Source organism: Pollicipes pollicipes, unplaced genomic scaffold (genome assembly GCF_011947565.3).
Source record: "Pollicipes pollicipes isolate AB1234 unplaced genomic scaffold, Ppol_2.1 Scaffold_5724;HRSCAF=6776_pilon_pilon_pilon, whole genome shotgun sequence".
In the NCBI taxonomy this organism is placed as follows: domain Eukaryota; kingdom Metazoa; phylum Arthropoda; class Thecostraca; order Pollicipedomorpha; family Pollicipedidae; genus Pollicipes; species Pollicipes pollicipes.
In genome coordinates, this window is record NW_023596746.1 from 83,471 (window position 1) to 149,295 (window position 65,825).

A 65,825-nucleotide genomic window follows, 5' to 3' on the forward strand; every position below is an offset into this window, starting at 1 on the left:
TACAGCCCGCCTCCTACATCCTTGAAATGAGCAACTTAAGGAACGGTTGCTACGCTTGACAGCAAAACCAATGTGTGTCGAAAAGCTCAAAATGCCGTCGACAGCAAAACGCAGATTGTCTTTACGTAAGCGAGAAAAAACTGCGCAGCGCCGGTATGGACGCACACGGTGCAGTCTGCCTTGCAAAGTGATCCAAAAGTCTTTTGCAGAATCATCGCTCAATTACACCAAAATGACTTGGGTGGGTTGAATGAAATGCGTTAGAAAAAGTGCATTCAGAAATAACGTCGATCCTAGTCGTGCCGTGCCGAAGCTTGTGGAGGAGACATCCATTTGCGATTTAGACAGCGAAGCCGAAGTCGCATGACATATGAACTCGCATAGATTTGTTGTACATGACTTTATAATCACGAAGCCATGTTGAGGTAGCGTTACCGTTACTAGCGTAACGGTAACGCTACCTCGTGAATATAATATAGTTGTATATATTATATATGTTTATATATATATATATAATAACATAATATAGTTAAAATAATGATGCCTCGTAATAAAGCGTGTTAGGTAGCGTAGCGTTACTCTCTTTTTATCTATGAACCAGCACAGTCCGCAGACCATCATGGCCCGCTTGTTCGAGCGGACCTCACACACAGGCCTGCTGACGATTCAAGATTCACGCGCTATTGCAGTGAGAAGTACATCCAAACATGTCGGCAAGCATTACCCCGAGAACAAATCCTGCTTGCCAGCTCTCGAAGTCAGAACATGTCAAATCCAGATCCGGATGTTCACAAACGCAAGAAACAGTCCACGCTTGGGTCTTTGGGTGGACAAATGCTTAACAGCACCAGGCTGGCCGTTAGTCGACCGTTTCGAGCACCGCAAGTTCAAGTCACCGCAATCTACCAATAATGATCATCGCAGAAGCAAGCGTACACTCACGCGCTTAAACACCAAGTCAATGCGATTCATTGTTTGTCGAACGATCTGCGGCGACTTTCGAGTCTGCCTGCAACACAACAACTTGAGCTGTCAAATGCTCGCAGCTGGCTTCAAGGTCGCTGCGTTGATATATTGCTTTGTGAATGTGTATGTGCGTGTTGCTGTGAAATCCGATTGGTGAGTGATTGGTGCGATTGGTGCGCGAGGCACCAATCGTATTTTATTGGTGCTTATATCTGGTGGTGATCTGATTTGGTCTAATGGTGCTCGCGCGCTAATGGGATTTTACGGCAACCAGTGTGATGAAGTCACACTCGCTGAACGGTCTTTCCGAAGTAACGCATGGCGCGTAAGACCCATTTGGAGTTCGAGCATCGACAAATATTGGGTTAGCAATGTCCCGATGAAGTTAATGATGTTGAACTTGTGAAAGACTGGAGCGTCAGAGACAAGATGGATCCGGCTGTCAGATACAAGATGCAAGACGAATGGGATTGAGCTGTCTTAGGGTTCAAGGTTACAGTTGAAGTGCTCTCTGGTAGTGTCTTCGAGCCGAGAACCAGGTCCCACATGGGCTGGACATCTCCATCACGCCTTGCTTTTGATCCTGGTTTGTAAGTCGTACGACTTTGTGTTGTAGCTACACGAATGCGGGGCAAACAACAACCACAGTCCGTCGCATGTCGACTACACTCAAGAACGTCACATGCCGATGCACAACAGTCTTCTAATAGGCAGCTGTTCATGTCGATCCCACTCAAGAACGTCACATACCGATGAACAACAGTCTTCTGATAGGCAGCCGTTCAAAGAAAGATAGTGATTCATCACCCAATCACCATTGAAAGCAGCACCATTTTATTAATAGTAATCATCAAGAAATAATAGGTCCTAATCGACAATACGCAATTCGATCACACTGTTCATTAAGCTATGGACACTTCAACCATCCAGGGTCAAGAGCAGTCATGCTCATGGTCATACGTGGTCAATGTCCTTAAAGATAGGCCCTTCGAAACGGTATGAAATTCGATCAGATCGTCTATAAAGCCATGGGAAAATTACACTTTGACCCCTTAGAGTCAAGATCATTCCTGCTCAACGCCATAAGTGGTCAGCGTTAATCCGGCCCCCGATGACCGTGGCTGAGTTCTTCGACGCCATCGCGGTGTTGTTGACCATGGTTGGACTCGAAATGATTTTGTTCTTGCACATCGAAAGCTAGCTCAGCCAGATATAACTAAACCCCACCGGCGTTGATTCATGCGATAGGTCGCGGAAAATAAACCAAAGATTTTGGCGAATTACAGCAGGATGGTTTTCCACCCAACCAGATGAGAATAGCTGAGCTATGAAAATAGAAATATGCAGCAAGTCGAAGAAAAAATGCAGAGGCAAAGCAAGGCGGCATAAAATGATTAATTTTCTGGAAGTTCTCGTTTACCCGAACACTTTTGCTTTCATGCTGCAAATACCAGACGTCTTGGTGTGTAAAATTGTAACACAAAAAGCTACCGAGTATTCATCTTAATGCTTAATTTAGATCTGTCAGGTTAAAGGTCAAATCCACGCCACACAGCATGTCTTTCGTGCGTGGTCTCTGACCCTGACCTCAGAGGTCACCTGGAACCACAAATGGGTGTTTCCTTTCATGCGAAAGCCAATCTCTGTCATGTCTGATCAAAACCTAAAGGAATCGGACCTGAAAAATACCCGCTTTTGATCCCTTTGGCATAGAAGGCCCCACGTGAAAGCATTGCTTAACTAGCATGCAACACGCTTATCAGCCATCGGGAATAGGTGTCGTGCTCCGTTGGGAGTTAATGCCAACTGCTAAAGCCACAACTGCAGTCATTTTCAGCTTGCAAATCAGCCATATGCTACTTCTTTGGATAAGATCAGCAGATGGTACCAATATTGTTTTCGTCATGCAATATGTCCTGTAATATGAGTCGAGGAGGGCGCGGCGCAGCACAGGAAGGGGACTGGGTCCCATTCACGTGGTGTAGAATTGCGGCCGCGAAGGCAAAGCCGCTGCCTCGGCAATTGTGTACCGTACTGCGCGTTTGCCGCCTACCCGACTCAATGAATCCATGCCAGGCGGAATGTAGTGAATAGGAGCTATTCGATGGTGCCGGACAGACGAGACGCAATGCACTCCATTGCAACCAACTGTCGTGGTGATTCGGTGCGGCAACAGAAAAGCACGAATGTAGCGCGCGTATGGTTTCCTTGGCAACAAATGTTTGCACGCGACCAATCCGTGTAGTCCGGCAATGCTCCAGGGACCATCAACAACTGCTAAACGAGCCGCAATGACCAAGTTCAAAACATACTAATCCACGCTGCCTCCGTTGGCGCTGCGAGGCCAGCAGGGCAGGGCTGACCCAAGACAGCCTTGCCCTGAAACGCCGGCGGTCGGCCCCTCACCGATATTGAGCCCTGGTCCGTCGACAGGACGTACACTCCCGACCGGTCGAACTGCAAGGGCAGGTTGTCGCACCGGTTCATGTTGAAGCAGGCGTCCCCAGGGTAGAACTCCTGCGCTGCCACCGAGGCGATGAGCGCGGCCACTGCGGCAACGCCAGGCGTGAGCGGGATAGCGTGGGGAGGTAATTCAGGCACACTAAAACAGACGCTGTGTAGAGGGCTGAGAAAACATAGACAGTTAGCATAGGTTCGGAGGTAGCATAAGATGACTCCTACACAGGGGTTAGGATAGCCCATACGATTGACAACTGTCATACGATAGTGGCCTGTGTTCGCGGGAATGTTCGATTATGTACTGTATACCTCAGAATATCCCCAGTTGTCGAGTGATGATGAATTTGTCAGCCAGCAGCAACAGCAAATAATTGGTGAATTTGAAAACGGAAGTGATTTATCCTTTGTCTATATGTAGTCGATGGTGCAGTAGCAATGCACTGCACGCTTTTCTCGTGGCTTGTAGTGCATTAGCGTAATATGGCAAGGACACCCCCAGAAAAAAATAAACATTTTGTCTAAGAAAGCTTCTGACAATATCTACATTGCAAGCGAGCCTGCAAACCTTGCTCTGAGCGTATTTGTAGTTGGTAGCTTGTCATCGCAATCACGAGCCATGCTTGGGCTTGCTCTGAGCGTATTTGTAGTTGGTAGATTCTCATCGCAATCACGAGCCATGCGAGGTGTGAGGATTTTGACTGGAGATCTCTTGAAAACTGTCACAGTTTTAGTCAGCCATGCTGATACCGTGATGTTTCTGAGCTCTTATTTACAGAGGTCAACTGTTGTCTAGATCCATAAAAGTAGCCGAAGCAATGGCCGCTCGTTTCAACAAACCAGACCTGAACCGATGTGTTTCATCGCGGCGGCCTATGCCTCCCCCGCCATGCTCGTTTCCACCCTTTATGTTATGTTCGTTTGGAGGTCAATCGCTTGTATTCATCACATGCCGTCGTGTGTATTCATCACATGCCATATGTCATCGTGTCGCTTATGTACGTTGTGCAGGGCCAAAACTGTTTTCCGTTGAGACTGGTCTGTACGTCCAAAAACACGTGTTTTAGGAAGTTGCTAGTTTGTGAAAGGTTTTTATTTAAAACGATTTACGAGGATGAAGCCGTTAAGGTAAACAGTTTGTCCTATTTTTGGTTCCTTTTCATATACGCTATGTGGCTTATAGTTCTTTTTCCTTTTATAATCATGCATATAATTTTTCAAATCGGAGTGTTTTATTGTGATTTGACCGAAGACGAGCGTTTGAAATGTAACACAAGTGTCAAAACCCTTTATGTGATTTAACCGTGGTAACACCATGTGTTGAATGTCGCTTCGATTTTTTGCGGGGGTGCGACCTGACCATGCCTTTGAAAATCTACTCGAAACAAAATTTGTCGATATTTGCTTTTGATATTGACTTCATAATGACCACAGGAGTGTGAATTCACCCTTGATGCATACTGCATTTTTGCCGATACCCACTGGCATGTTTAATGGATCCAAGCCATACGCTACCTAAACAACGGATTCAAGCATTCATTCAGTGCTTTCTGCTCAGGCCTTTATTATCATTTGCATGCTAGAAGGCTACGAGCATTGATGATCTGGTTTGAAAGCCAACAAAAATGTCAGAGCATCTCGTTCAGCGGCGTTTGGCAGTGAGGGACGTAGAATGCTAAGAACGGGGCAAATTTGACTGTCATTCAGTGTCTCATGTTGAAACGTAGTGTCCGGTGTGCACAACTCAGTTACCGGAGCGACGGCACGAAGTCCGCTCCCATCTTACCTGACTTTGTCCCTGTAAAAGGGAATGTTTCACATCTGAAGATACTGAAGCAAGCATCAGATATGATGAAATGGCTTCACCCATAGCCGTTGCTACACTTTTCAGTGGAAAAGACTACTCTAGACAACACAGTTTCTCCGTTTAGTAAACATGCTTCTCAATGCGGCATTGTCTGAGTGCGTCACCGCACCTTGCGCAACATCGTTTGCCACTAGACGGCAGTGATATCTGGAAATCGTGCTAACGAACGTCAGATATGAACAACTCTGCAATTATAGTTTGCTTCGCTGTGATCGTCGCACGGTCAATGAAAAGGCAAGATTCGAATAGCGTTATTAGGGTGGTATTAATGCTTGGGTGACCTTGGAATATCCCCTCAAAAAGTCTGCACATCTTCGCGGGCATGTAGCCCAGAAACTAGAAGGGCATAGGTCTCAAGAAGGGCAAGGCTGCGAGCTGCACTAAATTATTTTAAAGATTCACCTTACCTTCTTTGCGTACGCCTCTTAAATTGTTGAAAAATTACAAATGTAGATGAACATGATACAACTGACCAAAAAAGATGAAAACATTCCCTGCGTTGCTAAACGGTGATTCCTGTTGCCCTCCTCTCCCCACTCCACCCACCTCCTCAATACAAGCGCATGGTGCCGGCTTGGTGCATGCAATTTTGATATATGTGTTTGCACTGTGTGTTGCTTGCACGCATATAATTATGGATAGCTTTCGGTAATCTCGACAAGTAAGTTCAGATTTCCTTTCCTTTTCCTCCGGTTTCCTTAACTTGTTTAGCCTGGCTTACGTGGACAAAGGAATACTGTGAGTCCTCCTCTGCTGTTCCTCGATCCGCTGCTGGCGTTTTACATGTTGTAATTCGTGACGTAATGAACCATGGTATGAATAGAATGGGCCAGACCTTGGCCGGGTATGCTGGGGATGCCTCAAAGCATGGTGGACGGCATGTTCGCTCGGAAACAGCCCATGATTCGCAAGATATGACTTTACACCACCCGTCCACGAAAAATTCCGCCCCCAAAAAATTTCAGGTTGGCTCCACATCATGTCGGCGCTCATATTTTGACAGTCGAAGTCAAGTTTTTGCTGTAGTTGGAAAGCTCACTAAGTTCTCGCACACACTAATCGCAACGTAGTTGCAAAAAAATTCATCAGGATAAGCCAATATGTCGTCGTATATAGGTACCTTTTATGAGAGTTAGGCTGCTGCTACCTATCCGGACGCATTGCATTATCATTTGTTCAATGGCACGGCTCGTAAGACGGGGGGGGGGGGGGGAGCGCACCTTATCCAACTTTTATGAGGGTTAGGCTGCTGTTACCTATCCGGACGCATTGCATTATCATTTGTTCACTGCCACGGCTCGTACGGGGGGCGCGCCTTATCCAACTTGTATGAGGGTTGGGCTACTGTTACCTATCCAGACGCATTGCATTATCATTTGTTCAATGGCACGGCTCGTAAGGAGGGCACACCTTATCCAACTTTTAGGTTTGCCAGGCATTTTCGAAACTGGTCAGAAATAGAAGGCTTAACCAATAAAAAGGGGCAGTCTGAAACCTTAATCCATACAGGTGTGCTCGAAGTTTGAAAAATATGTGTATATCCATAAACATGATGATGTTCTGGAACATACAGGTCGCTTTCATTGCTGTTCAGGAAACACTTTTAGTAGGTGAACGTAGCTTAATACTTACGCTCAGCGCTGCCCGTCGAACGCATTTCAACAATATCACAGTATACTATTTCTTTAAGAAGCATTGCATTTTATTCGTAATTTGGACCGCCCTATACCGAATGCGACGTTTAGACGTCTTTGACACCTTTATTTTACACTCAGCTTATATGCTTCAAGCACCTGGAATAACCGCGCAATATCGCTCAATTTGCTTCACGCGTGCAAAATGTGTGTAAAATGTTGTAGCTACAGCATCGTCAACACGCGAAAACTTCTGCAGTCCTGTCTGGAGAAAGGTCGGGACCAAATCATCCGGTGATCAGGGCGGCGGCAAAACTTGGGTGGTGAGTAAGGCATGCACGCAGACTACCTTGCTTGGGGGGTGCTGTAACCTCGAAGACACCGATGCAGACCATTCAGCATGTATCGAAAAAGGGCAATCCACAAATCAGCTATTATTTACCCTTTTCACTTCCCACCCTGAGTGTGTTCAAAAACAAACATCGACAAACAATGTAATTTCGACTGAATAATGCCTGGTAGAGCGCTCGGGTTCGATCTAGGCCTCAGCTTTCGCTCTGGGTCCGTTTGCCGACGCTCCACTTACCAAGAAGCGGCAGGGGGTGTGCCATGCCGGCGGCGGACGACGACCGGGGCCAACAGCAGCCGACTCGCCACCGCCTGGCGCCGCCTGCACATCTACGCTGCGCCGCACGGTCCCGAGCCGCGGGCGGACGGTGACGTCAAGTGGCTAAACGCCGGTCATTGGTCCGGACGTTCCGCTGCCTTGGATACGGACAAACGGGGAGCGTGGCAGCCGGACGGGTGGTGCATAAACTTACCTCGACGAATAAGAATCAGGCTTTTGCCACAGAGAAAAAGGGCCTCTGGCAGGACCTCTCGTACAGAATTTGCGTGCCTCGCCAACAGCGGCGGTGTGCGAAATATTGTCGTTCACCCTAAGCGCAATCATCAAAACGACGCAACTCCTGTAAATGATACACATCACTTCATGATAACGCCTAAAGTACGTAAGTTATCAAGCGCATTTGCGGGTAACAGTATACGTATAATCAATGCAGCACTAATAGCCTTATTTTTCGTAAAATTGCCGGAACAATGGATTGATAGATGCATTGATATTTCAGCTGCATGCCTTCATCAAACACGACTATCAGTAGTAAACTCAGAACTGCCTATCGATCCTACCCGATTTTTCAGGTTTTGTTGAAACAGCGAGACACAGTGTCACACGCCACCAACATTCAAGGGTTTCGACAAGAAGCAATTGCCAACCATCACTACGATACAGTGTACATGCAACTAAAAATTGAAGTACGCGAACAAATACTGGTACATGCAAACAAATTCAAGTAGATAGACATCACGGATCACGTGTCATTCATACATGCAAGCAACTCAAGTTAACAGGCACGCGCCACGCAACACTTATACATGCAAACGATTTCAATCAAACAGGCGTCGCGCATCGCGGGTCAGGCATCACTCATGCATGTAAATGATTTAACACGACAGCATACATGATTTAAGCTAGTACTCATCCAACATCAAGGTATTAATCACATCCGCATAATCAGCCATGATGAGCCATGTACATTAAGGTTTGGCCGCCGACTTCTGATAAGAATGAATTCACATTTTTGCTGTCGGGGTGGTCCTGTGTTCTGTAGATGATTTTGAGCTCTAAAAGGGGTACGTGGTCCGTACTCCCCTGGATTTCAGCCTGAGTGTATTTTGCCCAAAAATGGTCTCCAAAAGGGATCTTCTCTGCTTTTTAGCCTATTACATGTGTTCATTATATTTAAGCCGCATGGACTCCCCGACGTAGACTATGCCCGCCATGCTTCTCGCCCAGCTTACACTCAATTTCGAAAGCCACATTTTTTTCCAAGCAAACTCCCTCAAACCTAGACTTGCGTGGTGCCTAGACAAAAAGTCGACTCGTAGTTTGCCGAATGACTTTTTCGACTGCTATATGCTGATTTCCATGTTGGCGGCATGTAAAATATCGACATGCTCAAAATCCAATCGACAAAATCTCGAACGGTAAAATGGTGGCACACAGAATAGCGACATGTCGAAATGGCGAAATGCTGGATGGCGAATTCAAAATGGCCACAAACCATAAGGTCCATATGTCAAAATGCCAAAATGGCGAAGGGCAAAATCGCAAACTGCAAAATGGTGACATGTAGAAAGGTCGGCGCACCAAACTGGCGAATACTTCAAGGGAGTGGTCCACAGTTATATGGAGATGCCCCTTTGAAGAGCATTCGGTGCAGTTCACATCACATCCCTGCCATTCTTAAGACTTTGAGTCCATTAGCTTCTGAGCTTCACGCTCGCAAAGACGTGCAGACTATTTTGGGGAGTCTATTTCAAGGTCATCCAGGTTTTGGAACGCCATTCAAGTCCTACCATTCCATTAGTCGCGCACCGACAAGGTCAAGGAAAGTGTGGCTGTCGAGTCGTTGATATCTGGGGTTCATGAGCACGATTTCCAGTCATTGCAGCTGTCAATGGGCTCTCAATCAATGTTGTGCGAGGTACAGTGACGTAGTCAAACAATGATGCATTAATAAGCATGTTAACTAGGCGGCCAAATTGTGCTGTCCAGAGCAGCTTTTTCCACTCAAATGGATACCAATAGGGAAGGGACTAAACGGCGGACCAAACCCGCTGATAGCCCCATGGTCCGCGCCTATGGCACTGATCAACGTAACACCTTCGCCATTGGATACCGCTTAATCTAACCTTTCCAGAACATGGTGACCTTGGGTCGGGACAAATGTAAGCAAGAATACCAAAACCTGAAAAATAGTGTTGGAGACAACCCCGCGCTCCGAGTCTACGCGAATGATCACCAAGGAACCTTCCCCAATAGAAGCGCAATAACAGATATTTTATCCTTTCCAGAACGTGGTGACCTGAAGTAAGGTCAAAGGTAACCAAAAACAGCCAAAGCCACCTGAACTTAGTTTGCAGACAACATCTCGCTTCGAGTCTACAGGGCCGATCGGCACAAAGACTTTACTAATCGATATGCCATAGTTCATAACCTATCCGTTCCAGAAATGGTAACCTTGGGTTCGACAAAAGGTCACCAAAAACGGTCAAAGCCACCTAAAATTTGCTCGCAGCCATCCCCAAGCTCCGAGCCTATGACACTGCTCAGCATGAAACATTCATCGATCGATGTGCAATAGTCGATATGTTATCCTTTCAGAACATGGTGCCCTAGGGTCAAGTCAAGGATCAACAAAATACAAAACCGGAAAAAAAGGTTTCCAGACAACGCCATGCTCCGAGTCTGTGACACTGATCAGCACGAAACCTCCCCCGATCGATGCGCCATCGCCGATATTCTATGGTCTCCAGAACATGGTGATTTTGGGTCAGGTTAGAGGTCACTAAAAATCCAAAAACGGATCAGTTGGGTTGTACACAACCCCGTGCTCCGAGCCTATGGGACTGATGAGCTTTAAACCTTCTACGATAAATGCACTAAAGGCAATATCCTGACTTTTCCAGAACACTATGACCCTTACTTAAGTCAAAGGTCACCAAAAACGCCCAAAACAACCAAAATTGGCAGCTGACAAACGTATGCCCCGGGCTTATGAGACCAATTGGTTCTGGAGAGGAAAGGATATCGACACATCGTTTCCCAAAGGTTTCCTACTGATTGGTCCCACGGGCTCGCAGCGTTTTTCAGGGTCTTTCTGCCAACTAATTCCAGCTGGTTTTGGCCGTTTTTGTGACATTTGACTCAACTCAAGGCCACCATGTCCTGAAAAGAACAGGTCATCGACTATGGCCCTTCGATTGGTAAAGGTTTGGTGCCATAAGCTCGCGGCGTGGGGTTGTTTGCAGACTAATTTCAGAGTGTTTTTGACGTTTCTGGCGACCTTTTAACCAACCCCAGGTCACAACGTTCCGGAAAGGATAGGTCATCGGCTATGGCACACCGATAATGCCGAGCGAATATGAAAATGCCGATGGATCCCATAGGCTGGAAGCACGGGGTTATCTGCAAACTAATATGAAGTGGTTTTGGCCGTATTTGGTGGCATGTGACCCAACTCCAGGCTACCATGTTCTGAGACGATAGATTATCGACTATAGCACATCGGTCGGTAAAGATTTGGTGCTGATCGGTCCCATAGACTCGGAGCATAGGGTTGTCCGCCAGCTAATTTCAGATGGTTTCGGCCGTTTCTGGCGACCTTTGACCTGACCAAAAGTCACATACCTTTGACCTGACCAGATGTCACCATATTTTGGGACGGGTAAGATATCTATCATGGCGCATCGATCGGTGAAGGTTTCATGCTGATGATTGCCATAGGCTCGGAGCATGGGGTCGTTTGCATCCAAGTTTGGTGATTTTTGGCGTTTTTAGTGACCTTTGACCTAACACAAGATCACCACGTTTTGTAAAGGATAGTGCATCGCTTGGCAAAGATTGCATACTGATCGGTCCCATAGGCGCGGAACATGGGGTTGTCTGCAAACCTATTTTACGGTTTTTGGTGTTTTTGGTGACCGTTGACCTGACCCAAGGTCGTCATGTTTGGAGAAGCATAGGTTATCGACCAAGCGGCATCAAATGGCGAAGGTTTCATGTCGATCGGTGGCATAGGCTCGGAGAATGGGGCCTTTCAACAGGTTTTGTCGGCCAATATTGTCTCCCTCCGTACCAATAATTAAAAGGAAGTTTATTTCAGCGCATCTGATGCTTGCTTAGATATCTTCGAATGCGGAACATTCTCTTTAAATGTGGTTAAGCTGCTCAAGAGTCAGGTCTGACAAAGACACGCTAATAAGTGTCACACCACGCCGATACCCACCACGCCACGCCGCGCCATGCCATGACCTGCCACGCTACGCCACGCCACGGCAATACCCGCCCCGCCACGCCACGCCCCGCCACGCTACGCCACGCCACGCCACGCCACGCCACGCTACGCCATGGCACGCCACGCCATGCCACGCCACGCCACGCTATGCAACACCACGCCACGCTACTAGGGCCCCTCCGCCCGCCCCCAACCCACCCGCCGTATTACATCACGCCCCGCCCCGCCACGTTACGCCACGATACGCCCATGCAGCCAGCCAACATTTTGACTCGTTTACATTTTTCATGCCACCGTTCACCGGCGCCACATTCAAATATGTTCTGGTTGTATTTCTCCGCTTTTCGGTTCGCCAGCAACGCATATCGATGCTTTGCTGGGTCGCAATTTTGCAGTTCGCCTTTTAGCCGTTCACCAAATGGGCATGTCAGCTTTTTACATGCCACCATTCTGCAATCGCCATTCGGCAGTCGACAAAAAGGAATTTGCAAAGTGGGATTTTCGACTTTTTGTTCTAGAATTCATTTGCATAAATAACGCCTGTTACTCTCGAGCACTAGGGCTTCGAGATAGAAGATTTCACCAGAGACTTTTATAGCTTATTTTCGTTATTCCGAGCTATGCGTACGCGAAATTTTGATTTTCGAACGATATGCTTGATCTTCCAAAGGAGGTGCTCATCCATGCCAGCCTCGGTGACAACGAATTTTGTAGCGTCAATGAGCGCTTTTGCGTCGATCCGAATGGACATTCCTAACGGCTAGAGCTAAGGTCAAGCTGCGTCAGTGATCTATGATGATCACAACAGGCCATTGGAAGGTCATGGAGTGACATCGCAGGGTGGACACACCATGGAAGCTACTGGAAAACCACGTTACAATGTATTGCCGGAATACATCAGTTTCATTCATCTGTTGGCCAGACAAGTGCATCAGGTCACTAACCTGACATGGTTCGGGCAAATAAAGTTTCAGAAGCATGTGTAGCATTAATTGTAGCATAGCAAAGCAATATTCAAATGTGTTCGAATTTTTCAATCGAAATTGAGATTTGCCTTAATGTGAGAGTGTCTTACCTTTGGGGCTTACTTCAAAAACATACTCTAGTGAAACCTCAGGACTAGCTACGTTTAATAATAGCGCTGGGTAGTACCACTGCAGCACCATAAAGACATCATAGGGATATTGATTTTGGTAATTTTCGTCTCTAATTTGCACTATCAGCACTTTGTAACAGCATTGTGCTTCTTTCCTGCAGCCCAGACCACGTTGTCGTTATGGCAAACTCCGCCAGCGCCCCCTGTGGTGCGAATAAAAAACGTTCGTGATTGGTCCGGCGGGCAGGGACTTGTTACCGAGAAGTTGGTTGGTTGAAGTTTGAACCAATGCGTGACATGGATTACGTGACAATCCCATTCCAAAAGTCAAAAGAAGCCTCGGTGTTTCAAGCTTTTGTAGCATTTAGTGCTGAAATATTTTGACACATTAGTGTTTTGCAAACAAGTTACAGAACGCACACTCTGGAAAAAGCAGGGCAAATCAGGTGTATGGCTTTCATAGTGGTGAACATGGAGTCAAGCGTGATTTCTCGCCTACGGTTGGCTACTCCAAATAGAAATTCTGATCTAATCGGAAGGATTTGGAGAAAGCTATATTTTATCAAATTTTGCGCGTCTCGTGCAACAATAAGTAAAAAGTGCAACAAGGTGGAATACCCCCCTTACGCTCCTACCAATGGTACATTTCTTACTCGGTCAAAAAGTTAGAGGTAGGTATTTGCGCCCATTTGGTTAGGTTTTGAAGCTTGGAGTTTTGGTGAGACATGCACCAAGTCATAAGTTACTCCAGATTATACGCACACAAGAATCATGCGGTGAAGTACCTACCTGTGGCATAGTACATACCTGCCTAAAGATAAGTTACGCATGGAGCTGCATCATTTCCGATAAATACTAGGTCATATATATATATATATATATATATATATTGACATGACTTTCTGAATGCATTCAGCATCATCCATAAGATTTCTTGGCCGGCACGACCTTTGCCTTACGGGAGAGATGTCTGACGGGAGCCGGGTATTCGACGTGCTGGCCGCCAGGGATGCATGTTGGTCATGGGGGAACTAACTCTATCTGTAGGCCAGTTTTTCGTGCAGCGTTATGGAGTGAGTCGCAGGCAATCTCGACGGAAATCGGTCGGTGATCGTTGCTCCGTCCCCTCCCCTCTTCCTCTTCACGTGTGTCTGCGTGCTGGGAGGAATGGGCGTCGAATTTTATTGTTTATTGGTGGGTCACTGCCCCTTTCCTAATGTTCAATTTCCCCTCCCCAAACGGCAAGTTTGCCCCCTTCCCAAGTGGTGAGTTGACTACCTCCTACCTTTTGGAGCCAAATATATACAATGCACAGACTTGGCGCCAGAATGGTGGTATCAAGTGGCCAGGTATGTACAATGTGGATTGCATGTGCAGAACATTAATTAACCCTCGCGCCCCTAGTAGAAAAAAATATATAGGGTCCTTATATTGCTCTGAGTTTAAGCAGCTAATTCGAGAGTACAGTTTATGCTAAGCGTTTGTAATGAAATGATATGTTAAAAGTGCCGCACTAAGGACTTCGTCCAGGCGGTGCCAAGAGTAAGCCGCACCTAGGGACACGGGTTCGACCTCATACTTGGGTTGAAGGGGGGGGGGGGAGGAATGAAAAATGACCTGACAGTCCTCTTTGCCATTTGTTCCCATCGAGTTTCGGCCACTTCATTTTCAAATTTGGTGCCGCAACGTACCTCGATGCTCATTCCGAACAGGGATAAATTGCGACTCAAGCGACACAAATCCACCCTGCCGGGGTTGGATGAATCGAAATACAGGAGCTCCAACCAACTCAAGTAACGTGGCGGATGTAGTGTTTCAAGACTGTAAACTATAAATATTCCATTTTAGTGGGGTCCAGAGGGCTACTTGTAGAGGTTTGTAGCTGTTAATACAGTGACAATGGCAACGTGCGACTGACTGCCGCAAAATACGTAATACCTGCCGCATTCTGTCCCGCTTGGGCAGGATAATTAAAACAGGGAGTGACATTGATGATGCAGGAATTTCGTTCTCTCAAAGATAAAAGGTGTTTGTGGTTTCCTGGCAATTCAAAAGCAGATTCCTGTCATTTCTTGGGGTGCTCCCACGCGACCCAGATGGTTGAATATCAGTGCAGTGAATGAGACATTTGGCAGTAGAACAGGAGAAAGGGGTAGCGTCACTGGCTGAGAGTCATGACAAATATCGCGCTGTGGAGCGTCGTGGCGCATGTTTGTGGATATCTTGGGAATCATTGTTATTAGGGCTAGCCTGGGAAAACCGCAGAGAGGGCCAATGCGAGGGTGATTATAAGCAATGTGGAAGGCTGTTCGCTGCGCGCAATGATAAGTCTACGTTCTTTATTCCTGCTGTAACCATTTCAATCGGCCAGTCATGTCGGAGGGTGTCCGGGAGTGGCACGAATTTGCCTTGACTCACGTGGAGTATCCAGTTGGTAAGTGGGAAGAGCAGTTAGGTCTCTGAAATGGGATTAGCTGTAGCCGCCGTCTTGTTGTGCATTCTGAATCTCTGTCCCACATGTAATTACGTGGAGAAGTTGGATGTAATTTTATTTCAGCTAGCAGTTTCCGCAACTGTTCATGAGTTATGCATCAATGAATATATGTCAGGTCACTGAAGGAACTGGCCCATCTGATTTGTGATGGTTATTTTAGCCCCTGTGGTCTGTGCTAGAATCCATAAAAAATCCATCTTATTGTAAGTAGATTATGTGTATTATTAGTTTGTGAGTATAATGCCAATGGTTGAAATACTGATGTTTCTAACAAGATAATGTCAAGAAAAACTATGAACCTTTTCCAACAGAAGTAGTAAAAATTGGACCAAAAAATACCTGGCCTGAACATTGAATTTGACTTATAATGAAGAGGTTCAATCAACCAATGTCATGCAGATAGTATCATGAACAGGGGATGAATTTTTACAGACTGGGCTGGGATTGTGACCACTGTAACGAGTGTGGGGCGGTGGGGGAGGTTAACAAACATCCTTCCCCCTAACAAAAAAGTTATGTTTTTTGCCCCTTATGGCTTTACCTGTACAGTATACTTTTTATGCTTTGTTAATCCAGATAAAATCTGAATATTCAGCTGTAGTGAACCTACCTCTTGGATTCCAGGTTGAACCCTCTAATCCTGATTTGTGCCTTCCAGTCTCAGGAAAAGGGCTACACCCATGTCCTTGGTTCAGTTGTTCAGAGTGCATGCCCCTCAATATGCACATAGAAAGATGAGGCTCCAAGTGCTGCAACCACATGGTATGTGCTGCTGATGGTGGTGGTGCAGCTGTTAAGTGGTGAGATGAAGTAAGGGAGCAGGGTCACCCATGTAGACCATTGCAGCATGCCAAAGTTTTGCCAGATCAGATGGTAGAGAAAGACTTCATAGTTCATACAAGAGCACTGATTTGCCTAAGCTCTGATCCCAGAATTCCATTTATCAAAAAGGCTTAGATTAAATCCAAAAAGTAGGATATCAATCTTTTTTATTGTGAGGCATGCTAAAGGCAAGATCTAAGGGGACTAGCTTCTATTTGGATAATAGTCCTCTTTACTCATGTATGAGGTTTTTGAAGGTATGGGCTTTATCAGGTCAAATATATGAGTGGTGGCCCTTAAATGTCATGCTGAAAAGTAATGATTCAGGCATGTATGGTGTCAGCTTGATAATTGTATCACTGCTTGGGTTGATAGACCCAGTATAGGAAGGGGATGAATAGGCATATATTTGTTTATGAGCAAAGCAAAATATGACGGAAAATGCATGACATTTGCATGCTATAATATCACTATAAGCAAAATATTTCCCTCTTTGCACCCAACAACTGATTGACTATGCATTTTTGTGGCACCCCAAATTTGATGCAATGACAATGTCAACATGCTCTGAACATGTCCTGAACTTTTGCAAATCTATATGGCTCAGTTGGCTAGAGCACTTGCCTTCTGCTTTACTCACCCATGACCAGGTGGGTTTTAGCTGCTTTAGGTGCTCACCATTCACTCCTGACTGGATGTCCTGTGTCCTGTGGTATCAGACACACTAAAAGTAAGATAACTTCAAATGGCTGCACTGTCCATATAGAGCATGGCAGAATGTTTGGGTTTGGCCCCAAAACCCTGCTGTTGACTCAAAACTATAAGATTGAATGGTGAAATCACAGCTCATGCAATAAACACCATGTACTGAACATTGCATGGTGCAAGAGCTGATCTCTGCAATTCATGCAATCAAAGAGTTCAAAGTAAACAGGGACTGTAAGCTTCAAGCAGCACTATTGTGTAAATAATTCCATTCATGGCAGTAAAATACCTTAAATGCATCAGGCAAAACTGTCACATTGTCATGGATCATGCAGACAAAACTTTACCTGATGTCTTCCTTCATGAGACTGGCAGAGGCAAAACTTCTGCACAGAAAACCTTTTACAATTGTAGTCAAAACCACTACATAAGAAAACTTCATCAGACAAAGATTCCATGCAAGATAAGTTATGCATGACATCTTTTGGCCGTTTGCCCACGATGACGTTTTTTGGCCCCTCTCCCTTCTGGTTACATACTGTGTGTGCGGGGTGGAAATATCTCCCTCTCTGATCATGCTCTATTTAGCATATGGTCACGAAAAGGCGGCGTCCGTTTGGTCCCCAATTGAGTAAGAGATGCAAAGGAAATGACTGGTGTAATGCTTGCCGCAAGAGAAATCCAACAATATCTGGCCATAAGGTCCTAACAAATTCTTTCGACTATATCGGCGTGATTTCTAGCCTCACTTGAGGATAACATTACACTGTTCAAAAATGTGATAGCCTTTGTTAGGGCCTTAGTTGTGTTCCATCAGAGCTCGCCTTACTCCTTGTGTTAAACCTAATTAATGTTTGTGTTTGGGCAAAACTTGTGCACGACGTTACCTTTATTGACACCCTTTTTCCGGACTCTAAAAAAGAAGGCTAAAACTCCTGAGTGGTGGATCTTCCACAGGTAAAGCTTTTACATGTCATTACTCCTACAGAACAGGACCAGTTACTGTCGAAACCTGATACATCCCATTTCTTCTGTGGACCAGACTGCTGTGTGGCTAAACTCCTACAGACAAAACTCCCCCATGCCACAATATGAAGTGACAAAGCATCTATGCAATACAACTCTGACCTGAGAACTGTAAAGGATGGTGCTTTTGTATGACATATGTTCATGACCAAAAATTACATGTCACAAAAACGTGTGCATGAAAACTTCACGGCTGCTCGTGACTGTTAACAGGGCTGGAGATTTCCCCTTGGATGGTAGTGGGAATGAGAGGGGTTCAGAATATATAGTGTATGCCACTTAATGTTAAAATTGGCTAATCATGGAGGGTCTGGACTCTGGACCTTCCCACCGCCACGGTACCCGCAGCCATAACTTTGACAAGCGAGATCTCCGTTTTGCGCATAGCAGTGATGTGTTGCAGTTATTTCGAATACAAGTTTCATTGGTGCACATGTCATGCAGGAGTTTTGTGTTTCGAAATAATATGCGTGGAATTTTGTCCACGGCGGTTCTGTCATGGACTGATGTCTCACAAAATATAATGGCATGAACTATTCTGTCCCTTGTAAGTGTTGACCACACGTGTTCTGTTCATAGAAGCATGTCTTTGAAGTTTTAGTCTGGGTCTTTTAACCCGCGCTCGGGTGGGGAGGGGCGTCAAATTGACCCCCTCCCGAAGGTTTTTCTAGAATGGTTTCCAAACGGCGCGGCGTAGCCGCGCCAAATTTTGCAAAGCTGTAGACAGGTTGAATAGCGGATCATTTGGCATAAAAATTTAGATCTACCTTGTAGGGTCGCTGGCCTATAGCAGGCCAAAGTCAGACCATGATTTCAGTGAAGGCAAGTTCAAGGGAATCGTTCAATCGGATCGAACAACGGAGTGTTGAACGAAGCCATGCATCTTTGAGATGCTCTCTTAGGAACACAACAGTTGAATGAGAAAATTGCATTGACCTTAGGTCAGGTATGAAGGTCACACCAAGGTAAAAACCAACCTGTTTTGTTACTCTAGGGCTTGCTGTATGGGATAGTTCCTGGTGTTCATTTCGAGTTTGTTGATAGCAGGAACTGCATCATGCATCTTCCATGGAATTCTTGGAGGTCAGAATAGATCATTGACCTAAAATGACCCAGGTCTGTATTTTGTTTTAGGAACATACTGCCTAGTGTAGTCTTTGTCATTTAGTCAAATGGAAAACTCAAAGCAATCTTGTATGATTTTGCTCGCCTTGACCTTCAGAAGGTTAAAAAAGGTCACTGACCTTGAATGAGAATGTGACCTTTTGCTTAGAAGCGGTTATCTAGGTTCTGTGGTCACTTCGGAGACCGACCTGGAACTTGACCTTTTTTGATCTTTTTTGACCCGAAGGCCATGACCTAGGAGCCTGAAATTGCAACCTGAGTGAGTTCAGGTACAGGTCAACACGTTCTGTAAATTTGGTGTCTCTAGCTTTCTTAGTTCCCGAGATCTCAGGGAGTCAAATTGACTCCCGCCCCACCCGAGCGAAGGATATCTAGGCGGCCACCCGGACGCGTGTTAATCGGATAAATTTATAAAGTCAGGTTGCGTGCTAAGCGCGCTTGTTGGATGAGCCCTGGCCCTACCGTCAGGTCGTGAAATCTCGCGTTAACGGCAAAATTTGTCGCCAAATGGTTAACGTCCGTGATATTCGGCATTGCCCGTCGTCACCTGGGTTTGGCGCGGCGGCGGCGGCCGCCGCCGGCCGTTCGTCCCGTAAGCTCAGTTGACCTTTAGCGTCACCTGACCTTTAGCGCGGCCGCCAGTCGAATCAGAGGGCAAGCGCTCCATTTAACCGAGCTCCGGGCGGGCGGCCCGTGTCAGCCACCGCGCTTAAGGTCAGGTGACTTGACTTGGTGTCGCATCCTGAGACGTGGCGATGCATTTGTTTATCATCACGTCAACACGTTACTATTGGTTTATCACGCATTTATGATTGCGGTGTGTGATCGGTTTGTTCGTATGCCTTCACGTGAGTGTGATGGGAATGCTTAATCTTGTTTCAGGTGACAATGTTGGCAAAGTCCTGTGCCTCTTCAGCCTGCTACCACAGGCACTCATTGTCAGCTTCGTGACCCTTGTCATGTTCAAGAGGGACCTGCACACAGTGAGTCGTGTAGGCCTGGTCCAAGGCTGACAGTATTAACGAGCCATCCCTTTTGTGTGTTGATTCGAGACGGTAGATGCAGGCGTTTGTAATCTTCAACGCAGCCTGGCTGTGTCTTTAGCCCATATGTCGGTGCAGCCCAGATTGTGTTGCTGTTGTCAGATCTGGCGGCAGAACTTGACAAGTGGGACTTACTTTGGGGTCCCAAGAGTACACTGGCAAGGGTGATATAGGATTACTCTATACAATTTCTTACATCAGTAATCATGCTTATGTCTGGATTCCACGTGTACATTGTTTTGACGTGAATCTGCGCTGAGACTTGAGTGCTTGGGATCGATTTTTTGATATTGTATTGCGAATCGGGTCAAAGTTGTGTCAGCGAAGTCCTCGGCGAATTGGCCCAAAAATAAATGTAAGCGACAGGGTGCATCCATAGTCTGTTTGATTGTACACGAAGTATAGCACATTGGTTTATAACTAAATTGCTGTCAGAATAACTGTCCTAGTAATGCCTCACTGAGAGCCATGCAACAGGTTATGTCTTGAACTGATGTTTTTTGCTGTCGACATTATTGCATTTTTGTCCGAAACTTAAGCTTTTTCCTCTTGAGTCGGGATCGGGAATTGTAGTCGACCTCGAGTCGCGCTGAGTTACTCAGTCTGGGAAAGGAATTAACGCCATGTGTTTTGAGCTGCAATCGGAATCGATTGAGATGTATTTATGCATATGAACAATGAATCGGCTCCCCCCGGTTTATGGCAGGTTGGCTCTTAGTATCATGTAGTGTCAATAACGGCAATAAGCCAGGTGGCTCAGCCATTCCTAAGTCACGTAAACTCGTCATATCTCATCTTGTCGCATCTCCAGATACAACCTGGAGCTACATTGTTCTGTTGTAAATCCCCATAACGTGTGTGTTGTTTTTTGCTGGCAGATATTCTTCTTCATAGGTGTGTGTGCGTGCGAGGTGCTGAACATCATTCTGAAGCACACCCTTCAGCAAGCGCGGCCGTCGCTGAAGAGAACAAACTACAGCCTGTACGGCATGCCGTCCTCCCACTCCCAGCTCTCGTGGTTCATCGCCGGATACCTGACTCTGTTCCTGCTCATCCGGTGAGCCGACGTCGTTTCCACGGAGAGGGGGGGGGGAGGGGGGAGGTTCGCCCCGTCACCGACTGCCGATGCCCTTTTGATCTGGGAGAGGGGGGGGGGGCGTAGACTGCACGGGTCATATCGCGCGCCTGCCCGCACCAGGGCCGGGTAAAGAGGCCTAGTTTGAAGCGATTTGGGCGTATGCACGTGCGTGCTCGGATCAGTGATAGAATGCAGGGTCCCTGAAACGACGCGGAAACCTGACCGGCTGGTATGTGCTACAACAAATTTATTTCCTTGACAAATACGCATATTGGCCACTACATTGCAGATCGGTGCAAAAGGGGACTTGCTTTGCAATAGGCGCCTCTGTGTGTGTGTGCAATTAAAGCATGCCAGGCGTGCTTGATAGTCACTTCCACCCATATTGAGCGGGAGTGGCCACCGCATATATTCGTCACAATTGGTTTGTATTCCTGTGGTTTGTTTGGCCGTAAGCGACTATGCGAATAGACAGTCACTCCTGGTGGGCGCCAGATAGTCGGCGGCGGTTACTTTTACATACCATTAAAAAGGCTGAAGGAAGCAGATGATGGATTTATGATTGGACATGAAGCCGTAGTAACTGTACACTATAGTGGCCTTTATCATCAAGCTTGATTTGGGTTTGATTAGTTGCACCCATAAATATCATGTGCATTTGTTTGTTTTACCTAGCGACACGTCAAAGGGCTGCTAAGTGAGCACTGCAGTGGACATACCGAGAAAGCCCTATGAAGAACGAAACCGGAGTTGATCGTTGTTCGCGTCGTGCAAACGACTCTTCTGCCTCATGTTTTTGTTTTACGTTCATGGTAGACTGCTCCCAGTGTCACCTTTTTACACAACCACCTAGTGTTAAGAAAACCGCTGATGTTCTTGTACTGTGTGTATAACCTCTCCCATTCTGTCGTGCTCTATTTCGTTCCGAAGAGTTGGTGATTTCACACGTTTTAGACCCAAAATGCTTGTGAGTAGGTGTTGCTTGTCGTCGGTCGATTTGCAATCATCAAAATGGCACCCCATCCCCAGAACGGTATGACACTTGCACAAATGATAAATGACAGCTGCGAAGAATGCATTTTCTGACCCCGAGGTCTTGCTATTGCATTGTCGTAAACATTTGTTCATGCCGTCCGATTGGTGGGAAATGTTGCTTTGAAGTTCTACCGGAAAGCTTATCAGGCCGGATGGCACGGCATAGGTTATAAGGTACGCTGACGCATCATACTTCTGACCACGAGGTGGGGAACCACGAGGAGGTGGGCCAGACCGGCACGCGTTTATGTTGACGCGTGATATTGTTGTCGCTCCGGCCAACAATCGTGATATACAAAATTGTGTAAATGGTGCCAGCGGTTGGGCTTGGGGAACGCTTTGGTGTCGTTAGCAAACCTCGGTAAAATGGTGTGCGCGTTCAACACGTGCGTAACCCGTGTGCGTTCCATAGAGAGGCAGTTTTTAAATATTCGATGCTGGGATAGTGACCTCGGGTGGTGCGGTCTGATTCATGCGCACAGTGACGTCATAGAAAGTCACGGCAGGGGACCGAGCCGAAGGACGCTTGGCCATCCGACTGGCGATACATTTCTGGTCATTGGCGTTAGTCCAGTTAAGCTATGTTATGCCGACAGTACTCAGGCGCACAGTGACGTCATAGAAAGTCACGGCAGGGGACCGAGCCGAAGGACGCTTGGCCATCCGACTGGCGGTACATTTCTGGTCATTGACGTTAGTCCAGTTAAGCTATGTTATGCCGACAGCACTCAGGCGCGAAGTGCGCAGATGGATTGCATATAGCAGAGGACGGAAAAGAATAGACATGAACGCAGATAGAGGGCTCGGATGTCGCCACCCAGGGTAAAGAAGAATGCATTTTTGCAAAAGTGGTCTGCGCGGCAATCATTGGTTCGACGCTGGAGCAGCCTGGGTTGTGTCTACCAATCAAATGAGCTCCTCGGGTACGGCGGTACGCCCGAGCCACCTGCCTTCTGGGAACGGTTCTGTTATATCAGATGCAAACTTAGCGCCAAGCGGTCCATGCGCCTGCCTTCTGCACGACTTACCGCGGTGTTTCAGAAAACTCCCGTGCCGACTGCAGTGGTGCCGGCCTTAGCCGTGTGTGCGGGCCAGTACGCTGATGGTATCTGTCACTTACTGCTCTGTTACTATCAAGTGACTTGGCACTCACGGCGAGTCGTGTGGTGAACGCGTGACGTTTAGCTATTGCGGCTGCTGATGAGGTCCTTCCATGGATTTTTCAGGCTTCATCACGTTCAAACATCGTCACTACTGATGAACATGTGGAAGCATATGGCAGCCGTGTTGTGCTGCGTTTGCGCTGCATTAGTATCGTTCAGTAGGTGAGTGTGTATTCACAAAATTGACGTGTACACCGCTGCGGTCGTAGTGATGCTTCTGCGGCGATCAACGCACACTTACGGTAAGTGTGCGTTGATAATGAGTCACAAATAATGAGTCAGTCACTTGTGCAAGAGGCCTAGGCTAGGGCTTGGCCTGGGCCTCTCGCATTTAAAAAGAAAATTCAACGGAGCAGCGTGTGGTGTTACGTTGCGATCCATGGATGTTATCAATGCCATTCCTTTCTTGTCAGTATCGACTCAACCGAGGCCCAGTGGTGAAGTGTTTAATTTGAGCGCCTTGAAACTCAGAGGTGCGGGTTTGACACCCCGCGGTGTCCGGCCCTGCCAGAGTGACAGGTAGCCATTGCCATATAGCCTCAGCTGCTGAGTGCGTCATAAAGGCCCAGTGGCGACGAATATGAATTCAAGCCTCACCTCAGTGTCTACATTTAAGTTTTAGTTGTTCTGTTACCAGCGCTAGATTCTTTCTACCAGCACTGATCCGCCCTTATAGAATACGTTCAGTTGATGGTCGTGTATGTCTGACCTGCCTGGCAGACTCGGTACACTCTCTCTACACTCTACTCAATATGCTGTACCGCAGTGTGGGTGTGGGTGTGGGTCTGGGTGTGGGTGTGGGTGTGGGTGTGGGTGCGTGCGTGCGTGCGCGCGTGCGTGCGTGCGTGCGTGCGTGCGTGCGTGCGTGTGTGCGTGCGTGTGCGGGCGTGCGGGTGTGTGTGTGTGGAGCTCTGCTCCTGGTGACGCCGTCAGTTGTACTCTTTTGTGTGTAGCAAGGTGTACTTGCCGCACCACTCCCGGCGACAGGTGGTAGAATGCCGTTGTCAATTGTACACCTCTGTGTGCGACTTGGTGTAATTGGCTTACCACTCCCGGTGACAGGTGGTAGGAGGCTGCCATCAATTGTACTTCTCCGTGTGCGACAGGGTGTACCTGGAGTACCATTCCTGGTGGCAGGTGGTCTGCGGAGCAGGCGTTGGCGTCGCCTTTGGTGTGCTCTGGTTCGTCTTCGTGCACTGGGTGTGCACACCGTTCTTCCCTCAAATAGTGCAATGGTGAGTGGGATGATAACTCTGTCATCGGTCAAGCACGTGTTGAAGGCCAGTGCTAACGAGCCAACCCTAACTTATCTTGAAGAGATGGTGCGCGGAGTGGAACGTTTTGTAAAGACCAGGGGCAAAACCTGTCTTACGTACAACGTCCGACGGTATGGTGAGCAGGTTGCATGACGTAACAGACTCGGCGCGATGTGTGGGGTAGGCGAGCGGCGGGCGAGGCCTGCAGCGCGTGCCTGGCTGATGCCGTCCCGCGGTCCGGCAGGCGGATCTGTGAGCTGCTGTTGATCTGCGATACCTCGCTCATCCCGTGCATCATGTGGTTCGAGTACGCCAACATCCGACAGGAGGCGCGCGCGCGCCAGCGCCGCCTGCACTTGTCCGCCAAGAGCCAATGACGTCCGACCGGCGGCGCCAAGAAGCGACCGCCATGACCCCCCCTCCCCCCCCTTTCCCCTGGCGCGCTCCTTCCCCGTTCCCCCGGGCTCGACACCGAGCCCCGGAACCTGACGGAGCCGGGCCGGGCCGGACCTGATCTGGTCCGTCCGTGCCCGCCTTGGCGCGACCCCGCCTCTCACCGCCGGTCAGGGGCGAGGCCGGGTGACACTTCAGGTCAGCAGGCCTGCCGGGTGGACGGCGGGTTTAGTGTCGGGGCATCTGCGATGGTAGTGGCGGCGATGCCGGGCCGAAGACGGCGAGAGGCCGGCACCAGGCGGGAATACTCTTGTTAGTCAGCTGACGCCGCCGGGCCGGCCGATGCGCGCTAGGTGGGCCCTTACACTTGGATACGTTACCCCCGTTGTGTCTTCGCCCTATTGATGCCCCTCCCCATTCCCACGTTTTTGACCGGCGGCCATCCACCCCTAATAAGCTCTCTATGCACTTCTATCGGAATATGTGGGTGTGCGTCCGGGTGTTTGTTTCCATGGGTACTCGCGTGGCCCACGGGTCTGCGCAGGCCGCTGGACCGTGCTGGACGGTGGGCGTGCTGTCACGGGTATTTCTATTTCGCCTCCGATGGGCGCCCAGCCTGAGACGCTGGCTGCAGGACGTGGTTGGAGCACGCGGGGCTGGCCCGCTGGCCCGGTCTTCCTGACGCAGGGACTCGTGTCCCGCCCAACTGTTGTGGCGGTTGCCATGGAAACGTGTTTACGCTATTCTGGTGGCCTGCCTCGTCAATAATTGTGTGATAGGTGTTTCTTCCTGATGGTAACAAGCGCACATTATTACGGTAATAAAGTGGGTTTTCACTGCTCATTGTTTATACCTATAACAGTTCTGCTGGACCGATGCCCTGGTACATGAAGTGCATCGATAATCACTTTTCCTGAGTTACTTGTCGCAAGTAACTCGTAACGCACGTGCTCCATTATACAGGAGCCCCGCAAAGCAAAAGGATCTTCGCGTAGTGAAAAGATATGGATCATCCGAACTGTGGTGTTTTTCATTCGAGTGTCTGGCTAAAACGCAGTGAGTTGGCGTTTATCGAGCGGCGCAGCCTGGCGGTGTGCACCATTGCTCGCTCTCCACGTCTTCAACGCTTGGCCACATTCCGCCAGCTGTCAACGCATTCAGTCTCGCAGACACTTGTGCTCCTGAATCGCCAGCCCTGCACGTCCGGTTGGCACTGGTGTGCTGCGATACGTCAGAGGACTAAAGAGAAGCAACGCGAAGATCCACCAAAAACCGCCGAACCGCTACGCACGCCTAGCAGTCAAGCGCGGATATCACAGTTGCACCAAGTGCAAATGTGAGCTGCATGTCTTTTACAGAACGGCCGCACGCCATCATGTGAACTAACGCCCATACGCCTAGGAAAGCAACATGAACAAACTCAATGCGCCGCTGGTGCTGTGGTCTGCGGTTGGCCTTTACATTGTGCTAACACGGACACAAACACATGGGAGCCGAAGCAAAATTCTGCTGCTGGTCAGTCCTTTGCCGTTACGGGCGCGTTGCGCGGCATGCGCAGCATGGTGGGCGCAAAATGACCACAGAAGTCGGCGCGCCCTAAAACTCCAAATCAACAACAGCAGCATGGATTGGGACGCCATTGAACACGTTCTCTGAAGATAAACCCTGGCTTGCTGGATCGTTGGATTGCTGTTCACCGTAACATTTTGAACTGGACACGTCCCAAGAATGCAGCTTGATTCAACAAAAATATACCCGTCTAGTAGAAGTCCAGTTGTATATTTACACTGACGGGTCGCTCTGTGGTGGTCATATCTTTTAACTGTGCGAAGTTATGCGCCCGAAGACTAATATGACCTGCCGTGCTGTGGTTGCATGCTTTATAAAGCTGAGAATCCTGAACCTTTCACCTCGAAGCTCGGTGCTCAAAAAGCTTAGAGTCGTCATAAGCGTATTGTCGCTAGTGTTTGCCACGTGTTTCACGTCAGCGACACGACGGAAGCTGCTGCTGGTTTCGTGCTGTGCTGGTATGCTGGTCTGCCGGCGTGGGCGCCATTGCCGCCTTTGATCTCCTGGCTTTCACGCGATGAGCGTGCATCTTAAGGGCATCGGCCGCATTCCAGTCATTACGCTAATTGGAAAATTGTGGGATGGGTTGGTTTAGTCGAGCACCACATGTATTGAACCACATCGTCACGACGAAACGCGCAGCCGTAAATCGGTGACACTGCTCACGCTTGCCTCCATGCCGTTGCGACAAGTGCTTCTGACTAATTGCATGATATAATTATTACACGTTATCCCGATGGATTTCACACAGTAACAAGGAACATACAGTCTCGCAGCGAGGCGACTTCAAGGACTAAGCGCACTAACATTGGTCCCTTTCTCCCGCACAACATTAGCATGCCCTGTGCCCGACTCGGAGTACACAAGCTTCCGCAACGTCACCATCGGCGTACTCATTCCGTTCATTACACGAACGCAGGAACGACCTGCCTCTGAAAACCCTTCAGTGAACAACAACAAAACAAAAGCAGGACAGGGACAAACTGACGCCGATGACTTTCCACTGAACTAGAAAGCATTTGTGTGCGTTTCTGGCATATCTTATCATTATGAACACATGGGCACATTATTGGTTACAGTGTGCAAGAATGCCAAAGTACAAAGAGTCCAATGTGCGAGACCAAAACGTCCTGATCCAGGTTGATGACTCATTACCTCTTCACATGCGCTCTTCCTTTCGTAGGACTACTAGGAGCACGTCTATGAATGGAACGGACCAAACACCTTCAGGCGCCAGACGCATCACTGGAGAGCCACGTAACCAGCCGAGCTCACGAGCCACAGCTGCAGACCCACAGTCCGCTGCTATTCCAGTGCATGAAACGTCATTGCAGACCAAAGTTCCGTCTACAGACATGCAGCAAATCGCAAACGCTTAACTGCAACGACATTTGCGCCGAGAGAGACTTCGGAATGTGCGGAGCTATTGGAAAATGAGCAATGCTGAGTACAAGGCTCGCGACCGAAGTTGCACCACTTCCTTCCGCTGCCACTGAATGTTCCAAGTTCGACGAACAAAAGTTCTGGTCAGTTGATAACACAACACGAACGACGCCATGCAGCACGTGGGCTCATCACATTCAGCAACAATACAACAGACGTTGCCAGCCGTCAATAGGTCTGCATAAAACAACACCACATTAAACACTATAAAGGCCCGGCTCCCACTAAATGGCTTGCACCCCAAACAACATCATCACAAGTCAACACGACAGCTAAACGAATCTAGTGCTTACGCCTGCACGACGAAGCATGGATGGTCCCTGGTGTGGGGTTCACCATTTGGTGATTGTTCCCTGGTTCAGGTTCACCGTTCGGTGATTGGTCCCTGCTTTGCAGCTCACCGTTTGTGATTGTTCCCTGGGTTGGATTCACCGTTTGGTGATTGGTCCCTCCTTTGGGGTTCACCGTTTAGTGATGGGTCCCTGACTTGCAGCTCACCGTTTGGTGATTGGTCCCTGCTTTGGGGTTCACCGTTTGGTGATTGGTCCCTGGTTTGGGTTCACCGTTTGGTGATTGGTCCTTGCGTTAGGTTCACCGTTTGGTGATGGGTCCCTGACTTGGGACACACAGTGTTGTGATTGGTGCCTGGTTCTGGGTTCACCGTGTTGTGATTGGCCACTGGATTACATTCACAGTGGGTTGCCTGGCCTCTGTCTTATGTTCACCATGCGGTAATTGTCCCCAGACTGGGGTCCCTCAACTGACTGGCCACTGGTTTAGGGTTCACTGTTTGGAAATTGAGTCTGATCTGCGGTTCATTACGCGGTGATTGGTGCTTGATTTAGCGTGTATCGTGCTATGATTTGTTGTTGCTCTGGGTTCACATTGCGGAAACTGATACTTGTCCGGACTCAATGTTCGGCGATTGATTTCTGGTTTCCAGTTTATCGTTAAACTCTTACTCTCTAGTATGGAGTTCACTGTGCTGTATTGGTCGCTGAAATGGAGTTCACTGTACCGCATTGTTTTCTGGCGCGGTGTTTACCGTTGGAGATTGATTGGGCGCCGGTTTAGGGCTTACCGGCTGCGATTGGGTCCTGGTTTTAGGTTTGCCATTTAGCGACTCATTTCTTCCTTGGAGAAACTAGAAAACTAGACACCAATTACCGTTCAGTAATTGGTGTCTAGTTCAGAGCACATCCTTTGGTGATTGGTGCTCAGTTTGGGGTTCGCTGCATGGCTACGGGTCCTCAGTTTGGGGTTCGCTACATGGCTACTGGTCCTCAGTTTGGGGTTCGCTACATGGCTACTGGTCCTCAGTTTGGTCCTCGCCGTGCGGCCCTCGGCCAAGCATGCCGTATTGGGTATAACAATTTCCAGGGGTGGAACCTCGTACAATTATTGTGGCCCCGGCCCCAATAATTTAGACAGTTTCTGGGTTTGATTTCCCATTTGGTGATTGGTGTCTAGTTTGGAGGTTCGCCGTTCGGTGATTGGACTATAATTTGAGGTTCACTGCAGTGATCCGTCGTTGGTTCGGTCTCCACCGTGTGGTCTCCGTAATAAATGGCCACCCAAACGTCCAAGGGCCTCACTTCGTGCACTCTGGAGCACCCCCGAACCCTCCAACAATAGTTCACTTGAAGATAAGGTCTATGTCCATACACGGAAAGCACAATTCCAAAAAATCCAACTTGCTGTTGGAGCCCACACCGTCTTTTTCGAAGCCACGCCTCGGCAAGCGTCTGCTTGTTGGTACCCTTGGCTCCGAAGGCTGCATGCCGGAGGAGCTGCAGCCTCGCGCCTGCCCAACCAGACGTCAATACAGCAAGTGGCTTGGGCTGCTGAAGTTTGGTCTCTGTTACTCCAATGATCCCCATTAAGCCCCATTAAGCCCCATTAAAGCCTTCGCAGGACAGCCCACAAGCGCGAACTTAAGCTGATAGCAAGTTCCCGCCACGTGCACTTCAGCGAGGGTCGATCCAAACGGGACTCCGCCAGAGGGTAAGTAACCATTGGTCAGCTCTGTTTGCGTACACTTAACGAGCTTAGCTGTACCAGTGGTATTATCGCCAACAGGGACCGTTCTCTTCTGGACGTTGCTTATCAGATATTATCCCCCGCTCTAAACATGCAAGGTGTTTCCTTGCTGGCTGGTAACCCTTCGCTGATACTCCACCACGGAGTGGTAAGACACATGGACCACACCCAACGAAGTGGCACAACCACCGCACTTCCTAGATGCGGCTGTCTATTACGCCAGGGTCCTTCAACCCCGCCCCCTCCTGTTCCCCGCGATCCCAGCCCACCCATCAAGCAAACGGACCGGCCGAGCAGCGGCGCCTGGGGACCCGTGTTCGCCTGCAGGCCTCAGTGCAACCGGCCTGGCGCGGCTCCTTTGCGGAGGGCCCCACCTCTGACCACCACCGACCCTCGTCAGCGGGGCCGCCGTGGGACCGTGTGCCGTTGGCAATGGCCGCGCATCGTATGCGAACGGCCCCGCCCGGCCGCCGCAAAACAGGTGACGCCACAACAACGTCCGGCTCTTCAATAGATCGCCGCTGAAGTAACGCTGTGCTTTCCGCGAAATTAGCCCGGCTCGGCCCAGCATGGGAGTGGCAAGTGGCGGCCGTGGACCACCGCTTATTACATATATATTTACAACACGGCAGCATTTTACATAACACGGCCTCATTTTCAATGAGGCCGTGTTATCGTGTTGCCCCGGTACGCTGCACTGGGGCCATGCATACCCAATGCATACAAATCCAGGGCTTCGTCGCCGGATCGTGTCGACACAAAGGTGGGGCCGGAACGAGGAGCTGCACTTTGGAAGCGGTATGTCCCCAACCTTAACGATCGACTATTCCTTAGTGCGCATATGATAAATGACGGCCGTGTTATCGCCAGCAGCGACAAATCCGATCCTAATCGACGTTGTCGGGACGGTCGAATATTGCCGTCGGCTAAACGGGGTCAAGAACCACAGCCAACGCCCACCGATGGCGACTGGGTCAATGCAGGGCTTGCAGACAACGGGCGATGGCGGAACGGGTCGAAATAAGCTGCCGCTTTGCGCCTCCGTCCACCGCGTGCCTGATAGAGTACCTGTCTAGAGCCAATCCCTGTCGTAAACACCGAACGGCAAGGATCGACCAAAAACCGTAACGACGGCACCATCCTGTCGTGGACGGGATGTCCTGCTTGGATTTGTCATGTCCTGTCGTGTTCCCAGTTGGCTTGGCGGCTCCACCGGGCGCGTTGCCTGGTGCGACACGTCCTGCTCTGGCCCTGTCGTGGTCCCCGTGTCCCGCCCTTGTCCGCTATGTCCGGTCCTGGTATTCTGTCCACCGGCCTGTTCAGCCGGTTAATCGGCCTCACCGGACCCCATGTCTGATCGGCATGTCCTGTCGCGCCCGCCATGCCCCGTCCCGGTCCACAATGTCCTGCTCAGATGTCCACGTCGTGTCCCTGTCCTTCTCACGTCACCCTAGTCATAAATGTCGTGCTGTCCTGCCTCGCCGTGTCCTGTCTTGTACTTTTCTGGCGTCCTGCACGTGAAGGTCAGGGCACATACCAGCTTCCATATCCTGTCCCCGTCTTATCCTGCCACGGTTCTCTGTGTCCCGTCCCGTCCTGAGTCGCGTCCCGGTCCGTCCTGTCCTGTCCCGTGGCGTCCCGTCCCGCCCCATCGCGTCCGGTCCATCCTGTCCCGTCCCGTGGCGTCCCGTCCCACTCCACCGCGTCCGGTCCGTCCTATCGCGTCCCGTGGCGTCCCGTCCCGCCCCATCGCGTCCCGGTGCGTCCTGTCCCGTCCCACTCCGCCGCGTCCGGTCCGTCCTGTCCCGCCCCACTCCGCCGCGTCCCGCTCACAGGCGGTCGGGCGGCCCCGACGAGCCGCGTGGCCTGGTCGCGTACCTCGCCCCACGCCAGCTCGATGTCGCCTCTCTTCGGTGGCGCTGGCGCACACGGCGAACCGCAGGATGTACGTCTGGCGCAGCTTCGAGGGCACCATGTGGATCCGACACAGCGTCGTTGATCTGCTTCAGCAGCGCCTCGTTCACCTCGTTCTTGGCCTGGGGGCGGGCAGCGGGTCGGTCTCGTTGCGATTGAAGGCCCCCGCGGGCAGGCCGAGGTCACGTGTCAGTGCGGGCCGGCTTGGGACTTGGCTCACATTGGCCGTGAAGACCGGCCCATACTGAAATTTAATCAACCACGGACAGGGTGGTGGCAATAACCCCAGCCCAATGTCTTGGCCTCGCGAGTTAACGATCAGTGAAATAGCGCGCTATATTCTTAAGCCGTCATTGAACATGCCTTGTTTTCAAGTTCTGCGAACCATTCTAGGTAAGTACGCTGACGCAACTACTTACATCGCCTGGCTGTTATGTGTTCCCTCCAACGATTCCACATGCATACAATAGCTCGTTTCCGTTTAGATGCAAGGCCCTGTTTCCAACAGGACGCCTGGGCGGTGCTGACCTTGAGACGGAAGCAGACCAGGCCCAGAGTGACCGGTGTCACGACCTCGAAGCGGCGGTCGGCGCCAACCAGCTCGCCGAACAGCTTGGCCAGCGCCACATGACGCCTGATGTGGGCGCGCAGGCCGCTCAGCCCGAACATTCGCAGTACGAACCATAGCTTCAGCGAACGGAAACGGCGGCCCAACGGGATCTGCCAGTGCTGCCATCCGGCGGGAAAACCGACAGTCATTGGTTGTGTGCTCTTTCGTTGGAGTAATGGTGTTTGAACCCGATGCGAATGAGTGCCAGTCACATGTTAGAAACGCTCCCATCCCTAGGCCCACATATGTAAGACACGCAAAATGCATTTGCTCTTGGAGACAGATGGGCTCGATGGATGGATGTGGTGGATTTGACCTTTTCAAACCTGCTGTAAAGCTTGCAACATTAGTGAAAATTTCGACCCCGTCATCGGTCCGAACTCAGACGCAGCAGAACGGCGGAAGCATCTTAGGATGACTTCCCATTTTAAGCGTCGATATATGAGCATCCGTCTGTTTTCAGCACTTACCCTGTAGTCAGGCACCAATCCTTGTTTATCGTGTTTTAAATACAGCGGGTCGACGTTGAAGGCGTCCACCAAGTCGTTGGCTCGTTTCACCCACATCGCCGAGCAGTCAAAGTTCACCAGCATCCACTGCAATTATTAACAGGGACTGAAATTAATTCGTACGTACCCAGTAAAGCATGGCGTGAAAGTCTATGCATCACTTGTATTAAGGAGCCTAGGCGGGATCCCAGTCAAAAGAGTGTGCAAGAGTCGCCCACGTCTGTATCAGCACGTGACCCTGGATGCACGTATCTTTCTGTCATGACACAGTTTCGGCAGTTCACCATACAGCTGAAATTGAAATGACGCTCGAGCTGTATCATGCCTTAAAGCCGTCATCACCCGCTGTTCTCCGCTTCAGGTCGTCATTAGGAGACATCTCTGCAGGGCGCGACGCCCCTGTTGCAGAGGATGTCGCCCACCCTGCTTACCTTGTGCGGGTTGAAGTTGAAGGAGTCGGCCAGACCCACGCCGTCGAGCAGTGGCCGAAACTCGGGGCAGATGAAGGCCGAGCCGGCGTACGCGGCGTCCACGTGCATCCAGAGCCCCTCGGCCTCGCACACGGCGCCTAGCTCGGGCAGACAGTCGAACGCGCAGGACGGCGTCGTGCCCAGGGTGGCCAACAGCTGGCGGCGAGTCACGGGGTCAGTGGCTCGACCAGCACACGCCGTCGTCACGCCGGGCGAGCCAGCTGGCGGCGTCGTCACGCCGGGCGAGCCAGCTGACGGCATCGTCACGCCGGGCGAGCCAGCTGGCGGCGTCGTCACGCCGGGCGAGCCAGCTGACGGCATCGTCACGCCGGGCGAGCCAGCTGGCGGCGTCCGCGCAGGACTGCACATGCCGAGAACGGGTCGGGGGAGGAGAGACCCCTGCACCGGCTGTCTGATGTGAATAAGTTGGCTCAGAGCCATCGGCAGTAGAGCTGTGTGGGAAGGGAAATGCTGGACCATATCATGATACTTGACAGTTCGCGAGGAGGACCCCATGCGTGAGGAACGCCCATGAGAGATGGTCAACTGTTTAGGCAGGAAAAGACGTGTAAGCGGTTTGAGCATCTTTGCATTTCTGCATTGTTGTGTGAAACATGATACGAACATACAAAGTCAATGTTCAAAGCCAGCTGTTGCACGAAGAGCACGGAAACGGGGTTCTTACGAAGAACGGCACGAGCCCCATAGACTTGTCCTTCTCAATGGCCCGTCGCAGTGCCGCGCCGCGCAGCGAAAAGTTGTTGTCGGTCTGCAGTTGGCGCATGCGCACGCCGGCCAACAGTCCGGCCCTCTCTGCAGACGAGTGGGCCTGGTCTGCCAATGGTGGACAACTGCTGTTATGAAGTCATGCCGGTGCTGCAAGCGCGCACGTATTCGCACTGTGCTTGCACTCTCGATCAGGATATCGGAAGTCTGAGAAAGAAAGAAAACAAAAAACTGTGCTGGTTTGCAGGACCGCACAGGAGCATTCGGGCCATAGCACCGTTTACGCGAATCGTTTTACCGATGCAATTTGCCCAAAGAATCCTAATGGATTATGCATGACAAATGTTCCAATTAAAAAACAAATCAACATTTAACTAAACATGCGATGTAATTCTATCATGACTCCAGACTATCACATTCGCGAAAGGGGCAGAACGGCAACAAGTCCCACCACGCTGTCCATTTGAGACCAGCCGTCGGCGGTTCCCAGATCCGGCTACGTCCCAGCAACGGCAACAGGTCTCACGACCCTGTCCGTTTGAGACCAGCCGTCGGCGGTTTCCCAGATCCAGCTGCGTCCCAGCAGCGAGCTATCCGGAGCAGGAGCCCGCTCACCGGAGCAGTAGGCCACCAGCTGGCCGACGACGGCGCTCTCCAGCCAGTCCGGGTGCTTCTGCTTGAGGCGGCGGGTGGCGCGGGCGCGCGCGCTGAGCAGCGCCACCAGGCTGGCCTCGCTGGCTGTGCCCTGAATGACGCCTCCGCCGCCGTGACCGGCGCTGGCCAGGAACGCCGCCGGCAGTCGCAGCGCCTGGCCCAGCCAGTCCATCATGGCCACCTCCAGCTCGGTGCAGGCCGGACTGGCGATCTGTGGAGGAGCGAGCCGCCGCATGAGGTGGCTGGCGGCGCCGCAGCCGCCGCCTCCCAGCGCGGCGTCGCACCGTCAGCTCTCGTTGGTTGCGGGGCTGTGGCTGGGACGTCTTGTCGGATGGTCTGCCCGGTTTGGCGGTTTGATGGTGTAGTATTCAGTGGCATGTAATTAGCACAAAGAATCCCAAGAAACAGTTTAAAACAACGTTTGAATTTAAGACAATATTACTAATTCAGGAAAGCATCCTACGCTGCACTCACAACATACGCTCCAGACCATCATATTCATGAGGCAGCACTGCAACTGGTCCAACCACCCTGTCCGCTTGATACCAGCCAGCGACGGCTCTATGAAGTATTCCTATATTCTCTCAAAAAAACTATTCCCAAGAGGCAGCTAAGTAACGGTTATTAAAACGGATAATCAACGACATATTAGCGTCTGCGAGGCAACTATTGACGATTCAGCAACATCAAGCACGACATGAGCGGCGTGACCTTCAGGCTAATTCCCATCATCAGGCATAGTGGTCTACAGCAGAGCCCGTGCTTTCGTCTGGGAAACATGGAGCCCGAAGCGCTATCGCCTGGTCCAGCTGGACCGCGGACTCAGCCGATGCGGTCCGCCCTATCGACTGGAGGCGGCAGACCGCCCCGTCCGACGCACCCAAGTGAAGCCGATGCAGCCGATGGCGTCGGACAGCATGTCGGCGACGATGGCGGGGTACGAGTTGCCGGTGGGGAAGTAGGCGTGGAACTGCGGCGAGTTCCAGTGCGTGACGCCCGGCATGATGACGCGCTCTACGTCCTGCAGCACCTGCTGCCACGAGTCGGGCTCCTCGGGTGCCTGCGCCGGGATCAGCTGACGCAGGTAGCCCGGCTGCACGGTCGGCAGCACGCGCCTGCCGCACAGGGTCATGCCGCAGGTCACATAGGTTACAAAGGTCACACAGATCACACAGGTCACACAGGTCGCACAGGTCGTACGGGCCAAGTAAATCAGCCGGTTCGCACGGGTCAGATGGCTCACACAAGTCACATTGGTCACGGAGGTCACCCTGGCAGGTCACACGGGTAGTGCAGGTCACAACACCCGAGCAACTCGTACCAGTCACGAAGATCACGTAGGTCACACAAGCCACAACGGCCATGGACACCGGGTGAACGTTCAAGGTTTGTGTACGCCCCCTGGAAATAACGGTCGTAGTATACTAAGGGGTGATAGCTCGCGATTCGTTTGTCGTGTTGGGATTGGCCGACACCGAACCACTACCGCTGCGGCGTCCCAAGGTCACTAGCCGATACCGAACCACTACCGCTGCGGCGTCCCAATGTCATTGGCTGACGCACCTTTGAATGGTTGTCTTGAATGGCACAATCTAAGTCATCTTTGGAGAAAGCTTGCGTATGTATCGGGAGCTCTTGAAAACGTTCTGGGCCATTTTCTAGCATGTTTGCTTTGATCGAGGACCATGCACAAGCCAACCCATGGTTGACTAACCACACGCAGTTTATCACCGTCATGGGCGCGTGACTATAGCAGTCGCATCGTCCCCGAACACAATCAGAATGATATTGCTATTATCGCGTCCCGATCAAGTGGTTTCGGATTCTTACATGAACGACATGCTGCATGCAAGTAAAACATCTCCTGATTTGCGGTTGAAAATCAACGGTCGGATAACGTGAAGTACCACCGCGGGACCGCATTGCGTGACAAAGCACATCCGCTGCGTGTTGTGATGCACGTGCGTTTTATGGTGGTGGGTCTGATAACAAACGAGATCCGATCGTCAGCTGGAGAAATAGCCGGAAGTTAGACAGAAGTTATATAGAAGCTAGATGGAAGTTATAAGCTAGAGATAGTCAGAGCGCCTCTGCCATTTTCCAAACTCTTCCAATCATTCCAAGACCGTGAAAACGCCCAATGCGTATGACCCGCTCCTCACCTTTCGCGGATGTTCTCCAAATAGTCGGCTACGTAGTCCACCATCTCCTTGCCAGCCTTGCGGAATTCCTCGGCGTTCATGGTGCTGCCGCCTGCCGAGGCTGTCGGAAGGCGAGCGCGTCAGCTGCGCCCTCCGAATCCACGACCGTCCCCGAAGCGCTATGGTGCGGCAGTTGCTGGCGACACCGGCAGCGCGCCGCGGCCGCTCTGAAGGCGATTCTGAGCCGACCCCGACGTTGCGCGTCTGTGCTGCCGCGCAGCGTGACATGCCTTGACCCCAGGGATCCGACTTAGCCATGGGAGCATTGGCAGCCGACACTGCCGCGCAGCGTGACATGCCTTGACCCCAGGGATCCGACTTAGCCATGGGAGCACTGGCAGCCGACACGGCCGCGCAGCGTGACATGCCTTGACCCCAGGGATCCGACTTAGCCACGGGAGCACTGGCAGCCGACACTGCCACGCAGCGTGACATGCCTTGACCCCAGGGATACGACTTAGCCATGGGAAGCACTGGCAGCCGACACTGCCGCGCAGCGTGACATGCCTTGACCCCAGGGATCCGACTTAGCCATGGGAGCATTGGCAGCCGACACTGCCACGCAGCGTGACATGCCTTGACCCAGGGATCCGACTTAGCCATGGGAGCATTGGCAGCCGACACTGCCACGCAGCGTGACATGCCTTGACCCCAGGGACCCGACTTAGCCATGTGAACACTGGCAGCCGACACTGCCGCGCAGCGTGACATGCATTGATCTCAGGGATCCGACTTAGCCATGGGAGCACTGGCAGCCGACAGCGTCCTGAACCATTGTCAGCGCTTCCGGACGTCGGGATGGCCAAGTGCATCTCGCATGGCCTTGGAGCTCAGTGCCTGAACCACGAGAGTGGGCTATGGATGCTGCAACTACTTTACAACCTGATGTGGCTTTAGCTCTTCATAGAACGCGAGGATTGCACGATGCACAATTTGTATAGCTTTACCGCTTGATTGTGGGGTATTTTAAGGTTATCATGCATGGAAAAGACAGTATTATTAGCCTTATTCCCCAGAAAGAACCAGGAGAATAAGATAGAGTTAGGGTGATATTTTGGCAACATGCTTTTCCTCGAAACAGCAGCAGAAGTGAATCCAAAATTGCTTGCCGATGATCCTACTCGATTTTTCAGGTTTGTTTGAAAGAGCAATCCACAGTTTTTACAGGACACCAACATTCAGGGAATCAACCAAAAAGCGATTGCTCTTTGGATAGGTTATCTATTATATTGAGCTTATTGCAATCGCTCTTTGTTTAACCCCCTTAATGTTAGTGTCCAGTAAAAACTGTGGCTTGCTCTTTCAAAACAAACCTCCAAAATCCAGTAGGATCATCGGCAGGCAATTTTCAATTCACTTCTGCTATTCTTTCGAGATAGGCGTGTTGCCGAAATATCAACATAACTATATCTCTATTCTCCTGTTTTTTTTTCTTCGAGAAATAAGGTTAATACTACTGTCTTATCCATGTGACTGATGTTCCTCGCTAATGCACTGAACAACTAACGTATTTATCCCACATGGTCTGAAGTTGTCATACTCTTGTTCCGTGGTTATCTGAATTGCTTTTTGGGGACTTTGTCCATCGTATTATCAGCCTTCACTTTATTTGCTGCTGACTTATTTTTGTTCGGTGTTCTGTCGCTTTGTTCGAGAGTCTCAAGGTCTACTACAGCACGTGCTGCATGGGCTGATTGGTCAATCTTTAGCCGATTGTTTTTCCTGATCACTGGCCAATTTGTGAACAAGGAAATAGAAACACTCACAGGGGACCACCATCACAGCTGGAGGAATTGGTCGGGCGGGCGGCTTCCTAACGTTAGGCGGTGACATCACAAAGTCGCACTGGCTTGAGCGGCAGCGTTGCATAGCAATGTCGATGCGTCGCTTGGAAAGCAGAAATCACGCAGAAATGCTGTGGTCGGTCTTGTCTATTATCGTGCAACGTGGCATCAAGTTTGTATCGTTATGTGGCCTCGGCGCGTGCTTTCATGTCTCGGGTGGGAGATATTCGGATTGGTGTGCGAGCGTTCGGCGAGAGTGAGCATCAAAGGCGGTTTTTCGGCAGCAAGATGCCATCCTGTGAGGTGGCCTCTTGCAAGAATGTTGAACGGCACAATAAAGGCACTTAAGTTTTTTACATTTATAAAACAACGATCCAACTGTCCTGAAAACATGAGTGCACCGTTGCTCTTGGACTAACTATAAATGTGGAGAATGTGGTAATCTGATCTGATCATTTTCAAGATCATGACTGATCCTGGCCATCTGGTTAAGACCAGTCCCACACCCAATGTTTAACCACGCCTTCAACCAAGTGGAGTTTCTTCTATGCAGCTGGACATCGCCGGCACGCCGAGGTGAGTATGCGTGTGCTTAAAAGGAAAATTACGGTTTGTTTTATGCAGAAATCTTTCAACCCGATTCACGGTCCAATGCGTGCACAATCTATGCCGCTCTGTTCAGTTTGTAGACTACAATACGAGATTTAAACGAGACTTTCCAACCATAACCTTGTTTACAAAGTGGGACCTGACAACCACACAAGTGGCACAGCCATCTATGCTACGCGGGCGAAGGGGGTGAGTGGTCAGGGGCGTAGTCAGGTTTGCGACGGGGGAGGGGAAGTTTGCACGAGCGAGTCCCAGCCCCATTGACAACACATCTATGCACTGTGAACTGACTAACAAACCCCACAACCGCTAATAGGTACAGTACCTAGCGCATCAATGAGCTACCAATATTGGTCTGTTCTGGTGCCGTAAACAGTTCTTTCAGCTGCGTGCCATACATGTTCGCCCGCCTATATGCGAGTCCCTTTACTAATGAACCTCTTTTGGACTCTTCGTGTCACTGTCCATGCTAGTGTCTGATATTTCAAACAAAGGCCATTTGCCTGGTCACCGAAGTTCGGGATAGCATACCGAAATATCGTGATAAAAGCTGCTGCTGTGCCTAAACCATAGATCTTCAACCTCACGAGCAGAGACGAATGGAGGGGGTGGGGGGTGGGGGGTGGGACTCGGAGGGCCGCGCTAATCTCGTGATTTTTGCGTCGGAAAACAGAAATGGCGGCGCCCCGCTCCCCCCCCCCCCTCCCCCACACCCTGGGGTAGCCGATGCACTGAAATGGGACCATGAAACGGGGCCATCCAGACAAATCCGTGGTTATGGCCAGGAACGGTATATATCGGAATGGTGCGGGCAGTGCAGTACTCGTCGGCCATTGACCGTCCCTGTTACCCGCTCGGATTGTCACCCTGAACCACACAAAAAACTGTGTCTTTGTATAAAAACGAGCATGCGACAACGAAAGAAAGGGCATGTCCGGGTCTAACACGTTTTGCTGTTGCAATGAGAAAAAGCACTGGTGACTTGTAATAGGGTCTGATTAATACGCCTGCTAGGTACGTAGAAATTACTGAATTTCGTCGTGTCGTAGATCTAAGATCCAGCTGTGGTGGACATGGCAGGGCATGCGGACGACATGGAGACAGCCTACCAGCAAACAGCTGCGATGTCTCCAATGCCCGCCCTGAACGAATTCGGCGAGGTCGACGAGGTCAACGGGTCGGGCGAAGACAAGCTCCGTGGCTGTGACGGCGAGAGGACCGAAAATGGCCTCCGCCTCGGCGAAAAGATGGACGAGGTCAACATCGAGCACAGGGCGCTGACCCTCGTTGCCGGCTTCGTGGCGGCCAAGTGCAAACACCCTCGATCCAGGTATGGGGCTGTCGACCCGAGAAGAACCACCCAGCCGTGTGTCAGACAGCTGGATACACGCGATTAGCCAAGGTGGTCTGATGGCACCGTTGCCGGCCTGGATGAGCGTTGTCGAGGATTCGAGATCGTGTTCCAGCTAGTAATGGGCGGAAGCATCGACCGAGACACTGGTATCGTTGACCGCCTCACAGAGCTCCTGCTGAGAAAGTTCTGCGCTGGACAAGCGAATTGCTCGGAAGCTGGTGACGACGCGCATCCATCTGCGCCTCGAATGGCTTAAGCAGGCTGGGGCTGAGCGGGCTGCTGCCAGGCTCGCAGCCAAACAGGTGCGGCATCAGGTGGACAGCGTTAAGTGAACATTGTTGTGCTTATGTGAGCATACGTAAGTGACCTTAAATGGGCATCCTCATGCCTTCTTTGTCTTGCATGCTTGTGCGTCTGTCTGAGGCCTGGACGTTTCCTTCGCAGATCAACGTTTGGGTTGTTTCAGACAGGTTGTCATGTCGCATAACTCTAAATTCAAGCTGATAAATATATACTTGTGTTCTCCGCCACCCCCCCCTTCCCGTTTGCTTTGTGTCCTCGCCAGGTATGCACAATGAAGTGTATGCTGGGCGCAAGAATCGTTTCAGAACAATACGGTGAGTTATGAGTCATGCGTGTGTTCGATGAACTGGCTGCATGGTGTGACAGATATTTTCTTGATTAACGCCACGCGCCACGACCTTCGGATGCTTCGTGTCATAGCTGATGCAATGTGCAATGTCCTATATTCTACCAGGCTGCACACTACTTCCGTCGTCTCAAACTGCCTCCACCACACACCAGTTCAACCCGGCGCGTCATGATGTATATTGTTGAGGTTCAGCGCGACAGCTCGGATGATGATCCTGGTGCCGGTCAGTTCCTTCTTTGGCAGTGGCTGGACCTTAGGCAGGCTCGCCAGCCTGCATTTAAGGAGCTGTAGGCTGGCCAACTTCAAGGCATCGCCATAGACTCAATATTTGGCATCCTCAGCAAGTGGGAGTGCCATGGCACACAGCCTCCCGGTTCCTAGGCCTATGTTCGCTCTTATATACCCAGCGTGACAAAAAATCCCCTTTCATATTTCCTCACAGTACTTTTTGAAGCGCTCTGTGGCGATCACCAGATGCATTTGCTAGTAGGTGCACCGGTGTAGCAAACGCGAAGATAATGCAGGCAGGAGGAGCGGTGATGGCAGGCTGCAACTTTGTGACGTCACTGTAAAAGTGAAGGGTAAGTGCCGGAAAAATCCCGGATGATCATATCTTATTACATGGCCTTGATCACTCGGTAAAGCCGAGCCGACGTGACAACAGAACCTAGTGCGTGACGTCGGTTGGATGACATTTTTGGGGATGACCGTTTTGGAATAAGTTTCTCACATAAATTTTCACCAGTTTAAAACGGTTGAAATTGTGACATGATATATATACATGTATATATATATATATATATAGTATATATATATATATATATATATATATATATATTTTGATCAACATATATATCTATGAATATATATATATATATATATATATATATATATATCAGTGGCAATCGCAACATCTGACATTGGCTTGCTGTTAACGGGAATGCTCCACAATTGGAGATGCTGAAGCAAGCATCAGACATAATGCAGTAAGCTCGCTTATAACTATTGGCATACTTTTAAGTGGAAAAGACTGCTCTAGACAACACAATTTTTGTTGTTGTACGTCTCCTCAATACGTCATTGTTTGGTTACGTCATCGTAACTTGGGCAGGTTAGATTATGACCTAATAGACGGCTGTTATATCTGGAAATCGCACTCATCGACACAAGGTATGAACGACCTCCGCAATTATATTTTCATTGGCTTTGATCGTCACTTGGTTAGAATGGCTTAATTTAAATAACGTTATTACAGCGTCACGGATGCTTGAGTGGCCTTGAAATAGTGTCCCCAAAAGTCTGCACATCTTCGCGGCGTGTGGTTCAGACATTAAAGGGGCTTAAGTCTTAAGAAGGACAGGGCTGTGAACTGCGCCGAATGATCTTCAAGACGGCTATTCCAGTTCAAAACCCACATACAAATGTGAACCCCCGCCCCAAATGACAAATAGCAGCGTCATGTTGCGCCGACGAAGGCCTAGAATTTGGCAGTGATTGATGTTTTGGGCGATTACGATCAAATTTAGCGTGGCATGCCGAAATATTTCGAGAGGATATTTAGCTATAGGATATTTAGGGGATATATATATATATATATATATATATATATATATATATATATATATATATAGCAGACAAACCCCCCCCCCCCGATGACGAAACTGTACTGCAGACGAGCGCTGTCAAACACCCTCGCTTAGAGTGCGTGAAGAGGGCATTTCCCTATCGAGTGGTGGCGACGTGGAGTTAGCTCGATAGTTTATTCCTTATTTGTATTATTCTTATTCTAATTATATATACACTTATTCCAAAGCGTCAGCTCTCCTCCCTGCTGCCACGCGTCAGCGCAACACTTTAATGAGTTCGAGGGCAAAGCAATGTCTTTCATCAGAGAACTTACCTAATTTGACCAACTGACCATGACGTGCAGGTGCTGATTGCACCATTAGTCGCCCATGTTTTATAGCATCGTACGTGTATCGCTGGCGTTGCGTCCCATTTGTATTTGTTGCGTGTTCTGTCTTTATCTATGTGACATGTACTGACGCGGCGTTAGAACTGCCACTCGCTGGATTTGGCCAATGTATGCAATAATAATAATAATAGGTTGATTCGCTTAGGCGTCAGCATGTTGTATTCGGAGTTTTTTTTTGCATTTTTTAATGATTGACGCTAGCTCTCAGCGACGGAGCCGACAAGCGATATTAACTAGACACACCGTGTTGGTACGTGTGCCACATAAAAATCACCCAACCCAGTAGAACACTGTCGGATCCATCGAGACACCGGCAACGCACCGTCCGCCATATTGCCCGTCCCTTTCCCAGTTGGAATGTACGATCCTGTCTCGTGTGGCCACCGATAATCGGGTTATGACACGAATTTCGATGCTCGTTTCGGCGCGTTCCGGCGACCTGGGCATTGCACGTTTCCAGTGGTGCACAAACGGGGTACGTTTGCACGTACCGCGACACCCCACTGCGGCACCGCGGTGGAGTGTCGGGGTGGTTTGATATTTGATGTTTGACTTTGATGTTGATGTTTGATTTTCGGACACGGTCCCAAATTTAACGAGGTGATGCGATTCTTGAGGTGTAAGCTTGTGCATGAAAGACTAACGGACGTTATAAAAAGCGGCATAGATTAGAGAGTCATCATTGCACGGTGCGCAACGTTCTGTTTTGATATGTTCATTTTTAGAATTGCGTGTCCTAAAATTTCAATCGTTTTGTGCTTTGATTATTGGGAAACATTCTTTTGTGACTGCGATGCAGGCCTATCTGACCCCATTTTACTTGAAGCGAGTCTAGCTGTTCTTTTGTTACTTTCAGCTGCTTACCCGAAATTTTGGTGGTGCGGTGGGGCACGTGCTAACATAACCGATTCATGCATCGCACTCGGCAGCGCGTGGCCAGCTGGACACTCGAATAAACATGTGCGCTAGTGAGTTACATGCTTTTGCCCCAGCCACACTGTGTTGGCTTGCGACACCACGCCCCCAGACTGCTGAATGTCCATTCACACGTCTAAATATTTGCCATCGGATATGTGGCATACGCACCACGCGAATGACTTCGCCGATGAAGCTAACAGCGCTTGTGCGTGACCAGGGGCCCGCCAGCGCGTGGTCAGGAAGCAACAAAGACATGAGTACGAGCTCCAGTGAGATTCCATGTTCTCGTCTCAGCCGAATCACTTCTGTCACGGCTTTAGCCATGAATTATGACCCTTGATTGCCAAATGTCCAGTGACACCTCTAAGCACCCGCCTTAAGAAGGATCGCAGGTTTGATGTTTGATGTTTGTTCGATGATGGACATGACGCAGTACATAATATGACGTGTGGACTGGTGCATAAACAGAACGCTTAAATCTGGGCGCCTCTTCTAACAATAACAAGATATGGTCATCGCCGCCAGGGAACCCACGACACACCGCCCACTAGTCAGATTTGTGAGCCGAGACGGGCCAGGCGCCCGCCGCCACTCCGGTTTACACATATAGCCGTCCCGGACCGGCGGGGGACGCCTGGCCCGGCAACGCCACACAGTGGCCCGTCTGCTGCCCGCGCCAGCAGAAAGTTTTTAGGCGAATCGTTTGGTCTGAAAAGAAATGCTTGAATTTTTTGCTATCTGGTGCCCAGTGCGATCTTGCAAGCCGTTACGTCTGAAATAGATACTTTGTTGCTCGTTGTGAGTGAGCTCGGAAAAAGTTGGAATAATACGATCTGTTGTGCGTCGTATCAAAATTCTGATTTCATGATAGCGAGGGCAGTTCAATACAACGTGCTAAGGGTCTTCATATGGACAGCCACACGCAAGAGGGACTAGGTGTTGTTGGACTTTGAATTTCGAACAGGTGAGCATTGAGTTCTGATACTCCTTATCTCAGGCTAACATTTAGTAGGATGTTATCGTGCCTGGATCCAAAACTATGATACACCGGAGACGCAGCCACACCGCAGCGCTGGTATACTCCCCGTTTGAAGGAACGAAAAGACTATATAAGTGACACCTCAAGCGGGAGTTGGTTCCATTTTCTCGTAGTTGATGGAATGTAGTATTCTTAGTATGTTGGGGTTCTGTTCGGTGGTGATGTGTCTTTGCAGTGCGTAGTGGGTGTCCTGTTGCAAGTGTTCGTGTGTCAGGTAGAAGTGCAGTGACGTTTGTTGGCAGTTGACGTTGGTTGTGGATGAGGGTGTGGAACAGCGTCAGTTTGTGTATGTTTCCTCGTGACTTGAGCGTTCCGTCCCAAATCGTCCAAAAGTGCGCATGTGTGTGTTCTGTGGAGTGCACCATTGATTAGTCTTGCCGAAACGCAACAGCCATATTGCCGGGTCGCAAAGTGGCAGGTGCGATTCGTCGTAAACACCACTAGACATCAGTGATCCGACTTCTGACACGCGATACGACGATTTCTGTCAATTTCGAAATTTGTGCTACCTGCGTTGAACCGATGGGACACGGTTGCGCTGGCCGGTGGCGCACCGTCGGCTGGATACGGTCCCAAATGATATGCGATGCATTATCCCACTGGCCCAGTCGCACACCTAACATCACGTGAAGCTCCTGTTTTTGTGGACGCCTCACGGTATCATGTTAAAAAAGAAACACAAATGGATCGAGTGTTTAGGTTACGTGGGTCGACACCATGCACAAATCAGCTAGTCGGGGCCGCGCCGGTCGTGGATCGCCATGCAGCGTTCCCCAAAAAAACATCGTCACTGAGAAGCCAAAAACGCTTGGAACATTTTGGTGGCAAAAGACACGCAATGGATGCCCAGAGGCTACCAAAAAATTGGGCGTGATTGCATGACACGCCAGAGAGGTATGCTCAGAAAATCTCATGTGGTGGGGTCGTATCGACGCCCTAACAGGGGAAGGGTCATCACGTGAACATTTCGCAAGAGCCGGAGCCCCGTTTGAATACACCACTGCCCACTTCGGATGGTAAACGGAACCGGAGCGCTGTGTTGGATCTACTCCGGAGCTCCGCTTGGCCGACCGAACTGTTGACTTAGGCGCCGTGTTTGCCAGACGAAGCATACCGGGCGTCACGTAACGACACCACGCAAGAGGCCCGTTCGTCAGCAGTCGGTGTAAGTTCATTTCCAGCCTGCCAGTCAGCCCGCCCGGCGGCCGGTAATTTACCGACACCAGAGTTACCTGTCCGATATTGCTCCGTCGCTGATGAGACAGGTCCGGAAATTGAGGTCTATATTTGGAAAGTGACGGGTCTGTGACGTATTTCATGCAAACCCGGTAATGTCCGTGCCCTCCACGGCAGGAGTGTCGCCCACGTCCCCTTCTTCGGCGACGAAAGAGAAAAGGAGGCAGTAGTTGCGCTTTGTTTTCTTCAGTTGACAACCCCAGCCCCCGTGCAGTGCGACTCTAGAGTAATCACCCGCACCTCAGGACTCGGGCTGTCAACCGGCTGGTTGCGGCCGGGTGGCCGGGACTAGCACTGCTGCGTCGGTCGTGCTGGTCCGGTTTGAAACATCGGTGCCGGCATCGAGGTGATGCCGGCCCGGACTGACAGACAGGGAAGCGCGTCCGGAGGGGGACGTATCGCGAATGGTAAAGAACACTGCGCTGTCAGGTTGCACACCATCTATTATCGGTATGGATCGGTTCGAATACACCATTTGACAGCAGCAAACATCTGCCTAGTTATGGTAGTCAATACGCCATTAGCGACCAAACAACAGCTATACTAGCAACCGTTCTGTAGTAGGCATGTCACTCATATCATTACCCAGCACTAACAGTGCAGCGAAACCATGGAGACACACAGTTCTCACACGACGCACAATGTCATACACACAACAACACCCGTCAGCGCCACCTATTGGTGACCCACACAACGAGGTGTTGACCCCGTGCTGCTACACCACCCCTCCCGGACATGTCACAATCGGAAGGTGATATGTCGAGCGCCGCAACGCACTGGGGCACCACTTCGCGGCCGTAGCGCGTACAGACGGCCGGACGAGCTGGGTGCTCAGTACCGTCCTCAGTTGGTGGGGAGCGCTGGGGTTCAATGCGCCGCGGCGGCTGGCGTCCGGGGAGATCCGGACGCATCCCGTCCCGCGCAGGCACGCACGAGGTAGCGTCCTGAGTTTGCCGCTCTGGCGACGGGAACAGCAGCAGCCGCGGGCCACCTACAGAACCGCGTGTGCAGCCGGCGGGCGGGCTGGCCCGGATGGCGTCTCGTAGATCGGTAGTGGATCCAGAAAAAGCTGCCTTGATGCGGGCGACAGAGACAACTTCCTCTTTGTCCTTGTGGCCGGATGGTCACTGTTTTAGATGACCGCCTGCACACGTGGAATGGGCTGTCGTAGGGCGGCTCTAGCGGTGAGCGTGAGGCTGTTCGTCTCTCCGGACGAAAAACATGGGTGCAGTCCGGGAGTTCTTCGGAAATGAAAGCGTTCTTCGATGACTGCTGGCGTGGCTGCACCGGGCGGAGTTGCCCCATGGCTCGCCGGAGGAGGTCGACTTACGACGCCGGGTCCAGCGGTACCTTGCAGGGTTGGTGACTGAGGAACTCCCCTGGGAGCCGGAGTGTTGTACCGTAAACGAGCTCCGCAGACGTGCAACCCAGATCCTCTTTTAGAACTGAATGCACGCCCAGCAGAACCAGTGGTAGGAGATCGGTCCAACAAGTGGCCGCATCTGCCGCCCGCAGAGCTGTCCTCAGCTGTCGATGGAACCTCTCCACCATGCCGTTACTCTGCGGGTGGTAGCTGGTGGTGCGATGCCTAGTGCAGCCAAGAGGCGCCGACAGTTGCTACCACAGAGCGGACTCAAACTGGGCACCGCAGTTCGGTGGTGACCTGTGCCGGCACTCCAAACCGAGCCACCCAGTCGGCGACGAGGGCGCGGGCGATGGTGACCGCCCGGATGTCCGCAACAGGGATAGCTTCCACCCAGCGGGTGAACCGGTCGATGCACGTAAGGAGGTACGTGTGACCATCCGACGGGGGCAGTGGGCCGACAATGTCGATGTGGACGGCGTCAAATCGAGCGTCCGGTAGCGTGAAGCCATGTGTTGGTGCCCGTGTGTGCCGATGAATCTTCGCCCGTTGACACGAGGTGCACGCTCATGTCCACTCCTCGATGTCTCGGCGCATAGAAGGCCACACAAAACGCTGGGAGGCGAGTTCTTGTGTGCCCAGCGGGGGCCGCGGTGCCTGCAGCATGGCGATCTTCCGTGAAAGTGTGTCAGCCACAGTGTTCTCCTTCCCTGGTACGTGCCTGACGTCAGTGGAGCCATGCCCGATGAAGTCGAGGTGCCGGATCTCCCTGGGCGAGTAACGGTCAGAGTTTGACCCGATCGCGGACACCAGGGACTTGTGATCCGTGAAGACGGCAGAGTTCCGACCATCGACGCTGTGCCCGAAGTGCCGGATCGCCAGGTACACGGCAAGGAGTGCTCGGCCGAAGGTGCTGCACCGAGTCTCCGTCGGCTTGAGGCTCTTCGAGAAGAACGACAGCGGCTTCCAACTGCTAGCCACGAACTGCTGGAGAACCGCTCCGACGCCAGTGTCTGAAGCGTCGACCTGCAGACTTAGGAGTGCACCCGGCGTAGGGTAGCCTGCGCCAACTGCTGCTTAACCGGACGAAACACTTGCCCAGCGTCGGCGGACCAGATGATGGGGCGGTGGCTCTTCGAAGCTTTCTTGCTGAGCAGACTGGTGAGTAGGGCCAGTATAGCTGCGGCGTCGGGCATAAAACGATGATAATACGCCACCACTCCGGTGAAACGCCGAAGCTGCTTCTCCGTAGTTGGTTACGGGAAATCCTACACCGCAGGTAGTTTGTCTGGAAGGGTGGGGGGGGGGGGGAGGGGGGGACGATGCCGAGCTCAGTGACTTCATGGCCAAGGAACTGAACTTTCCCGGTCCCGAACACACATTTCTTTTCATTAATGACCAGCCCGAACTTGTCGAGTCGTTCGAGGACCATTTGAAGGTGTTTGAGATGTTCATGCTCCGAGTTGCTGGCAACCAAAATGTCGTCCAAGTAGACAAATGTCCCTGGCACTCCATGCAGCACTTCATCCGTGAATCGTTGGAGGGTTTGGCTGGCATTACGCAGACCGAATGGCAATCGGATACAGGAGCGTGAATACGGCTCCAGGGGCACATGGCTTCCGAGATCTGGAGCTTTTACCAGGCATGGTGCCTTAGAGCTGACGTCGTTTGCATTTGCACTGCGCTGTTCAGCTGTTCGGTGTCGGGGGAGCGATTAGCGCGCGGGGGGGGGGGGGGAACGGGCATATAGTCAGGTCGGGCCTTTAGATGTACCCATTTTTGTTTAAACCGCCACATAGACAGCTGGCTCAACCTGCAGTGAAAACGTACACCCCTTCCTCCCTGTCCTGACCGCCACTCCCCGCTCGCGAGTGTTTGAATGCCGAACGGGGACAAGGTGAGATTAATGCATCGCCGTCTTGCACAAATCTGTTTACTACAGTCGCTCTTCACTGGCAAGTGAGGTGGCAGCCTCAGTTTTCCAACGATCTGCTCACCATTCGCCAATGAGGACGAGGTTCTGTCAGAAACTCCCTTCATCACACTGGTGATCACAACACAAGTATTTCACATTGAAAGGAACAAAGTGAAAAAGGTACAGCAAAGAGTATTTTGACACAGGCTTATTAGTCAGAGAATTTCACCATAGATCAACCACCAAAAGGTGAAAAACATCTTCATGTTTGGTGTTTCTGATTTTCATATTAACTCATCCATGCGGTTATTTGGCGCCCTGAACCCATCCCTGTGATTGGCACATCGACCCCACCGACGGTTTTTGAGATGTAGCCCCCATAATTCTTTAAATTCGGGGATTCAGGGAGCTTCTATTTAAGTTTTTATGCCTTATAATAGCGGTTTAAATATACAACTGCTCTATTTCCCTCGAAAGTGCATTACATGGAGGTAATGACGTAACTTTTGTCGTTTTTGGTTTTTCACAAATACATTTCTTTAGTCGACCGAGTAAGTTCAACACAGGGCAGGTTTGGCCTTCTTTCTACGAGGTTCTTGCATAGGTCCGTTTCGTATTTGTTAACACACGCTCCGGTGAGGGGTCAAATTGACCCCCCCCCCCGAAAGTTTTTTCCGGAATGGTTTCCGAACGGCGTAGCGTAGCCGCGCCAAATTTTGCATAGCTGTAGACAATTGGATGGCGAATCGTTTCATATAAAAAATAGACATACTTTGTAAGGTCGTTGACCTATGGCAGGACTAGAGTCAGGTCATGGTTTCAGCGAAGGCAATTTCTAGGAGAATCGTTCAATCTGATGCAACAACGGCGTGTTTGACGAAGCCATACGTCTAAAATACTTTCTTGGGCAGCTCAAGTATTGAATGAGCAAATAAAGTTGACCTAAGGTCAGATATGGAGGTCAGACCAGGGTCAAAATTAGCCTGCTTTATTACTCTAGGGTTTGCTGTATGGGATAGCTTTTGGTGCTCATTTCGAATTTATCGATTGCAGGAACCGCGTTATACATATTTCATTGACTTGTAAGAGGTAAGAATATGTCATTGACCTAAGATGACCCAGGTCGACATTTTTTTTAGGAGCATACTGCCCAGCGTAATCTTTGTCACTTATTCAAGTGCAAAACTCAGAGCAGTCCTGTATGATTTTGGTCACCATGACCTTCAAAAGGTCAAGCAAAGTTACTGACCTTAAATGAGCTTGTGACCTTTCGCTCAGAAACAGTTATCTAAGGTTCTGGAGGCACTTTGGAGACCAAACTAGAATTCTACCTTGTTTGACCTTATTTGACCTGAAGGTCATGACCTAAGAAACCTCAAACTTTGAACGAAATGAGTTAACGCGCAGGTCAACACAACGTACAAATTTGGTGTATCTAGCTTTCTTAGTTCCAGAGGTCTCAGGGGGCCAAATTGCCCCCTCAACCCACCCCCACCCGAGCGAAGGGTATCTAGCCCGCCACCCGGGCGTGTGTTAATAAGGCCAGGGAAGAAACTGGAGCTACGCGCCTCTAGTAGTATGAATCAAAGCGGTGGCTGTTAGGAACACTAACGGTCTACACATGTTTCGATTTGCAAGCTTGTTGTTTTTACTGGAGATTCACGACGCATTCGGCGGTTGAGGCTTTATGGCGGCGCCTGCCTCTCATTTTGCAGGAAAGGCGGGCACCGCAGAGAATCAAACCCCCGCACCTCTAGTTTTCCAGGACGTAAATGTCCTACTATTTTGACCATGGTGAAAGTCTTCGAGCTTTTTGGGAAAGCGGGCCGCAATGTTTCGATCAACAGGCTGTAAATATGCTGAAGTTTTACGGAAGCATTGAGACGAGGTATTAAAAGCCCGCATACAATAATTGTTCAGACTATCACCTCGGATCAATATAACGGAAACCAAAATCAGGCGGTTCCTACCTGAACTTCCAGTCCCACCGCCCAGACATAAAAAAGTCATCGACATTGCCTTCAGCATCGCCCAAAAACCGTAAGCGGTGATGACGCACCTAAAAAGAGAGAAATAAATAATCTAACCCACACATTCTGCGGGAACGGGTACCCAAAAAGCTTCACAGACCGGAAGCCCCCAGCGCACGCTCAATAAGCAAGGCAGCCAAACGCAGAACGAATAGCGTAGGCATCATTTCCTTACAACAAGGGCTTTCAGAGCAGAACGGAACAGTGCGTTGATGATAAAACATTAAGACAGTCCTCAGAAATAGCTCCAGGCTTCGGAGGACACGTACCAAAGGCCATCGCCACCTACGCTGCCCTCAAAAAGCTACCAGCATATATGACATATTCTGTGCCATTTTGGCGTTTGTATGTGAGAAAAGAGGACTTATCCACATACAAAGCCATCATATGACCACAGAGCACATAACCTTGCTCCAGGTCATGACCTACGTCAGTGGATGCCTTCTGCACATCACATGCTGGGCTCAATATAGGCAGCTTCGTAGAGTAACTTTGTACGCACAATTAAAATATTCCACTGAAAGCGTGCTATGATATCGTTCCAGTACATGATGAGCACACAATACGCCACGTGAAAACATGCAGTCATATGAGGCCATCAAAAGTCATTGACCTATGTTGTTTGTAGCGGAGAGACTGGATGAACAAGTGCGACGTGTGTAGCCATCTCTTAATCGCGTTTCTGATGCTGATGACGCATAATTTCATGCGCCAACGTGCCTGTTCCCAATCTGGTGCAAATACATTGCCAAGTGCCATTTACAGCATCCTGCCTTGGCCCTAAGCTGTGGAACGACATTATGGTTCCATATTTTCCAAGAATAGCTGATATTCCTGTATCGAAAACCATCGTTAAGAACATCATCCGCAAGCATTTCGTGAACATATATTAACGTAACAAACATATTTGAAGACATTGCCATCCTTGTGCTGTACATATCCAACGCACTTCATATTTGACCTCCTCCAAGTTTCATAATCAATTTCTGATATAAAGTCATGCACAAATACCCAAATTCATGGCGCTGGCTCCGGGAGTTCTCCCAGCAACAAGCTCTGCTTAGCTGGGTGGACTCCCTGGAAATCCAGCCCAAAACCCAGCACAAAAATGACCAGGTAATTGCCCCCTCCGATTTGTGACTGTATAACCCTTACTAACACGGGGAATTGAGTGGTTGTAGATTATTGGGCGGTTGTAGCGGGCTGTCATTAGCTGATTTTGGCTAATGACTACTTTAAGCCTTTTCATCTATGATTTTTCCCTACCTCTCACATAACGCAATTCCCTCGGGTCTGCTCCACCTCCTCGCCTGTTTTTTTTTTAAGTTTGTTTCATCTTCCTAGCTGGCAGTGCCGCGACTTGATTTTATGTTTTCTGGTGTTAACGTACGGTTTACTGCGTCGCTGGGATTGAGGGAGGGGCACTCCCGGTTACCTGTTCTTGGGTAACGGCGTAGAAAAAAAGTGTTTAAGGGACCGTGTATAGTGCATACGACGGCCATGCGATCTTGAGTACCTGTAGATGTGCGACGCACTATTTCTGACCAAAGAAAAAACATTACACTGGTCATAGAGACTCGGTAAGCACTTAATTTTTTTCATTTGAATGGCTTACACATTCGACCTGAGTTGACCTCTGCTGACCTTTAGGTCAGGCTGAAGTGTTTTGGTGTATAAAATACTTTTTCCCAGAGCTACACCTAATAAAATAAAGTCAGAAACACTGTGAAATAACATTGTTCTTGTCGGGTACTCGTAGATCAATTTTGAACGATGACCTGATTTGACCAACCCTTTTTGTCAAACAGAAATGGTCGGAAAAGATTTCCTACAGTCTTAACGCTTATTTCGTTCCCTCATTATCCGTCCTAAAGTGTTAACATAGGTGTTAACTGCATCTATCAGAATTACCGCCCGGCAGGGCTCGGTTGTCTCAGACCCTCGACATGGCGCGGGTTAAATCGTGACATTTTATGAGCGGTCGCGGTGGCGTTTATTACGTACGCTGTTCGCCCTCCCGGGGCGGCTGCGCTGTCATTTTTGCCGCCCAAAGGTAAAAAGGTCTAAGATCTTCTCGAAAAATGGAGTGATTTAGACGACGCAATGCCTATCAGTTGGCTGCATCTTGTGATACAATGTCAAATTTTTCAGTAATTTGCATTCAGCATATTCGCAATTTTCGAAGTATCTTAGACCATATTAAACTCGGCGAAGCTTAAAAATGTTCCTCCTAGACAGCTAACTTGTTAGCGCTTAGGCCTTTTGCCTTTGGACGGCAGATTTCGTCCCGCACCCTGAAGTCCACAGCCCTGGTGGGCGCATTTGTTTAGTTGTTCAGGGATCCATGCTAAAGTCCGGATGCGGTGGTTCTCCCCAGCGTTTTGACATATGTGACAGCATGCCGCAAGGACGCATACAAACTATGGACTCATGCAACACAGAATCCCGAAATCATAATGGACGCGTGGTGCGTGGTAATTAGACCATTGTCTAACTAGGCCCCTTCCACCACACCCATGTCTGCGTCAAGAAAATCAAGATCATCGTTGCTGTCGAGTCGTTGCTGGATGTAACGTGTCCTGAACGAACTACAGAACTGTAGGTGCGTGCCTTGCATTTTGTGCTCCATGTCTCATTTTTTGTCACGACTTTAGCATAATTTTCCCCATTATTATTTGTCATGGGTACTTTTCATGAGCATTTTCCTTATGACTTATGCCATTGGTCATGCGCTATTGAATGGTTTCGTTCAACGGCGTTCAGCGGCGCGTTTCGGGCCTCTTAAGCCATGTGTAGGTCATCTGAAGCCGTCGTCTGGCGCCACCGGCACTTCCAGAGGCGACCGAACATCTCAACATTGCCATTATCGAGCCAGATGCCGCGCTGCCGTGTAAGTGGCAGGCGGGGGTGCTGCTCACTGCAGTTGGCAGGTGGCGGTTTCGGCGCGCCAGATGCCGTGCTGCCGTGTAAGTGGCAGGCGGGGGTGCTGCTCACTGCAGTTGGCAGGCGGCCGTTTCGGCGCCCGTTCAGGCGGGATGAGGAAACGTCCAGCCAGCAGTTCCGGTTCAATGCCAATCGAAATATCCCAACCGTTCCTCAGTTTTTCGGTTGGGGGACGCCAGTGATCAGCCCTGAATGGGTGACCACTTGGTTTGGATAACCAGCCTTTTCCGGACCGTTTCCCGATATTTTCCCGCCTGGGGTGATCGGAGCGTTCCCCGGGGTGCCTGTGGCGACCGCTCACCAAAGTGACTTCCCGAAACAAATCCTGAATCTGACAGTCGCGCGGCATCGGAGAAATCCAAACTTTCCGCCAGCAATGTCAGAAGATAGGGGCTCGATCGAGGGAAGCTAATGAAATCCCCAGCATTTTACAACATGGTTTGGTATTCAGCGTTACGTAGTTTGGTACCCAACGTTGCGCTGTGATTCTTAATTTTTTTACTCATGTTAAAGCTCAGTGCTATCGATAAAATACTTGGTCTGTACGGGAGCACGCTTGAGGGTCATCATGAGTGTTTCACATCTTAAAGTGTTGAAGTTCAGCTCCCACCTGATTAACCACGTTACTAGATGATCGAGCTCATTTTGCAGCAGCAGGCCATGAGCTGGGGACGTAATTGTAGTGAACATTTGTGCGACATTGGCACACAAAAGGCAGCCGGATTCAATTACTCACGGAACATTGCTAACAAGTGAAAAGGAGAGGAACCAAGAGTGATTCTTCTGGGACACCGAAGGCCACGGGTTCCCAATCGGAAGTGTTATCGTTCACCCTTTTATCATTTATTTTTTGTTACTTTTTTGTTATTTTTCAGAGAGTTGGGGGTTTTGGACCCTGCTCAATTCCCTACTCCGGCGGCCCCATGCCTTACTTTGGTGTTGCTTAAGACACATTGGGAAGTTACATGCTGATGTTCATTTACAGCAAGGTCAGGTATAAAGCGCACGACATCCGATACATTTTTTATTTTATTCAAGAGCTGTGATGTCGTCACGACCCCGTCGCCCCCATTAGCGGCGCCGTCTCAGGTGACACCCACCACATATCATGATAAAACGAACCAGTGCGGCACTGTTTGCTTCGGTTATTCAATAGATGCATGACCGTAAAAAGATCAGCACTGGATGAAGGGGAGCAAAAGTGTAAAACTTTGTGCACGTCCTTTTTTTTGGGGGGGGGGGGCAGCTGGGACAGACAACGAAAATGCCCAAGGTTTGTGTTTGTCAAAGGACTTAGCCCACCTCGTTTTAGCAAACCACAATAAAAAAAGTGGTGAGGCAGCTTTTTATTTGAGTGGCATAGCATAAAATAAACCGTACATGCCCGCTCGCCGCTCACTGTGGCATCTCACGTCTCGCTAAAGATGTGTAGCGTTCCAGCTCAACACGCGCCCGGGTGAGCGGGGCCAATTTAACCTCTCCCCTAATAGGTTTTTTCCGGAATGGTTTCCGAACGACTCATCGTAGCCGTGTCAAATATTGCATAACTGTAGATAATTGAATAGAGGATTCTTAGGCAGTACAAATTTAGATGTTAAGTGTAAAGTCACTGACCTACAACGAGTTAAAGTTAGGCCATGAATTTGACGAATACAATTTCTGAGAAATCGTTCAACATAATGCAACAAAGTCTTAGACGAAGCCATGCACCTGTGAGGTAGCCTCTTAGGCAACGCAACAAATGAATGAAGGAATGGAATTGACCTAAGGCAGGTATGAAGGTCGAACCACGGCGAAAACGAACCTGTCTTGTTACTCTAGAGCTATTAATTATACTGTGCGTGCTAATTTCTGGTGCTCATTGCGAATCTATTGATGAGAGGAACCGCATTATACACGTTCAACAGAATTCTGAGAGGTTAAATAGGTGACTAACTTAAAATTGCCCAGGTCAATGTATTGCTTTTAGGAGCGCATTGCCTAGCGCAATCTTTGACGCTTGTTCAAATCCCAAACTCCAAGCAGTCTTGGAAAATTTGGTCACCATAACCTTCAAGAGCTCAGACAAGGTTAATGACCTTAAATGAGCATCAGTGGCCTTCTGCTTAGACCGGGCATCTAGGTTCTGGGGACGCTTTAGACACCACCTTGGAGTTTGACCTTTTTTGACCCTTTTTAACCAGAAGACCAAAAGATCATGACCTAAAAATCTCAAACTTGACGCAAGTAAGTTCATGTACAGGTTAATACGCTTCGTGAATTTAGTATCTCTAGCTCTCATACTTTTTAAGATCTCAGGGGGCCATGTTGACCCCCACCCGCGTGGGTGGGGGTCCTATTGACCCCCCACTCGAGTGAAGGGTATTCGACCGGCCACTCGAGCGCGTGTTAACATATTGGAGGGGCCAGCCAATATTACGTAAGCCCAACTCCGTATGGGAGAGCGGGAACACCTTAAAAAAAAGAGCGCAAGTCAACACCCCTAGAGGGGAATGATCTCCGAAATCATCCATGTCGAAAACGCATGCGCGCAAGTCACATGTCCATACGACCACCACGAGTCGATCGGCGATAGAGACGCCGGCACGCTCGAACGGAACCGGAGGAAAAGGCGTGAAGGATGAGTGAATGCACGCGTACAGATATCACACACAGCAAGACGAATACGGTTGTCGACTTCAAGATTTCACCCTTCTTACAATTATTCGGGAACTATTCCAATTTCTTTTCATAGAAAAACAAGTTCGCTTTTATTAATGTACTTTAAGCGCTCTCCGACGTCGGTAGTCATTTTGCGACCGGTGAGGGCCAGTTTGACCACGGAAATCTCAAAAGCAAGAGAGCTTGTTTTTGGGATGCACCAGTCTTGTCGTAGTCATGAATTTCAGCACACAGGCTGCCTATGCCCTTAATTGACAGCAAAAACACAAAATTTGTTTTTGTTTCATTTCAAAGACACCAACTTGGAAACAAGACATTCAGATGTTTGATAGGCGTGGGTTTGAATTCACTTAGTCAAATGTTTAGGCCCCAAGGTCACGGCCTGCTGGTCACATATTAGCCAACAAGGTGAGATAAAGTCAAACGAGGTCAAACAAAGTCAAACAAAGTCAAATTTCAGATCGGTGTACGAATTTCCCCCAGACTTTTTATACAACCACCCTTTCCCCGTGCATTTCTCAGAAGCAAAGGGCCGCTGGTGTGAATTTCAGGTCATTGGCTTTATTTGATCTTCAAAATGTCCAGGTGACGATGAATCTGCGACATTGTGCTAATTTTTGAATTTCATTAAGCGTCAAGGATTACGTTAGGCGGTATTTCACTAAAAACAAACGATTGATCGAGGTCATTCTCGGTCAGTGACCTTTCTTCATCTTTATGCAACTCATGTAAAGCATTCTCTTGCTTCCCTTTAACCAAGAAATTTGAAATGAGCGCCAAAAACTAGCCCACACAGCAAAAGCCTATAGAAACACAACATGGCCAAACAATTTGGCTTTGACCTCGACCTAAAATTTATACCTGAATCAAGGCTAATGAATTAGTCTTAATCCTAAATTCGATTTTTCATTCGTAAACAATACCGTCTCAAAGATGCGTGGCTTCGTTTAGAACTCCGTTGCCATATCAGATTGACCTATGTCCTAGGAATTGCTTTCGCTGACAACCATGGCCTGACTTTGACCTGTCATAGGTCAGCTACTTAACAAAAGTAATTTGATGCCTTATACACAAATTAACTGTTTAATTGGCTACATCTATGCAAAGTGTGATGCGGCACCGTTGCGCCGTTCGGAAATTATTTCGGAATTTTTTTTTTTAGTAAGGCAGTCAAATTCACCTCCACCCGAGTGCGTGTTAATTCTTCCCGCGTCAAAGCTGAACCTCCTTCGGCAAAGGTGGCTTATTCGCAATAATATGACATAAAAAACAAATAAATGCAGCATTTAATGAGGTCTATCATTTTGTGTGTACCCAGCTCAAAGACCAATTATCTTTTTACCTTTTAGCCACTAAAACCATAAATTGTACCCCGATGAGATCGAAGCAGGCCTCGCGACTCAAGATCACAACGTCACGAGATCATTTTAGGGAATATTGAGCACAAAGCATGTGTCATAACTTACGGACCACGAGCTTTTGTGTGATGAATATGCATCATTTGTATCATTGCGCTAGTTAATGGAACACACAAGTCAGTCTTACCCTCGCGTCGTCAAGTTTTAAAGTTGTAGAGGCAGTATCTCAAAACCACTTGTCAGATCCAGAAAAAATTCAAAAAATATTGATGGTACCATATAGCCTTTGAAAAAGTTCATATCAAAATCTGGGACAAGAGAGCACTATGTCCCAGTTAACCCGCGCTTGGTACACCACATACAATTACTATATACCACGAATATCTTGCGATGTCATGAAGACCATTTAATCCGATCTTAGCCCTAGACATACCTGTGGGAGGGCGACACAGGCCTAACGTCTGCCCCCTTCCGCCGCGACCGCTGCCGGAGGCTGCACTCAACAGGTCGGTCCCCGGCCAACTGGGCGGTCCTCTCCGCCCGCCCAGATCGTTACAGTCGCGGACGATCAATGCCACGCCCCCGCCGTCAGAGCTGGCCCGCGGGCAGTACGTCACGCGCGCAGTCCCTGTCCCGGACTGGTCAGCTGATGCGCATTTCGTCGAGATTGCGTGCGCTTCCGCGAAGCGCCGGACTGCCAGCCCACTTGTTAATTCGACCAACAGGCCCTAGGCAGAGATGGAGACCGCTCTTGGAAATTGGGTGGGGAGGGGCCTGTCCAGGATCCAGGCGCCTCGAGCCCTTACGACCCGATCAACCGCAAGAGAGCCCGCTCCCCTTCCCCAACTTGAGAACATCTCGGTTTTTAGGCCACTTCATTTTGAGAGCGGCACACCGATCTCAATTTTTGAAAAGATCTTAAGCTTTTTGTGAAAACCCGCGCGCAGGCTTGGAGGCAGCTGGAAGCTTGTGACACTTTTTGAGTTGCCGAAGGTACACGACATTTTGGCTTAAGCTTATACAGTTTTTGCCGTTTGGACGATTACCTGATGTGTTTAAGCCAGTTTATTACGGCGTAATGGACAGCAGACCGATCCTACTCAATGACCCGTTTCATACAAAAGCTCACCTGTCTTTCATTGCGCATGTTGACGCACCAAAGGCGCGCATTCTTTTCTCTAGCATCCAAGCCTATTTGGATGATAGTCTGTTACCTTGTTACAACTTGTCTACATTTTATCATCCCCTCATCAATGTAGTCGCAGCTAAAATGATACTGGATCCATTTCGCTTTTGGTGCTAGTTTGCACAGTCAAAACAAGTTGAATATCTTTTGTATCTCCTTGTGTGCTAAGGTATTTAGTTTTGAATTAGATCGTCTACGAATGATTAACATTCCCAAAGAGACCCAGAGAAAGCCACCAGTATCTTTCTGTGCCTAAGGCCCGCGGAGATTTGGGCAATTCCGCAACATTCGTGTTGATCAGCAGCACCGCTCCGAAAAGCAAAATTCCGTTCGAATTATTCCGACTTCAGTTGAGTGTTCGACAGGTATCTTGAGTATTTCCGGGGAGCTCGAAGTATGTCAGATTTGTGTGTGACGGTACCGGAACTCTTCTGGTCGATTCAGGGGTCCAGTCTTGTAGTCATGAATTTTAGCACATAGGTTGCCTATGGTGCTGCCGTAATGACTTATTTAATTCACTTGGCTACACTTACTACCTTAATTGACAGCAAAAATCTCGTTTTTACTTTTTCATTCATTCCGGCCACTTTTCTCTGCGCTGCCCGCCCCGAAAATATCCCTTCTAGGGGGCAGCCTGGACCCGCCGGACCCGCTCTTCAGAACCCCAGGTTCAATGCAGACGGCTCGTGAGGTTTTCCGGGGCCTGGGGCCTTTCCAGAGGGCCTTACGAGATTTCCAGCCATGTGCTGAGTTCCAGCCTGAGGGGTAGGTCAGGCGCCGAAAGGCTTTTTAGTGGAAAGAGTGACCAATCGCTGGCTGGACAGGCCTTTGAGCGACAAGAAGGGCGCTGAAAAGAGAGCCCTTGACGTGTACTTCTACCACTGAGTGTCCAGAGAGCCCCTGAACGGTCGGAGCAGCAAATAAGCAACAAAAATATCCCCTTTGGAGCCAGAACGACTCTCAGGAGTACGTCTCTTCTCGTGCCTCTTGGAGGCGGTATAGGAGCGGCGAAAGGTGCCCCGAAGTGCTAATAAAACCATTGAGATTCCGGAGTATAGCGAGTGCACGGCTAAATAACCCGGCGACCAAACGGGCCATTGAACAGACCAGTGGGTCCTGGGTAGCCAGATTAGCACTAAAGTGGTCGGATGGGCCTTTGAGCGATTAGAGGTGTCCGTTGGTGGCCGGAGGACCCTCAGGCGGTCACTGGAGCCCCCGAACAGTCACCGGAAACGCCGTTGGTCAGGAACTCCTCACTGGCCAGAGGGGTCCTCTGTCAACACAGCGGGCCTGAGGAGCTGGAACGGCGCAGGAGCGACGTTGGGTACATAGAGGTCTGCAGGGGCGCAGCCAGAGTCTTGCTAATAGGATGCACAGGGTTGACGAATGCCCTCTGATAGTGAAAGGCCCCTAAACACAAAGTACCGGATATGGCGCACCCGATTCGAGGAGGGTCATATTCTTGACTTTATTGTTCTTTTCCATATTTAATGCAAACAGGTCAGAAGTCCCCGAAAGATATAATTTTCTCTTGTATTTTGAGGTCAACAAACTAAAAAGCACGTGCATTAAATGACTGCATGGAATAAAGCGCCGGTGCTATTCATTTCACAATGGCTCAGTTAACTCACTCTAAAACGATAGTACTAAGCGGTGGGCTTTCTCGGAATTGTTGCCGAATTCTATGCAGAGATATTGAGGACCCGTGATGTACATTGTAGATCGAAATAGGTCAAAATTGTGTCAACATGGCCAAGTCACGTTCCTCTGTAGATGTTAAACCTGCGTTTAGAGTTGGGCAATTACAAGTTGTGTAAGATAGTTATGAACACACACGCTCGCCAGTCTGGACCAAAAACGACATCCGGCGTAGCATTCTCCGTATGTTGCGTGGTGTCAGCCTGCGGCAGCATTAGGTGGCGGCCACTGGACTGGGCGAAAACGATGGTGTATCTGAAAAAGAAGCCTTTGAACGTTTTAGGACACCAGTGAAAACGTTTAGTCCAAATGTTTATTTCATCTATGCAATCCCTAGATTGATCACAGGAACGGATTAGTAGCGCCGCGAGGTAGTGCTGAAATATTGTGGTGGAACTGGAAAAGTAAAGGTCTAACCTTTACATTTGGTGCTGCTACAACCGTCATTTGCTCAGAGGACAACCTTAAAACGAAGCGGGTCAAGTAAACAGTCCAGTCTAGTCTTTGAACGATAAGAATTGATAGCGGAAAACTTTCGGCAGCATTATTTCACGACTGTCGACCTTGCGCGCCCGGCTTCCGCCGCCTGACGTCGGCTGCAGAATGTCGGCTGCCGGTCATAAGACGGCAAGCGCAGGCTCCAAAAATAATGTCGTCTAATTAGTTTTATTAGTCGATTCTGTAACAGATTGGACTTAGTGAGGCTACCGTAAGTTGTCTTCTCTTATCTTTGACCACACTTCTATCCGCCCTTTTAGCGCTGGGGAGACCTCTTACCTTTTCCGGAAACGGAGCCTGTGGGTGGCACACTGGGGGGAGGGGGGGGGGGGGTACATTGCCCCTTCCGGAAGGTCAGGGACTGAAGGGCCGTTCTCTCCCAGTGTGGCTGAAGCCTGAACTGCGAGGGCGTAGCTGTGAACTGCAGGGAAGGTTCTCGAAAATTGTGTTCATCTGCCCGAAAGCTCATACAAGCGTGAAGCAGTCCCTGTAACGCAATATCAAATATACCACACCACCAGACGCTCAGGTCAGGGTATACATTGCTACCTCATGTTAAGAAAGAGCGATGTACATCAGCATCAGCATCAGAGCTACATCAGAGCATCGTCGTTTTTAACGCAGCACATATCGTAATTAACCGTAAAACAGGTCATCTAAGCTCTTACCTTGGAACTTAAATAACTACGATAGCGAACATCCGAGCGCAAACACGCAGGCAACCACGGCCCCCGGCGCCATTTCTACGCGTGATCGCAACATTACTGCGCGATCACAACATTACTGCTTATCAAGAACTATAAAAATGTATGAGGCCGAGGTAACAAGAATTCAATAAAATGTGTTTCTTGCGTATCGAAGCAGTCTTCCGTATTGTTTGTAGATTGGTCAACATGGTGGGGAAATATGACGTTGTTCCGTGGGAATGAAAAGCAAAATGAGAATATGGCGGCTAAACAAAACTCCTTGATACGGTACATATAATATGACATGGAACATGGATGCCAGTGGGACATTGGGTTGAAGGGGATAGGGGTGGGGGTTATGTTAGGTTAGGTTTAGGTTAGGTTAGGTTAGGTTAGGTTAGGTTAGGTTAGGTTAGGTTAGGTTAGGTTAGGTAGGTTAGGTAAGGTTAGGTTAGGCTAGGTGAGGTTAGGTTAAGGTTGTTAGGCTACATTAGGTTAGGTTGCATTAGGTTAGGTTAGCTTAGGCTAGGCTAGTTTAGTTTAGTTTAGTTTAGGCTATGTTCTGGACTTTTCTGGCCTGTCCGTTTCATAAACGTACCTAGACGCGATAAGAAATGTTTTTCATTGCATTAATATTGCTACCTTGGTCCCGTACATTTTTTATAGTTCTTGATAACCAGAAATATTGTAATTACGCAACAGCAAGGCAGTGAAGGTAGGAGCATGAATCTATCTGTTTTAAGATTATTGACGGTATGTTCCGCCTTAAACACGACGAATGGTGTACGATGATTTTTCTAAACGTTGCGTAGGCATATATATCTACACTGACGCTCAACTACAAAAAATATCAGGGCCAAACGGTAGCACACAATCTGCAGAAAGTACGCTCCAGTCTGAGACTAACCCAGGGTGTTTCTGGCACTAAACACGTCGCTCCGTCCCACTGAATCGCATTTTGTTCAGCTGACCAGTTAGTGGAGTCGCGTGCCCCACTGAGGTACAGCCTTAATGCAAACAGGCAAACTTGTGATCCGTCGTTGCTCTCATGCCGGTGCGTCATCCTCTATGCGCACATGACATTACTCGCGAGCTTCACTCAGAGGTGACACTTGAGGAGCCACTCGGCCGCCTCCGCGGTTCTCAGCACGCGGGGCATCTTGAACTGGGTGGGACTGGCGGTCGTGGTTGCCAGCAAGTGGTCCCGGAAGCGGCGGAACGCGCCCGCCGGCAGCTGACGGACGACAACCGGGCATACGCGCTCCCGCCGCCGACTGTTGTCGTAGCTCGCGTGCCGCCGTCGTAGCGTCTCGTCCACCTGCGGAGAGGCGCGAGCTGTCGGTGTGGGCCGCAGTTGTGGCCAGGCCTCCCACCAGGGGCGGGGGGTATTGCGTGGTGTAGCCGGGGCAGGTGTTTGCGTTTGAATTTTGGTGCAATATTTCGCACCTTGTTGCCTGAATGTCTTCCAAGATCTTCAGCTATTTTGGCAGTTCTTAAGCACATTTGGGCTATGTATGGGGCCTGCGTCATATCAGCGTGACTACCACGAGGCTACTACGAATCGTCTACCAAATAATGTTGTTAGACAAAGTAGAAGATCATACAAACTCGCAACCACGCATTTTTTGACATACATTGTGTTCATACAACCAGTGAACGTTCGGGAATATCGCTAGAACGTCCTTCAACGGCCTGCTCAGCTCCGCTGGCTGCGTGGTCTCACCAGTTTGGTCTGTTCGTCAGACAGCAGCGGTCCGTCCAGCTCTACAAACAGATGGAAGTGGGGAGCCAGCTGATGCTCGGAGAGCGGCAGCAGCTGACTGGGAGCGACCGTATAGTCCACGAGGTGCACGTCCGTTGGCCAGAGGGCAAGCGCATCCTCCAGCGCCTCGAAGAACACCTTCTCCGATACCATCTCGTCGCTTGCGTTCAGTATGTACCCAGCGCTGCAGGTGAAATAATCGTGGCAGCGTGTGACCTTGAAAAGTTGGCAGCTGCTATATTGTTTTCTACCAGTAAGAATCCAACTATAAAGGAAAAACCAAGCCATTTTGCTACCTTAATTATAACGTAAAAAGCGGTTTAAGGGAAACAGTTTTTACTTCATACAAAAGCTGTACCTTGGAAGAATATTCTTTCTCGAAACCTGCCAGCTGGTGCTCTAAGGATGCACTTGAAGACGGAAGCCAAGAGCCTCTCGCAAAAACGCACGCACGCACGCACGCACACCACTCACCGGTATAATATTTCCACCTGTGGTGTGCGGTTGAAGTACCCGGCGAAGCGGACAACGTCTCCGAGTCTGTAGCGACACAAACCACCCCTGGTGGTGACGATGAGCTCGTACTCGCCGCCTTCCTGCAGCTGGTCGGCCAGCAGCGGCTCCTGCCGACCGATCTCCGCCAGTTCCTGGATCCGGTCGTCCACCACCGGCAGGAACTCGAAGAAGGCCGCTTTAGGCATAAGGGTGTAGACGGGTCGCTCGGGGCGCCGGAAGTCTGTGATGGCGGCCACGAGGCCGACCTCTGTGCAGCCGTACACCTGCGCGATCACCGGCACGTTGCCAGCGTACAGCGCCATCTCACGGTGATAAGCTGCGTTCGTCAGCCCGGCGAACGCGCCCATGACGAACCGCAGCTCCGGCCAGAGGCGCGGTAGAAGGCCGGTCAGTCCCCCTGCGAACGCCTGCTGCACTTCGTCGGCGCGCGCAGGCAGCGGCTTCAGCTGGGTCTCGAGCTGCGCACGTACGGCGACAGGGATGGCGA

At 49.9% G+C, this 65,825-nt stretch overlaps 4 protein-coding genes and 1 pseudogene across 4 annotated transcripts in view; 1 reads left to right on the forward strand and 4 right to left on the reverse strand.

Moving 5' to 3' along the window:
* Positions 1-7,570, reverse strand: part of LOC119102247 (uncharacterized) — an 18,880-nt gene extending 11,310 nt beyond the window's left edge. The window contains exons 1-2 of the mRNA XM_037225611.1: positions 7,511-7,570; positions 3,373-3,515 (exon numbers count right to left, since the gene is read on the reverse strand). Of these exons, the coding sequence (XP_037081506.1) occupies positions 3,373-3,515; positions 7,511-7,535 (168 nt within the window). The 5' untranslated portion in view covers positions 7,536-7,570. The remainder of the gene's footprint in view (positions 1-3,372; positions 3,516-7,510) is intronic.
* A 7,540-nt stretch (positions 7,571-15,110) lies between these two features.
* On the forward strand, positions 15,111-25,494 carry LOC119102248 (dolichyldiphosphatase 1). Its single transcript, XM_037225612.1, has 6 exons — positions 15,111-15,313; positions 19,934-20,034; positions 20,973-21,151; positions 23,434-23,532; positions 24,477-24,605; positions 24,871-25,494. The coding sequence occupies exons 1-6, from the start codon at positions 15,253-15,255 to the stop codon at positions 25,001-25,003; spliced, it is 702 nt and encodes a 233-aa protein (XP_037081507.1). The 5' UTR covers positions 15,111-15,252; the 3' UTR covers positions 25,004-25,494.
* On the reverse strand, positions 25,219-59,542 carry LOC119102249 (aromatic-L-amino-acid decarboxylase-like; annotated as a pseudogene).
* A 4,443-nt stretch (positions 59,543-63,985) lies between these two features.
* LOC119103980 (GH3 domain-containing protein-like) lies at positions 63,986-65,001 on the reverse strand. The gene is made up of 2 exons (XM_037227693.1): positions 64,784-65,001; positions 63,986-64,378 (listed from the first exon to the last, which is right to left on the reverse strand). The coding sequence occupies exons 1-2, from the start codon at positions 64,973-64,975 to the stop codon at positions 64,160-64,162; spliced, it is 411 nt and encodes a 136-aa protein (XP_037083588.1). The 5' UTR covers positions 64,976-65,001; the 3' UTR covers positions 63,986-64,159.
* A 291-nt stretch (positions 65,002-65,292) lies between these two features.
* Positions 65,293-65,825, reverse strand: part of LOC119102250 (jasmonoyl--L-amino acid synthetase JAR1-like) — a 2,986-nt gene continuing 2,453 nt past the window's right edge. The window contains exon 2 of the mRNA XM_037225614.1: positions 65,293-65,796. Within this exon, the coding sequence (XP_037081509.1) occupies positions 65,293-65,796 (504 nt within the window). The remainder of the gene's footprint in view (positions 65,797-65,825) is intronic.

What these genes read in the sequence shown, in the direction of transcription:
- LOC119102248 (XM_037225612.1), top strand. Translation starts at nt 15,253, where the DNA reads ATGTCGGAGGGTGTCCGGGAGTGGCACGAATTTGCCTTGACTCACGTG. An exon ending in TCACGTGGAGTATCCAGTTG is followed by an intron (nt 15,314 to 19,933) that starts GTAAGTGGGAAG and finishes ATCTTGTTTCAG; the next exon opens with GTGACAATGTTGGCAAAGTC. An exon ending in ACTCTGTTCCTGCTCATCCG is followed by an intron (nt 21,152 to 23,433) that starts GTGAGCCGACGT and finishes TGGATTTTTCAG; the next exon opens with GCTTCATCACGTTCAAACAT.
- LOC119103980 (XM_037227693.1), bottom strand. Translation starts at nt 64,975, where the DNA reads ATGGTATCGGAGAAGGTGTTCTTCGAGGCGCTGGAGGATGCGCTTGCC. An exon ending in CTGACGAACAGACCAAACTG is followed by an intron (nt 64,379 to 64,783) that starts GTGAGACCACGC and finishes GCCTCTCCGCAG; the next exon opens with GTGGACGAGACGCTACGACG.